The sequence below is a fragment of the Triticum dicoccoides genome, chromosome 2B (genome assembly GCF_002162155.2).
Source record: "Triticum dicoccoides isolate Atlit2015 ecotype Zavitan chromosome 2B, WEW_v2.0, whole genome shotgun sequence".
Classification (NCBI taxonomy): domain Eukaryota; kingdom Viridiplantae; phylum Streptophyta; class Magnoliopsida; order Poales; family Poaceae; genus Triticum; species Triticum dicoccoides.
In genome coordinates this window covers 427,048,346-427,120,434 of record NC_041383.1, presented here as the reverse complement: position 1 = coordinate 427,120,434, position 72,089 = coordinate 427,048,346, and the positions used below count along the sequence as shown (strand labels likewise).

Below are 72,089 nucleotides of genomic sequence, written 5' to 3'. Positions count from 1 at the left end.
CAAACAGAGGAATGAGTTGTCGGTAACGTAAAGAAAAATGAAACACTTATGCAGAAGCGACGAGAACGTCCATCTTGATCTTGGGCAAGGTCTTCCGAGGCTTTGAGGGGGCGACCTTGGGATGCTTGGCGATCTTTTCAGACGGTTCCGGAGACGAAGTCCGAGTGCGTTTTTGCGCTTGTGAAGTTGGAGGAGATGCCATGTTACACCGACCTGCAGGGTCGTGAGACTGTTTGGATCGATGTTCTGTGCGAGGTGGTGAGTCGACTTCTTCTCCATTGTCCGAATCATCACTCTCTTCCTCCTCATCATCGCCGGGGGACTGCCAGTCAGCACTCTCGTCCGTGCGCTCCGCTCCCTCCTGGACTTGCTCCCCGTTTGGCATCGAATACATCTTGGTATAAATCTGCAAGGCAAGAAGTTAAACAAGCATCAATCAGAATTCAAGGATAGTTGCAAATCAGAATAAAAAGACACTCGATAACAAGAATCAGACCTTATCTGGCTCATTTTCAGCATCGAATGGTGCAACCCTTCCGGACCCCATGGGGTTATCTTTGTTCCCAGTGATGCTTTGCAGCCACTGTCTCATCGGGGACCTCCTCTGGGTGGACCCGAGCGATGTCATTGGTGCCCGAATACATCCACATTGGATGATCACGAGCTTGGAGTGGCTAGATGCGTCGACTGAGAAACACCTCCAACAAATCCATGCTAGTCACACCCTCACGGACCAATTGGACTACCCGCTCGACTAGCATGGACACCTCTACTTTCTCTGTTGTATTCACGATCAATGAAGAAGGTTGCTGGACTTGATCCATGGTGAAGGGAGGAAGACCGGTCGACTGACCGGGGGTCAGAATATCTTGGCGGTAGAACCAGGTCGACTGACATCCCCTAACCAACTCGGGAAGTGTCATGGGGGTAAAAGTACTCCTAACCCTCATCTGAATCCCTAAACCCCCACACATCTGGATCACGTGCGTCCTCTCATCAGTTGGATTCACCTTCTTCACAGATTGGGAACAGTAGGTAAAGATGTGTTTGAATAGACCCCAATGCGGTCGACAACTGATAAACTGAAAGTGATAAAGAAAAACTTTTACAAACTTTGTTTGCTCTTGTTGTTGTAGATATGTAAAGCCAGCATTCAAGTTTTCAGCAAAGATTATGAACTAACCATATTCATGATAACACTCAGGTCTCACATTTACTCATATCAATGGCATAATCAGCTAGCGAGCAATAATAATAAAACCCGAATGACAACACTTTCTCAAAACAATCATGATATGATATAACAAGATGGTATCTCGCTAGCCCTTTCCGAGACCGCAAAACATAAATGGAGAGCACCTTTAAAGATCAAGGACTAACTAAACATTGTAATTCATGGTAAAAGAGATCCAGACAAGTCATACCCAATATAAACTAATAGTAATGAATGCAAATGACAGTGTGCTCTCAAGTAGGTGCTTTTTAATAAGAAGGTGATGACTCAACATAAAAGTAAATAGATAGGCCCTTCGCAGAGGGAAGCAGGGATTTGTAGAGGTGCCAGAGCTCGATTTTAAAATAGAGATGAATAACATTTTGAGTGGCATACTTTCACTGTCAACGCAACAACTATGAGATGGCGATATCTTCCAGACTACATGCATTATAGGCGGTTCCCAAACAGAATGGTAAAAGTTTATACTCCCCCACCACCAACAACAATCAATCCATGGCTTGCTCGAAACAACGAGTGCCTCCAACTAATAACAGACCTGGGGGAGTTTTGTTTAATTATTTTGATTTGCCTTGATCTTTTTTGATCATGGGACTGGGCATCCCGGTTACCAGCCATTTTCTCGTGAATGGGGAGCGGAGTTCACTCCTCTTGAGAATAACCCACCTAGCATCGAAGATATAGACAACCCTAGTTGAAACATCAGCTACTCGACCATACAAAACAGAATTTCATTTGAAGATTTGGAGTTTGGCACATACAAATTTACTTGGAACGGCAGGTAGATACCGCATATAGGAAGGTATGGTGGACTCATATGGAACAACTTTGGGGTTCATGGAGTTTGGATGCACAAGCAGTATTCCCGCTTAGTACAGGTGAATGCTAGCAAAAGACTGGGAAGCGACCAACTGAGAGAGTGACAAAAGTCATGAACATGCATTAAAATTAATTTACACCGAGTACAAGCATGAGTAGGATATAATCCACCATGAACATAAATATCGTGAAGGCTATGTTGATCTGTTTCAACTACATGCGTGAACATGTGCCAAGTCGAGTCACTCAATTCATTCAAAGGAGGATACCATCCCATCATACCACATCACAATCATTTTAATAGCATGTTGGCACGCAAGGTAAACCATTCTAACTCATAGCTAATTAAGCATGGCACAAGCAACTATAATCTCTAAATGTCATTGCAAATATGTTTACTTCATAATAAGCTGAATCAGGAACGATGGACTCATCATATTTACAAAAACAAGAGAGGTCAAGTTCATACCAGCTTTTCTCATCTCAATCAGTCCATATATATCATCATTATTGCCTTTCACTTGCACACCGAACCAAGGTTGTCAGAATCGTGATTTTGAATCGGATCGGAGCTCTGATGGTAGGATCGCAAATCGTAGAATCTTCACTATCAGGATCGTAGAAACGTAGATTCTATGAACTAAAATCGTAGAATCATAGGGGTTAGTTTGGATCGTAAAGTCGTAGAATCGTATAACAGAATCGCGATTCTGACAACCTTGCACCGAACGGTGTGTATAATAATAATAGTGCACGTGCATTGGACTAAGCTGGAACCTGCAAGCATTCAACTCAAGAGAGAAGACAAAGTAATATGGGCTCTAAGTTAAATAAACAATCATGCATATGAGAGCCACTAAACATTTTCAATATGGTCTTCTACTCTCGACCCCCAAAGGAAAGAAAAGAAATAAAACTATTTACACAGGAAAGCTCCCAACAAGCAAGAAGAAGAACGAGAAATATTTTTGGGTTTTCGTTTTAATTTCTACTACAAGCATGGAAATTAAACTAACTTTTTTTTTGGTTTTTCTTAAGATTTATCAAACACACAAAAAGAAGGCTAGAAAAAGAAAATTAAGCTAGCATGGATAATACAATGAAAGAGTATGAGCACCGACAACTTGAATATTGTGTGAACATGAATGTAAAGTCGGTGAGAAATACATACTCCCCCAAGCTTAGGCTTTTGGCCTAAGTTGGTCTATTGCCAAGGATAACGACTACTCTCCCCGGTGTACTAAGGAGTGTCATCAGGGTACCACTGGCTAGCCATCTCCTCCGGATCCCACTGGTAAGATGGACGATAAGGGTCCAGTGGAGGTTCCGGCTCAGGCTCAGGAGCGTGTGCCTGTCCTCGATGAGCGTACACCGCTTCCGGCGAGACAAGATAATTAACTTCAGTCAAATCAAACAACAGAGGCACAGGCAGAATGATAGTCGCATTATGTTTCTTATTAAATCTCAAGTTATACAGGAGCATATTATCATCATTGTGAACAATAAACTCATGTGCTACCATGCTCCTGTAATCTAAAAGGGAAAGAGGAAACTTTGTCTCCTCTTTCTCATAGTGCCTAATAGGTATCTCAAAATGTTCAGCAAGGCGTGCAGCATAGATACCTCCAAAGATGGGGCCTTTTGTACGGTTCAGGCTTAGCCGTTTAGCAATAACTGCACCCATACTAAAACTATTATCACCAAACAAGGCATGGAACAGAATAATAATATCAGGAACACTGAATTTTCCACTGTTTCCACGACCAATTAAGCATCGACTAGCAAATATGGCAAAGTAGCGTAAAACAGGAAAATGTATGCTAGTGATTCTCGCATCGGAACCCTTCTTCGGATCCCCTACAGTAATGGTGTTAACAAAACCATCCACATCTTTACGATGTGGTTCATCTAAACTGCCCTCAAACGGTATTCTACGTACCGTGCAAAAATTACGTAATGAATTTCCTTGAATTCATCATATAAATGAAATGATACTGAAGGAGGTGAATTCTTAGGATAGTAATAAAAGTTTTGCACGGAAGTATTGGTGAGTAAGAGATACTGATCGATCCAGTCGTGGAGGAAGTCGGTGAGGCCTGCATTTTCAATCAAAGAATAAAAGTCTTCATAGATCCCGGCTTCTCTCAAGAAATTATCACAGGGCCATTCACACGGCCATACTTCCACTACACGAGGAAGATTATACTTGGCCTTTTCCTTCTCTTTAGCTTGTTTATCCTTGGAGCCTTGGCTACAAGAGCCCCTCAAAAATCTCCTTATCATTTTCTGAAAATTTCTGAAATTTTTAGTAACTTCAAAATAAAAGTGAATAAAACTAAATAAGATTGGTAGCAACTACTCCTACAAGTGCCTAGAGCCTATATCATGCATTGGAATTACTTGGGACCTCATAAATTTAACATGCAAGCTCAAGAACAAGGTCACCTATGCAGCAAAATTTTGCAATGAAGAAAGCACTAGAACAAAAACTAATTGGACCAATGGAGGAGTCACATACCAAGCAACAATCTCCCAAAGCAGTTTTGTGAATGGAGCTTTGAGCAAGGAGGTCGAAAATCGCAGAAAAATGAGCTAGAACTCGTGCTTGAGCTGGATGGGGATTTTTTTGGGAAGAAGATGGAGTGTGTGGGTGCAGGAATAAGTGGAGGGGGGCCACCGTGGGCCCACAAGATAGGGGGCGCGCCTAAGGGGTGTGGGCGCGCCCTCCACCCTCGTGGCCAGGTGCTTGCCCCCTGCAGTGTTTTCAGTGCCTAAAATCCTCAAATGTTCCATAAGAATCATACTACATTTGCAGGGCATTTGGAGCACTTTTATTTTCAGGGTATTTTTTATTGCACGGATAATTCAGAAAACAGACAGATAATACTATTTTTGCTTTATTTATTCTAAATAACAGAAAGTAAAAGAGGGTACAGAAGGTTGTGCCTTCTAATTTCATCCATCTCATGATCATCAAAATGAACCCATTAACAAGGTTGATCAAGTCTTGTTAACAAACTCATTCCGAATAACACGGAACTGGAGAAATTTCGAATAACACTAAGTTACCTCAACGGGGATATGAACATCCCCAACAATAAGAATATCATACTTTTCTTGACAGCAGGAAGAGGAAATTCTAAACCTCCAATAATGATAGTTGGAATTTTTCCAATAGAATTGATGCTATGGACTTGAGGTTGTTTACTCGGAAAGTGTACCGTATGCTCATTACCATTAACATGAAAAGTGACATTGCCTTTGTTGCAATCAATAATAGCCCCTGCAGTATTCAAAAAAGGTCTACCAAGTATAATCGACATACTATTGTCCTCGGGAATATCAAGAATAACAAAGTCCATTAAGATAGTGACATTTGCAACCACAACAGGCACATCCTCACAAATACCGACAGGTATAGCGGTTCATTTATCGGCCATTTGCAAAGATATTTCAGTAGGTGTCAACTTACTCAATTCAAGTCTATGATATAAAGAGAGAGTCATAACACTAACACCGGCTCCAAGATCACATAAAGCAGTTTTAACATAATTTCTTTTAATGGAGCATGGTATAGTTGGTACCCCTGGATCTCCAAGTTTCTTTGGTATTCCACCTTTAAAAGTGTAATTAGCAAGCATGGTGGAAATTTCAGCTTCCGGTATCTTTCTTTTATTTGTAATGATATCCTTCATATATTTAGCATAAGGATTTAATTTAAGCATATCAGTCAAGTGCATACATAAGAAGATAGGTCTAATCATTTCAGCAAAGCGCTCGAAATCCTCATCATCCTTTGTCTTGGATGGTTTAGGAGGAAAGGGCATGGGTTTCTGAACCCATGGTTCTCTTTCTTTACCGTGCTTCCTAGCAACAAAGTCTCTTTTATCATAACGTTGATTCTTTGATTGTGGGTTATCAAGATCAACAGCAGGTTCAATCTCTACATCATTGTTATTGCTAGGTTGAGCATCAACATGAACATTATCATTAACATTACTACTAGGTTCATGTTCATCACCTGATTGTGTTTCAGCATCAAAAATAGAAATATCATTGGGGTTCTCAAGTGTGTCTACAATAGGTTCACTAGAAGCATGCAAAGTCTATCGTTTTTCTTTTTCTTCTTTTTGGAGGAACTAGGTGCCTCTAAATTATTTCTCTGAGAATCCTGCTCAATTCTCTTAGGGTGGCCTTCAGGATACAAAGGTTCCTGAGTCATTCTACCAGTTCTAGTAGCCACTCTAACAGCAAAGTCATGTTTATTATTTAATTCATCGAGCAATTCACTTTGAGCTTTAAGTACTTGCTCAGCCTGAGTGGTAACCATAGAAGCATATTTGCTAATGAGTTTAAGTTCACCTTTAACTCTAGCCATATAATCACTCAAGCCTCCTATCTCGAAAGCATTATTCTTTAATTCTCTACCAACATAAGCATTAAAACTTTCTTGTCTAGCCATCAAGTCATCAAATTCATCTAAGCATGGGCTATGAAATTTAGTAGACGGGATTTCAGCTTTATCATATCTATAGAGAGAATTTACCTTTACTACCTGTGTCAGGTTATCAAGACAATGTGTTTCTTCAACAGGCGTTAAATTAAGACCATGTATTTCTTCAAAAGGAGGTAAATTCTTAACATCTTCAACTTTTATACCTTTTTCTTTCATTGATTTCTTTGCCTCTTGCATATCTTTAGGACTGAGAAATAGAACACCTCTCTTCCTCGGAGTTGGTTTAGGAATAGGCTCAGGAGTTGGCTCAATTGGTTCAGGAATTGCCTCAGGAATTGGCTCAGGAAGAGTCCAATTATTTTCATTAGTCAACATATTATTCAATAGTAATTCAGCTTGGTCGACTGTTCTTTCCCTGAAAACACAACCAGCACAACTATCCAAGTAGTCCTTGGAAGCATCGGTTAGTCCATTATAAAAGCTATCAAGTATTTCATTTTTCTTAAGAGGATGATCAGGCAAAAGCATTAAGTAATCGGAGAAGCCTCCCCCAAGCTTGTGGGAGACTCTCTTCTTTGATTTGCACAAAATTATATATTTCCCACAAGGCAGCTTGTTTCTTATGAGCTGGGAAATATTTAGCAGAGAAGTAATAAATCATATCCTGGGGACTACGCACACAACCAGGATCAAGAGAATTAAACCAAGTCTTAGCATCACCCTTTAATGAGAACCGAAATATCTTAAGGATATAATAATAGCGAGACTTCTCATCATTAGTAAACAGGGTGGCTATATCATTTAACTTGGTAAGATGTGCCACAACAGTTTCAGATTCAAGGCCATAAAAAGGATCAGATTCAACCAAAGTAATTATTTCAGGATCAATAGAGAATTCATAATCCTTATCAGTAACACAGATAGGTGAAGTAGCAAAAGCAGGGTCGGGTTTCATTCTAGCATTAAGAGATTGCTGCTTCCATTTAGCTAATAACTTCTTAAGATCATATCTATCTTTGCAAGCAAAAATAGCTTTAGCAGCTTCTTCATTCATAACATAACCCTCAGGAACAACAGGTAATTCATAATCAGAGGGAGAACTTTCATCATCACTATCATCTATAATAGCATCTTCAATAATTTCATTCTCTCTAACCCTAGCAAGTTGTTCATCAAGAAATTCACCTAATGGCAACGTAGTATCCCGCACAGAAGTAGTTTCATCATAAGTATCATGCATAGCAGAAGTGGCATCATCAATAACATGCGACATATCAGAATTCATAGCAGTAGCAGGTTTAGGTGTCTCAAGCTTACTCAAAACAGAAGGAGAATCTAGTGCAGAGCTAGATGGCAGTTCCTTACCTCCCCTCGTAGTTGAGGGAAAAATCTTAGTTCTTTCGTCTTTCAAGTTCCTCATAGTGACCAGCAGATATAAATCCCAAGTGACTCAAAGAATAGAGCTATGCTCCCTGGCAACGGCGCCAGAAATTAGTCTTGATAACCCACAAGTGTAGGGGATCGCAACAGCTTTCGAGGGTAGAGTATTCAACCCAAATTTATTGATTCGACACAAGGGGAGACAAAGAATATTCTTAAGTATTAGCAGTTGAGTTGTCAATTCAACCACACCTGGATAACTTAGTATCTGCAGCAAGGTATTTAGTAGCAAAGTAGTATGATAGTAATGGTAACAGTGGCCAAAGTAAAGATAGCAGTTTTGTAGTAATTGTAACAGTAGCAACGGAAAAGTAAATAAGCAAAGCACAATATGTGAAAAGCTCGTAGGCATTGGATCAGTGATGGATAGTTATGTCGGATGTGATTCCTCATGTAATAGCTATAACATAGGGTGACACAGAACTAGCTCCAGTTCATCAATGTAATGTAGGCATGTATTCCGAATATAGTCATACGTGCTTATGGAAAAGAACTTGCATGACATCTTTTGTCCTACCCTCCCGTGGCAGCGGGGTCCTAGTGGAAACTAAGGGATATTAAGGCCTCCTTTTAATAGAGAACCAGAACAAAGCATTAACACATAGTGAATACATGAACTCCTCAAACTATGGTCATCACCGAGAAGTATCCCGATTATTGTCACTTCGGGGTTGTCGGATAATAACACATAATAGGTGATTATAGACTTGCAAGATAGGATCAAGAACTCACATATATTCATGAACACATAATAGGTTCAGACCTGAAATCATGGCACTCGGGCCCTAGTGACAAGCATTAAGCATAGCAAAGTCATAGCAACATCAATCTCAAAACATAGTGGATACTGGGGATCAAACCCTAACAAAACTAACTTGATTACATGGTAAATCTCATCCAACCCATCACCGTCCAGCAAGCCTACGATGGAATTACTCACACACAGCAGTGAGCATCATGAAATTGGTGATGGAGGATGGTTGATGAAGACGACGGCGACGAATCCCCCTCTCCGGAGCCCCGAACGGACTCCAGATCAGCCCTCCCAAGAGAGATTAGGGCTTGGCGGCGGCTCCGTATCGTAAAACGCGAGGAAACTTTCTCTCTAATTTTTTTCTCTGTGAAACGGAATATATAGAGTTGGAGTTGAGGTCGGTGGAGCATCAGGGGCCCACGAGACAGGGGGGCGTGCCGCCCACCCTCGTGGACAGGGTGTGGGCCCCCTGGCCTTGATTCTTTCGCCAGTATTTTTCATATTTTCCTAAAGTTATCTCCGTGGATTTTCGGGTCATTCCGAGAACTTTTGTTTTCTGCACAATAAACAACACCATGGCAGTTCTGCTGAAAACAGCGTCAGTCCGGGTTAGTTTCATTCAAATCATGCAAGTTAGAGTCCAAAACAAGGGCAAAAGTGTTTGAAAAAGTAGATACGTTGGAGACGTATCAACAACCCAAGTTTTCGCACAGAGAAACATATGCACCAAGGTATGTGATAGTGTTGGTAGAAAAATGGTGAAGCTGGGCACCGAAAAAGTTCAGGAAACCCCGGAAGAAGGGATGCGGAGGCAGAGAGAAACCATGGTCGACACGAGTTGCGAGGAGGACACAGTCACCCTCTTGCGGCTGAGGCTCGATCTTGTTCCCGGGCAGCCTCCAAGACCCGTCAGTGATCAAGCCCGCGGTGGCCAGATCCTCCAGATCTTCTTTTCAGATCATGGACTGAATCTAGTCCCACTGGATCCAACAGGAGGCAATCTGGACCTCGACGACGATCCCTGACTCGTCTTCTTGCCCTTCGCCGTCACCATCGCTTTCTTCACGTGCTCCAGGGCCGCCGTCTTGTCCTTAACCATGGCGAAGGATTGCGCACGGGCGGGGTAACAACATCGAGAGCGGAGGAGAACGCAGTGGTAAGGCAGAGGAAGAAGAAGGGGAATAAGGTGCACTATGCAAACACATCAGCCTCGACGCCTTTTTATGAGCCTGCTTCCGAGTGGCTGACGCATGGGCCCGAGCAATCCTGTCAAATCTCGCAACAGACGCGCGCCCGATACATGGTGAAAAAGGTGGAGCAAGAATCGAGGCACCCCTGTCTATCCACCCCATTCATTGTGGCGCGCTCCGTCCTGTGCGCTTCCCCAAACTTTCGAATCCCTTGAGATCCGGGAACCGCAGAGTAACCAATCACACCGAAGATTTCGTACCATATCAGCACTTGAAGACTCCCGGTGTAGTTCACTCGACAACCTCTGAATCGACCAAGGCGACTAAAATGAAGTTGAAGTTTCAGCATGATTCCCGAACTCAGTAAGAATGCCTACGAAGCATAAAAGTCAGGACGGGATCAACTTCAACTCTATTTTCACTTGGACCTCAATCCATTCGGGGGCTAATGACGATGCCATGGACCTAGGGTAGGGTCATAGGCCTGACCTATATGACCTACCAAAGGTCACTACCCTAGAATCAAGGACATTCAAGGTATAACAAGAGATACCGACTGAAGTACCCATGGAGTGCAATCCACTCGACCAATTACCTCACTCGGATACCCCCAATTCCATTTGACCAAGATGAAGGCACTCGACCATACAAGAAACCACTCGGAGTACACAAGACCTAGAGTCACTCAGGATGGCAACGGTCAGGCATTCACTCCGAAGTCTTAAAGGTCATTAATAGCTCTTTATAGCTGGCGTTACCAGTAATGCCCTATCTTAATGTACATTGAACCCTATAATGGGGGATGGCTGGGGTCCTGGCGCACTCTATATAAGCCGCCCCCTCCTCTGGCACAAGGGTTTGCACTCCCTGTAACACACACACACCATATTCCAGTCGACCGCCTCAGGGCACCGAGATGTAGGGCTTTTACCTCCTCCGAGAGGGGCCTGAACTCGTAAACTCGTGTGTACAACTTCGCCGTAGCCAGGGCCTTGCCTCCTCATACGTACCCCCTACTCTTACTGTCAGACTTAGTACCATGACAGTGACATTGGAGCATCTAGGTGACATTAGGGTTTGGTTGATGTGTGTCTTAAGGTGTTATTTTATTACGAACTCTAGGGCTGTTTGTGACACTTATAGGAATAGCCCAATGGATTGATCGGAAAGAATAACTTTGAGGTGGTTTCGTACCCTACAATAATCCCTTCGTTTGTTCTCCTCTATTGGTGACTTTGGAGTGACTCTTTGTTGCATGTTGAGGGATAATTATATGATCCATTTATGTTATTACTGTTGAGAAAACTTGCACTAGTGAAAGTATGAACCCTAGGCCTTGTTTCGAAGCATTGCAATACCGTTTACGCTCATTTTTATTAGTTTTTACCTTGCTGTTTTTATAATTTCAGATTACAAAAACCTATATCTACCATCCATATTGCACTTGTATCACCATCTCTTCGCCGAACTAGTGCACCTATACAATTTACCATTGTATTGGGTGTGTTGGGGACACAAGAGACTCTTTGTTATTTGGTTGCAGGGTTGTTTGAGAGAGACCATCTTCATCCTACGCGTCCCATGGATTGATAAATCTTAGGTCATCCACTTGAGGGAAATTTGCTACTGTCCTACAAACCTCTGCACTTGGAGGCTCAACAACGTCTACAAGAAGAAGGTTGCGTAGTAGACATCAAGCTCTTTTCTGGCGCCGTTGTCGGGGAGGTTAGTGCTTGAAGGTATATCTTTAGATCTTGCAATTGAATCTTTTAGTTTCTTGTTTTATCACTAGCTAGTTTAGTTTATAAAAGAAAACTACAAAAAATAGAATTGAGGTTGCCACATATGCTTCATCTTTTTAATATCTTTCATGAAAATGATGGAAAGGAAAATTGTGCCAAAGTGTTAGAAGAGAATGCATTAGAATGTTTGGCAAAAAACAGCAACTGGCACTGGGCACTATGTCAATAGGTTAGTCCCACAAAATGATATAAAGTTGCTATAAAATGATGGTAAAACATCCAAGAATGATAATATAACAGCATGGAACAATCAAAAATTATAGATACGTTGGAGACGTATCAGACACCCATCATTGGGACAATTCCCGAGGCTGAGGCCTTGGAAGCCGCACGCCAAGCCAACTTGGCTGAGCACACTCATCTGGAGGAGCTCCAAAAGTCACTCGATGATTGGGCATGATGGCAATAACAGCCCAGCTCTAGTCATCGGCAGTGGCAGTTGTTTTTGAGTAATCCGCGATAAAAGTACCAGGTATTCTGCACCCTGATTCAGAATTTGGCGGTGCCTCAGATAGCAGATTCCATCCAGCTGTCTCGGTCAGGGGCAGGAGAAGGTCTCTGGCAGATCCGGGCCTTGCTCAAGGCGGCTGAAGAGCATAATTCAGTTGTCTCCCAGTCATGCAACATGATTCATAGCAGATCTGTCAAGGCTGACACCGTCCAGTCGGCTCAGAGCCCAGTTGCCCCTAGAAGGAACAAACAATCGCCTCAGCGGTGAGATGATCGTGACCGTCACCGGGATCAGTACCCGGAACAGGGTCACGATCGGTTCACACCTCCGTGACATCATGATGATCATCGCCGCATGCTGACGCCCCCTTCGCGGGATGGCTCGTACGCGCCCTGGTTGTATGACGATAGGCATTCATATGGCGACGACCGAAGGGCTAGCCCTCCCCACTACGGTGGCGGTGGCCACTAGGGGGAACCAATCGACCTCCGCGATCCATGGTTCAACGCAAGACCAGTTCTCGCTCAGAACTGGGTAGACAGAGCCAAAGCTCACAGAGCCATGGACAGAGATCGTTTGAGTGGAAGTGAGCCTTCGTTTCCGGGCCCGAGTGTTTCTGCGGGGCCATCAGGGCCGCGAAGATTCCCCCAATTTTAGATTGGTAGCAGGGATAAGTAAGTTCACCAGTGATTCGAGTTCAAATCAGAGACATGGCTAGAAGACTACCGAGTGGCTATACAGATTGGTGGCAGCAACGATTATGTGGCCATGAAGCATTTGCCTTTGATGTTGAAAGGGTCAGTCCCGTCCTGGCTCAACTAGCTCACCCCACTAGCATCTACTGTTGGGAGGATCTAGCTCAAGTGTTCATCAAAACATTTGAAAGCACGTGCGAACGGCTTGCCGGATTGACTGAGTTGCAACATTGTATTCAGAAACCGAATGAAACCTTGAGAGAATACATTCAATGTTGGTCTACTCTGCATCATGTGGTTGAGAACGTCACCGAGCATCAAGTCGTCTGTGCCTTCAAGGCCGGTGTAAGGTATCGGGAGCTCATCCTGAAATTTGGTTGGTCAGAGCCTTTGACCATGAGTCGAATGATGTAAATCACCACTCAATATGCGAATGGCGAGGAAGAAGGCCATCTCCATAATAGCAAAGGGAAAGCCAATGAACCCAATCATGTAAACATACTCCCAGTCGAAAGCAGAAACACAAAGCTGAGGGTTTGGCCCAGGCTGAAGCTGTGGCTCTAGCCAGACAAGCCAAGAACAAGGGAAAAGCCAAAGAGAAGTGGATTGTGAACAAGAAGGAAGATCAGTCAGGCCAAGACATTCTTAATTTTCCATGCCATATTCACACCAAAAAGACGAGGAGGGTAATCTGATATCGCCCAAGCATACCACTTGGCAGTGTAGGTTGCTGATACAACAGTTCTGAGAGGGTCAGTCGAGTGATAAGAGCCCAGACGACGCTGATGATGAGGACAAGAATGAAGCTTACCCTAGCATTACTTCAACTTTGGTGATCTTTGGAGATGTTGAGAGCAAGAGTCGATTGAAAGTTGTCAATCGAGAAGTAAACATGGCCATGCCAGCGACAGCGAAGTTCCTGAATTGGTCAAAGACTCCAATCACCTTCGATCAGTCAGATCACCCTGCCTACATTGCCACCCCTAGGCGGCAGGCACTAGTGGTTGATCCCATAGTGGGAGGCACTCGACTGTGAAAGGTCCTCATGGACGATGGCAGCAGACTGAACATACTCTAAGTTGAGACCCTAAAGGGGATGGGCATCCAGATGTCCCGCCTCAGTGAAAGCAGTATGTAGTTGCACGGGGTAATCCCTGGCAAGAAAGCAAAGTCACTCAGGCAGATTGCTCTAGATGTGGTCTTTGGAGATGAAAAGAACTTTTGAAAGGAAAGGCTGACCTTTGAAGTAGTCGAATTCCGCAATGCCTATCATGCTATCCTTGGTTGAATAGCTTATGCACGCTTCATGGCCCGCCCATGTTATGTGTACCTCAAGCTTAAGATGCATGGTCCAAAAGGTGTAATCATAGGCAGCAGGCAGCATGCTGAGGAGTGTTTGCAGCAGGGGTCGTAGGTTGCAGATGAACATATGGCTGTTGTTGAGCTGGAAGAATACAAGAAAAATGTTGACCCGGGTGATTTGTTGTGTTCCAGGAAACCGACTACGGAGTCCGCTTTTCAGTCGGATGGGGAGACAAAGCCAGTACACATTCATCCAGAAGATCCCAATGCCACACCACCAACATATCAACTACACTCGACATCAAATAGGAAGCTACGCTCATCTAGTTCCTCGGTGAGAACTAGGACATCTTTGCATGGAAGCCATCCGACATGTTGGGTGTACCCAGGGGGCTGGCTGAGGTTTGCAAGTTGACCCGAAGGCCAAGCCTGTGAAGAAACACCTTTGTTGTTCGGCCACAGAAAAGAGGAAAACAATTGGCGAGGAAATAGCTCGGCTTCTGGCAGCCGAGTTCATCTATGAAGTATACCAATCCGAGTGGCTCACCAACGTCGCTATGGTTCCTAAGAAAGACAAGTCTCTCCAAATGTGCCTTGATTTCAAGCACATCAACTGGATCTGTCCCAAGGATCATTTTCCGCTCCCTGTATAGATCAGATAGTGGATTCCACTATGGGGTGTGAGCGACTATCTTTTCTAGATGCGTACTTCGGGTACCATCAGATTCGACTGTATGGGGCAGACTAAACAAAAACAGCCATTATCACCCCTTTCGGGTGCTTCTGTTATAGCACCATGCCATTCTGTCTCAGTAATGCCAGCGCCACCTTCATGCACATGGTCTACAAGTGTTTACACATGCAAATTAATCGGAACATCGAGGTGTACATGGATGACATAGTAGTCAAGTCCAAGAAAGGTTCTAACCTACTGGCTGACCTCGCTGAGACTTTCGCAAATTTGCGAAGGTATGACATCAAGCTAAATCTAGCGAGGTGCACTTTTGGAGTACCGGGGGGGCAAATTACTCGGATTCCTCATTTTTGAACGGGGAATAGGTCCCAACCCTGAAAAATTGGCGCGATAGTCCGAATGAAGTGTCTCGAACGCCTTCACGACGTACAAAAGCTCACAGGCTGCCTTGCAGCCTTGAGTCCATTCACCTCCCGCCTCGGTGAGAAGGCACTGCCCCTATATGGATTGATGAAGAAGTCTGATTCATTCGAGTGGACTCTTGAAGCCCAAGCAGCATTCGTTGAACTCAAAGCCCTGCTTTCTACCCAGCCGGTGCTTGCTGCTCCGAACAACAAAGAGCCATTGCTCTCGTACATTGCGGCCACTGGTCAAGTAGCCAGCACCGTCCTCACTATGGAGCGGGAAGAAGAGGGCAAGACTTACAAAGTTCAGCGTCCAATCTACTACATCTCCGAGGTTCTAACTCCGTCGAAGAAGAGATATCCTCATTACCAGAAGCTCGTCTATGGTATTTACTTGACTGCGAACAAAGTAGTTCGTTACTTCCAAGATCACAAAGTATCAGTCGTCAGTGATGCCCTGTTGTCTAAGATCATGAACAATCGGGATGCAACTAGTTGAGTGGCGAAGTGGGCTATTGAGTTCTTACCCCTGGATATCAAGTTCGAGGCAAAAAAAGCAATCAAGTCCCAGGTGTTGGCCGATTTCCTGGCCAAATGGACAGAGCAGCAGTAGCCGACTCAGAGTCACCCAGAACATTGGACCATGTTCTTTGATGGTTCCAGGATTCTGGATGGTTCAGGTGCTGGAGTAGTCTTGGTGTCTCCAAAAGGCGATCGGCTCAGCTATGTTCTACAGATCCACTTCGACTACTCCAATAATGAGGCTGAGTACGAAGCGCTCCTCTATGGATTACGTATGTCCATCTCACTCAGCGCTCGTCGCCTGATGGTTTACGGTGACTCGAATCTCGTGGTAAACCAAGTGATGAAGGAGTGGGAGATCAAAAGCCTGGCCATGACAAGATATTGCAATGCAGTGAGAAAGTTGGAAAAGAAATTCAAAAGTTTAGAGCTTCATCACATCCCTCGTGCCAAGAACCAACCAGTTGACAACCTAGCAAAGATCATTTCCACTCGGAAGCCTGTACCCAGCAATGTGTTCCTTGAGCACCTTCACTCCCCAATGGTGAAGGAAGATCCTTTCACTGAAGAGCCTCCACAAGTGGTCAGGCACTCCGATTTGACTGAAGTTGAAGTCCCAATAGTTATTGACCTGGTCATGGAGTTCTGGCAATCACGCCCAATTGGACGGTACCTTACATTGCATACCTTCTCAGGCAGTAACTCCCAGAAGACGAGGTCGAAGCATGTCAAATTGTTCATAGATCCAAGGCATTTACGGTGATGGCCAATCAATTGTACAGAAAAAGCGTCACCGGTGTGGCTCAACGTTGCATTTGTCTAGAAGAATGTTGATTGATCTAGAGGAGATCCACTCAGGGACTTGCGTACACCACGCGTCCTCTCGGACAATCATGGCTAAAGCTTAACAAGCCGGCTTCTGGCACGTGCCAACGAAGCCGCCCAAGAAATAGTCCGGCACTGCACTTGTTGTCAGTTCTATGCAAACTTGTCACTCAAGTCCGCGTCTGCCCTGAAGAACATACCACTCGTCTTGACGTTCGCAGTTTGGGGACTCGACATGGTTGGGCCCCTCAGGGCCAGGGAGAGTGGATTCACTCACTTGTTACTTGCGGTCTATAAGTTCACTAAGTGGATTGAGGCTAAACCCATCAAGAAGTTGGACTCTCGGACACCGATCAAGTTTATGAAAGAGTTGGTCTTTAGATACAACGTCCCCCATAGTATCATCACTAACAATAGATCAAACTTTGACTCAGACGAATTCAAAGCATTCTGCCGCACCCAAGGCACTCGGGTCGATTATTCCTTGATGGCACGCCCACAGTCGAATGGGCAAGCCGAAAGAGAGAGCGGTCTGAACCTTCAAGGATTGACGCCACGCCTCATGTGAGATTTGGAGCATGCTACTGAAGCCTGGGTTACCGAGTTGCCATCTATTCTGTGGGGCCTGAGGATGACCCCCAATCGGTCCATGAATCACACTCCCTTTTTCCTGGTCTATGGAGTAGAGGCTATATTGCCGAATGATTTGCTCCACAATTCGCCATGAGTGGAATCATACTCCGAAGTTGAGTCAGAGTTAGCGCGTCAGGATGGCGTTGACCTTTTGGAGGAGGAAAGAGAGATGACCCTCATTAGTTCGATCACATATCAATAGGACCTGTGACGTTTCCATGACAGACACATCAGAGGTCGGGAATTTCAAGTAGGCGATCTTGTGCTCCAAGTGGATTAGCAGAGACCGCCTAAGCTTGCTCCCGCGTGGGAAGCCCCCTTTATCGTTTCAAAGATCCTACATAACAGGGCGTACAAACTTTACAATCTCCAGAAGAAGATAGACGAACCTCGTGCCTGGAATGCCGACCTACTTCGCCAATTTTATACCTGATGATTGAGATGTCAAGATGTAATAAAAGTACTCGGGTGACATTCAACGAATAAAAGCATGACTTTTCCAGTACTTCATTGAGCCCACCTCTTCCATACACATTTTTGAGTCCAAACCCCATGTGGGTGAATGTCTCAGTTCAAAACTACTCCGAGTGACGAGCGTCCCTCTCACTCGGAGGCTTAGTTGCGAACCAACTATCGTCTAAGTTAAGAAACCACTCCGAGTGATGAGTGTTCCTCTCACTCAGGGGCTTAGCTGCGAACCATCTTTCCCCTAAGTTAAAAAACTACTCCAAGTGACGAGCGTCCCTCTCACTCGAGGGCTTAACTATGAACCAGCTTTTGCCTAAGTAAAAAAAAACAACTCCGAGTGATGAGCATTGCTCTCACTCGGGGGCTTAGCCATGAACCAGTTTTCGCCTAAGTTAAAAAAACTACTCCGAGTGACGAGCGTCCCTCTCACTTGGGGGCTTAGCTGCGAACCAGCTTTCGCCTAAGTGAAAAAGCTACTCCGACTGATGAGCGTCTCTCTCACTCGGGGGCTTAGCTGCGAACCAACTTTCGCCTAAGTTAAGAAACTACTCTAAGTGACGAGTGTCCCTCTCACTTGGGGGCTTAGCTGCAAACCAGCTTTCGCCTAAGTGAAAAAACTACTCTGAGTGACGAGCGTCCCTCTCACTCGGGGGGCTTAGCTGCGAACAAACTTTCACCTAAGTTAGAAAAATACTCCGAGTGACGAGCGTTCCTCTCACTCGGGGGCTTAGCTACGAACAAGCATTCGCCTAAGTGAAAAAACTAATCCGAGTGAGAAGCGTTCCTCTCACTCATGGGCTTAGCCATGAACCAGCTTTCGCCTAAGTTAAAAAACTACTCCGAGTGATGAGCGCCCCTCTCACTCGGGGGCTTAGCCACGAACCAGCTTTCACCTAAGTTAAAAAACTACTCTAAGTGACGAGTGTCCCTCTCGCTCGGGGACTTAGCTGCGAACGAGCCTTCGCCTAAGTTTAAAAACTACTCCAAGTGAAGAGTGTTCCTCTCACTCGGGGATTTAGCTGCGAACCAGCCTTCGCCTAAGTTAAAAAACCTGCTCCAAGTGGAGAGCGTTCCTCTTGTTGGGGAACGTAGCAGAAATTCAAAATTTTCCTACGAGTCACCAAGATCTATCTATGGAGAGACTAGCAATGAGGGGAAGGAGAGTGCATCTACATACCCTTGTAGATCGCTAAGCGGAAGCGTTCAAGAGAACGGGGTTGAAGGAGTCGTACTCGTCGTGATCCAAATCACCGGAGATCCTAGTGCCGAACGGACGGCACCTCCGCGTTCAACACACGTACAGCCCGGTGACGTCTCCCATGCCTTGATCCAGCAAGGAGAGAGGGAGAGGTTGAGGAAGACTCCATCCAGCAGCAGCACAATGGCGTGGTGGTGATGGAGGAGCGTGGCAATCCTGCAGGGCTTCGCCAAGCACCGCGGGAGAGGAGGAGTACTTGGGAGAGGGGGAGGGCTGCGCTAGAACTTGTGGTGCGGCTGCCCTCCCACCCCCCACATATATATAGGGGCAAGGGAGAGGGGGGCCGGCCCCCTCAGATCCAACCTGAGGAGGGGGCAGCGGCCAAGGGGGGGAGGAGTGCCTCCCAAGTCAAGTGGAGGCCCTCCCCCTTAGGGTTTTCCCCTTCCCATGCGCATGGGCCTTGGGGGGGCTGGTGCCCCTGGCCCATTAAGGCTAGGGCGCCCCCCTACAGCCCATGCTACTGTATTGGACATGGTGGAACAATTTCCGGACCTCCGGACCCCTCCAGAATCCTCCGGAACCTTCCCGGTACAATACCGAAAAAACCCGAACTTTTTCGGAACCCGAACAACAACTTTCCATATATAAATATTTACCTCCGGACCATTCCGGAACTCCTCGTGATGTCTGGGATCTCATCCGGGACTCCAAACAACATTCGGTAACCACATACAAACTTCCTTTATAACCCTAGCGTCATCGAACCTTAAGTGTGTAGACCCTACGGGTTCGGGAACCATGCAGACATGACCGAGACGTTCTCCGGTCAATAACCAACAGCAGGATCTGGATACCCATGTTGGCTCCCACATGTTCCACGATGATCTCATCGGATGAACCACGATGTCAAGGACTCAATCAATCCTGTATACAATTCCCTTTGTCTAGCGGTATAGTACTTGCCCGAGATTCAATCGTCGGTATACCGATACCTTGTTCAATCTCGTTACTGGCAAGTCTCTTTACTCGTTCCGTAACACATCATCCCATGATCAACCCCTTGGTCACATTGTGCACATTATGATGATGTCCTACCGAGTGGGCCCAGAGATACCTCTCCGTCACACGGAGTGACAAATCCCAGTCTCAATTCGTGCCAACCCAACAGACACTTTCAGAGATACCTGTAGTGCACCTTTATAGCCACCCAGTTACGTTGTGACGTTTGGTACACCCAAAGCATTCCTACGGTATCCGGGAGTTGCACAATCTCATGGTCTAAGGAAATGATACTTGACATTAGAAAAGCTTTAGCATACGAACTACACGATCTTTGTGCTAGGCTTAGGATTGGGTCTTGTCCATCACATCATTCTGCTAATGATGTGATCCCGTTATCAACGACATCCAATGTCCATGGTTAGGAAACCGTAACCATCTATTGATCAACGAGCTAGTCAACAGAGGCTTACTAGGGACATGGTGTTGTCTATGTATCCACACATGTATCTGAGTTTCCTTTCAATACAATTATAGCATGGATAATAAACGATTATCAGGAATAAGGAAATATAATAATAACTTATTTATTATTGCCTCTAGGGCATATTTCCAACAGTCTCCCACTTGCACTAGAGTCAATAATCTAGTTCACATCGCCATGTGATCAACACTGACAGGTCACATCGCCATGTGACCAACATCCAAAGAGTTTACTAGTGTCACTAAACTAGTTCACATCACCATGTGATTAAGACTCAATGAGTTCTGGGGTTTGATCATGTTTTGCTTGTGAGAGAGGTTTTAGTCAACGAGTCTGCAACATTCAGATCCGTATGTACTTTGCAAATCTCTATGTCATATTGTAAATGCTGCTTCCACGCTCCACTTGGAGCTATTCCAAATGGTTGCTCCACTATACGTATCCGGTTTGCTACTCAGAGTCACTCGGATAGGTGTTAAAGCTTGCATCGACGTAACCCTTTACGTCGAACTCTTTATCACCTCCATAATCGAGAAACATGTCCTTATTTACTCCAAGGACAATTTTTTGACCGCTGTCCAATGATCCCCATTACTGGATCATTCTTGTACCCCTTGACTGACTCATGGCCAGGCACACTTCCGGTGCAGTACACAGCATAACATACTATAGAGCCTATGTCTGAAGCATAGGGGACGACGTTCGTCGTTTCCATCTCTTTTGCCGTGGTCGAGCTTTAACTCTTAACTTCATACCTTACAACTCAGGCAATAACTCCTTCTTTGACTGATCCATCTTGAACACCTTCAAGATCATGTCAAGGCATGTGCTCATTTGAAAGTACCATTTAGCGTTTCTGATCTATCCTCATAGATCTTGATGCTCAATTTTCAAGTAGCCTAATCCAGGTCTTCCATTGAAAAACACTTTTCAAATAACCCTATATGCTTTCCAGAAATTCTACATCATTTCTGATCAACAACATATACTTATCAGAAATTCTATAGTGCTCCCACTCACTTCTTTGGAAATACAAGTTTCTCATAAACTTTGTATAAACCCAAAATCTTTGATCATCTCATCAAAGCGTACATTCCAACTCCAAGATGCTTACTCCAGTCCTTAGAAGGATCGCTGGAGCCAGCATACCTTTTAGCATCCTTAGGATCGACAAAACCTTTCTGATTGTATCACATACAACCTTTCCTTACAACGACTGGTAAGGAAACTCGTTTTGACATCCATCTGCCAGATTTCATAAATGCAGCTAATGCTAACATGATTCCGACGGACTTAAGCATCGCTATGGATGAGAAAATCTCATCGTAGTCAACTCCTTGAACTTGTGAAAAACTCTTCGCCACAAGTCGAGCTTCATAGACGGTGACATTACCGTCCACGTCCGTCTTCTTCTTAAAGATCCATTTATCTCAATGGCTTGCCGATCATTGGGCGAGTCCACCAAAGTCCATGCTTTGTTCTGATACATGGATCCTATCTCGGATTTCATGGCTTCTAACCATTTGTCGAAATATGGGCCCACCATTGCTTCTCCATAGTTCGTAGGTTCATTGTTGTCTAGCAACATGATCTTCAAGACAGGATTACTGTACCACTCTGAAGTAGTACGCATCCTTGTCACCCTACGAGGTACGGCAGTGACTTGATCTGAAACTTCATGATCACTATCATAAGCTTCTACTTCAATTGGTGTAGGCGCCACAGGAACAACTTCATGTGCCTTGCTACACACTAGTTGAAGTGACGGTTCAATAACCTCATCAAGTCTCCACCATCCTCCCATTCAACTTTTCGAGACAAACTTTTCCTCGAGAAAGGACCCGATTCAAGAAACAATCCCTATTGCTTTCGGATCTGAATTAGGAGGTATACCCAACTGTTTTGGGTGTCCTATGAAGATGCATCTTATCCGCTTTGGGTTCGAGCTTATCAACCTGAAACTTTTTCACGTAAGCGTCGCAGCCCAAAACTTTTAAGAAACGACAACTTAGGTTTCTCCAAACGGTGTCGTCTCAACGGAATTACGTGGTGCCCTATTAAAGTGAGTATGGTTGTCTCTAATTCCTAACCCATGAACGATAGTGGTAATTCGATAAGAGACACCATGGTACGCACCATATCCAATAGGGTGCAACTATGATGTTCAGACACACCATCACACTATGGTGTTCCAGGCGGTATTAATTGTGAAACAATTTCCACAATGTCTTAGTTGCGTGCCAAAGCTCGTAACTCAGATACTCATCTCTATGATCATATCATAGACATTTTATCCTCTTGTCACGATGATCTTCAACTTCACTCTGAAGTTATTTGAACCATTCAATAATTCAGACTTGTGTTTCATCAAGTAAATATACTTAGTATCTACTCAAATCATCCGTGAAGTAAGAACATAACGATATTCACTGCGTGCCTTAGCACTTATTGGACTGCACACATCAAAATGTATTACTTCCAATAAGTTGCTATCTTGTTCCATCTTACTGAAAACGAGGCTTTTCAGTCATCTTGCCCATGTGGTATGATTTGCATATCTCAAGTGATTCAAAATCAAGTGAGTCTAAATGATCCATCTGCATGGACTTTCTTCATGCGTATACACCAATAGACATGGTTCGCATGTCTCAAACTTTTCAAAAACGAGTGAGTCCAAAGATCCATCAACATGGAGCTTCTTCATGCATTTTATACCAATATGACTTACATGGCAGTGCCACAAGTAAGTGGTACTATCATTACTATCTTATATCTTTTGGCATGAAAATGTGTATCACTACGATCGAGATTTAATAAACCATTCCTTTAGGTGCAAGACCATTGAAGGTATTATTCAAATAAATAGAGTAACCATTATTCTCCTTAAATGAATAACCGTATTGCGATAGACATAATCCAATCATGTCTATGCTCAAAGCAAACACCAAATGACAATTATTCAGGTTTAATACTAATCTTGATGGTAGAGGGAGCGTGCGATGTTTGATCACATCAAACTTGGAAACACTTCCAACACATATCGTCAGCTCACCTTTAGCTAGTCTCCGTTTATTCCGTAGCTCTTTTATTTCGAGTTACTAACACTTAGCAACCGAACCGACATCTAATACCCTGGTGCTACTAGGAGTACTAGTAAAGTACACATTAACATAATGTATATCCAATATACTTCTATCGACCTTGCCAGCCTTCTTATCTACCAAGTATCTAGGGTAATCCTGCTCCAGTGGATGTTCCCCTTATTACAGAAGCACTTAGTCTCGGGTTTAGGTTCGACCTCGGGTTTCTTCACTAGAGCAGCAGCTGATTTGCCATTTCATGAAGTATCCCTTCTTGCCCTTTCCCTTCTTGAAACTAGTGGTTTCACTAACCATCAACAATTGATGCTCCTTCTTGATTTCTACTTTCGCGGTGTCAAACATCACGAATACCTCAAGGATCATCATATCTATCCCTGATATGTTATAGTTCATCACGAAGCTCTAGCAGCTTGGTGGCAATGACTTTGGAGAAAACATCACTATCTCATCTGGAAGATCAACTCCCACTTGATTCAAGTGATTGTTGCACTCAGACAATCTGAGCACAAGCTCAACAATTGAGCTTTTCTCCCTTAGTTTGCCGGCTAAGAAAATCGTCGGAGGTCTTATACCTCTTGACGTAGGCACGAGCCTGAAATCCCAATTTCAGCCCTCGAAACATCTCATATGTTCCGTGATGTTTCGAAAACGTCTTTGATGCCTCAACTCTAAACCGTTTAACTGAACTATCACGTAGTTATCAAAACGTGTATGTCCGATGTTCGCAACATCCACAGACGACGTTTGGGGTTCTGCACACCGAGCGGTGCATTAAGGACATAAGCTTTCTACTGATCGCATAATCGCTACTGTCAACTTTAAACTATATTTTCTCTAGGAACATATCTAAACAGTGGAACTAAAGCACGAGCTTATGACATAATTTGCAAAGATCTTTTGACTATGTTCAGGATAATTAAGTTCATCTCATGAACTCCCACTTAGATAGACATCCCTCTAGTCATCTAAGTGATTACATGATCCGAGTCAACTAGGCCGTGTCCGATCATCACGTGAGACGGACTAGTCATCATCGATGAACATCTTCATGTTAATCGTATCTACCATACGACTCATGCTCGACCTTTTGGTCTCTTGTGTTCCGAGGCCATGTCTGTACATGCTAGGCTCGTCAAGTCAACCTAAGTGTTTCGCGTGTGTAAATCTGGCTTACACCGTTGTATGTGAACGTAAGAATCTATCACACCCGATCATCACGTGGTGCTTCGAAACGACGAACTTTCACAACGGTGCACAGTTAGGGGGAACACTTTCTTGAAATTTTAATGAGGGATCATCTTATTTACTACCGTCGTTCTAAGCAAATAAGATGCATAAACATGATAAACATCACATGCAATCAAATAGTGACATGATATGGCTAATATCATTTTGCTCCTTTTGATCTCCATCTTCGGGGCTCCATGATCATCATCGTCACTGGCATGACACCATGATCTCCATCATCATGATCTCCATCATCGTGTCTTCATGAAGTTGTCTCGCCAACTATTACTTCTACTACTATGGCTACCGGTTAGCAATAAAGTAAAGTAATTACATGGCGTTGTTCAATGACATGCAGGTCATACAATAAATAAAGACAACTCCTATGGCTCCTGCCGGTTGTCATACTCATCGACATGCAAGTCGTGATTCCTATTACAAGAACATGATCAATCTCATACATCACATATCATTCATCACATTCTTCTTGGCCATATCACATCACATAGCATACCCTGCAAAAACAAGTTAGACGTCCTCTAATTGTTGTTTGCATGTTTTACGTGGCTGCTATGGGTTTCTAGCAAGAACGTTTCTTACCTACGCAAAAACCACAACGTGATATGTCAATTGCTATTTACCCTTCATAAGGACCCTTTTCATCGAATCCGTTCCGACTAAAGTGGGAGAGACTGGCACCCGCTAGCCACCTTATGCACCAAGTGCATGTCAGTCGGTGGAACCTGTCTCACGTAAGTGTACGTGTAAGGTCGGTCCGGGCCGCTTCATCCCACAATACCGTCGAAACAAGATTGGACTAGTAACGGTAAGCATATTGTACAAAATCAACGCCCACAACTACTTTGTGTTCTGCTCGTGCAAAGAATCTACGCAATAGACCTAGCTCTCATACCACTGTTGGGGAACGTAGCAGAAATTCAAAATTTTCATACGAGTCACCAAGATCTATCTTTGGAGAGACTAGCAACGAGGGGAAGGAGAGTGCATCTACATACCCTTGTAGATCACTAAGCGGAAGCGTTCAAGAGAACGGGGTTGAAGGAGTCGTACTCGTCGTGATCCAAATCACCGGAGATCCTAGTGCCGAACGGACGGCACCTCCGCGTTCAACACACGTACAGCCCGGTGACGTCTCCCATGACTTGATGCAGCAAGGAGAGAGGGAGAGGTTGAGGAAGACTCTATCCAGCAGCATCACAACAGCGTGGTGGTGATGGAGGAGCGTGGCAATCCTGCATGGCTTCGACAAGCACCGCGGGAGAGGAGGAGTACTTGGGAGAGGGGGAGGGCTGCGCTAGAACATGTGGTGCGGCTGCCCTCCCACCCCCCACATATATATAGGGGCAAGGGAGAGGGGGGCCGGCCCCCTCAGATCCAATCTGAGGAGGGGACAGCGGCCAAGTGGGGGAGGAGTGCCTCCCAAGTCAAGTGGAGGCCCTCCCCCTTAGGGTTTTCCCCTTCCCATGCGCATGGGCCTTGGGGGGGGGGGCTGGTGCCCCTGGCCCATTAAGTCTAGGGCGCCCCCCTACAGCCCATGCTACTGTATTGGACGTGGTGGAACAATTTTCGGACCTCCGGACCCCTCCGGAATCCTCCGGAACCTTCTGGAAGCTTCCCGGTAGAATACCGAAAAAACCCGAACTTTTCCGGAACCCGAATAACAACTTTCCATATATAAATCTTTACCTTCGGACCATTCCGGAACTCCTCGTGACGTCCGGGATCTCATCCGGGACTCCGAACAACATTCGGTAACCACATACAAACTTCCTTTATAACCCTAGCGTCATCGAACCTTAAGTGTGTAGACCCTACGGGTTCGGGAACCATGCAGACATGACCGAGACGTTCTCCGGTCAATAACCAACAGCGGGATCTGGATACCCATGTTGGCTCCCACATGTTCCACGATGATCTCATCGGATGAACCACGATGTCAAGGACTCAATCAATCTCGTATACAATTCCCTTTGTCTAGCGGTATAGTACTTGCCCGAGATTCGATCGTCGGTATAACGATACCTTGTTCAATCTCGTTACCGGCAAGTCTCTTTACTCGTTCCGTAACACATCATCCCGTGATCAACCCCTTGGTCAGATTGTGCACATTATGATGATGCCCTACCGAGTGGGCCCAGAGATACCCCTCCGTCACACGGAGTGACAAATCCCAGTCTCAATTCGTGCCAACCCAACAGACACTTTCAGAGATACCTGTAGTGCACCTTTATAGCCACCCAGTTACGTTGTGACGTTTGGTACACCCAAAGCATTCCTACGGTATCCGGGAGTTGCACAATCTCATGGTCTAAGGAAATGATACTTGACATTAGAAAAGCTTTAGCATACGAACTACACGATCTTTGTGCTAGGCTTAGGATTGGGTCTTGTCCATCACATCATTCTGCTAATGATGTGATCCCGTTATCAACGACATCCAATGTCCATGGTTAGGAAACCGTAACCATCTATTGATCAACGAGCTAGTCAACAGAGGCTTACTAGGGACATGGTGTTGTCTATGTATCCACACATGTATCTGAGTTTCCTTTCAATACAATTATAGCATGGATAATAAACGATTATCAGGAACAAGGAAATATAATAATAACTTATTTATTATTGCCTCTAGGGCATATTTCCAACACCTCTCACTCGGGGGCTTAGCTGCGAATCAACTTTCACATAAGTCTCAGACATTCAAAAACTCAAAGGAAAGCATTCGGATAACTCCAGAAGTTCAAAAGCAAATGCGAGTATTTGGGCCAAAAGCCCGAAAGAGTTTAACGGATACAAATTCACTCGGCATACCGAGGCAAATGGATAAAGCTTAAAGTTTTTCTCACTCGTCAGTGGGACTGGCCGACTCGATGAAAGTGTCCAGATCGATGCCATGTGCAATCCGAGTGGCCGCCTTGATGAATGTCTACATGAAGTCTTCAAACTTGAGCTTCTTCATGTTGCGGCCTGGAAGGACTTCAACTTTTCCCCCTTAGCATCCTTGCAGTGGACACGGACAAGGGAGATTGCCACATCAGCCCCGCAACAGGCGGCGGACTTCATTCATGCTTGCACTCGTCGGGGAATCTGATTAAGGCGAGCTATCATCGTCTCTAGATCATTCTGGAGCGTTTCTCCTGGCCACAACTCCTTGTCGATTCTTCCCATCGTGGCCCGCAAACGGATGATATACCCCAGAGAACCGTCAAGGCGGGCTTCGAGCCATATAATGCCCAGGGCTGCCTTGTCCCTGATGAGCGACCTGGTGGGATTCAAGTCCCTCTCGATCCTATCAGTCTCCAACTCGAAGTCGGGGCAATATTCTGCAAACAAAGATAAGAACCGAGTCAACATATGCAAAGTTCAATCGGAAATAAGAAAGAGTTCACCTGGATAGCAAAGGTACCTGCGAGTTTGGTGTATATCTCCTTCGTGGAGTCTTCTATGTATTTCTCTAGAGAGTCCCTCTTCTGAGTGAGATCAATGACCCTCTCACTCAAAGTTTTCTTCTCTTGCTAGAAAGCACTCGCCTGGGTCTTGAGCCTATTGACCTATTCGGCTTGTTTTTTGAGCTTGGAAATCTCTACCTTCGCTTCCTCAGCAGCGGCCCTCAGTGATTTGTTCTCCTCTTCAAGTTTTGCGGCTGAAGCCAACTTCTCTTTAGCGGCCTTGATCTTCTCCCTCGCCACCTTCTATGCTCCAGCCAGTTCATTGTCCTTGTCAACAAGTGCCTGCTTCATAGTTTCTAAAGAAATAGAGGTCCTAAGCCGCACTTGGAGTTGATAATTTTCACTATGCATATCTGTTCAAGTGAAGTCACTCGGTTCAAAGAAGGGAAGAAAGTGAAAGCAGAATGCTCGGTTGTTGAGACTTACCTCCCATGGTCTTCACTTCCACTGGCGTGCGAGTTGTGTTCCTCTTCTCCATGTCTAGATCCAGTCAGAGCTAGTTCGTCTCCTTCTCCAGCGACACGTACTGAGCCCCGAGCTCACAAGTTTTCTAGTGCACGGGAAAAGAAAATGAGTCAGTCGTGGATAAAAAGTGCATTGAGTGTATGAAGACTAGCACTCCCGGGAGGAACAAGATCGATCAGTGCCAGGTCCTGAAGTACCCTCTGACCTCCGACTCAGCAAGGAACCCCAAGTACCCTAGGATCAGCACCCCCGGAAGGAACAAGCTCGATCAGTACCGGATCCTGAAATACCCTCTGTCACGAGTTGCTAGTGCAACCCACTCAGCAAGCTGAGGAAATCACAGTTCTATCAGACTCCCGCCGACTTCCTGCAATCGGTGGCAGTCTCGGGGACTACACCCAGTGGGTGCACTCAACGTGCGCCCATTGGAAAGTGACTCATGTTGAGGAACAAAAAAACATGCATGTGTGTTCTACAAGACTCTCACTGGTTGCCTACAATCGATGACAGTCTCGGGGACTACACCCAGTGGGTGCACTCAGCGTACCCCCACTGGAAAGGTATCCACTCAGCACAGTCCGCCTAATTCGAGTGACGACCAAAGATGGAAATGCAAGAAGCTCTAAGATTCCCGCCGATTACGAGCAATCGACGACAGTCTCGGGGCCTACACCCTATGGGTGCACTCCACGTGCCCCCACAGGACACACACCCCTAGTGGGTGTACCGAAAATCTACCGATCGGAACACTTACAACAGATGAATCACACTTATGATGGAACTTACTCGAATATTTGCTTGGAGAGCTACACTAGCATCATATGCCATCTTGCTGGCATCGCACACCTCCTTCAGACATTGGGTCATCAACTCTGCTTGGATCATTGCCTCTTTGCCGACTCTAGTTTGTTCCTCTAGCACTCTATGCAGATTGAATATATTGACGGGAGGAGTCGGTGTCGGGGTCGGGGCCGTCGGCGCAGGCACGACGGGGTAGCACCGGCCTGGGAAGAGCCTTGCCCCGGAGGCGCGGTCACGTCGGACGCAGGTGGAGCTCGAGGCATCTTTCTTGGTGGCGTCTTCTGAGCAGTGGCCCGTGAGGCAGTTGGAGCTTTGCTCCCCTTCTTGGCATCCCTCCGCGGCGGTTCTTCATCATCATACGCTATGTGGATCATCTCTGCAGGCACTACGTTCACCCGACATTGTCAGCCATAGTTCACAATTCAATCGAATCATAGAACAAAGCCAAAAGAAACCATCAATACCTTTCTGGGAGGTGGCCGCATCCGCCGACTCGGCCTCGGCACGGTCTCCGCCAACCTGCATGGGTGACATCGTCGAAGTAGCGGCCCTAGTTCATAGATTCACTCGGTCGAAAGAGCCAAAAAGTTCATAGAGACAAAAGGAAAAGGTGCAACACTCATGTCAATGTGATGGGCATGGTGACCTTGATCTTGGGCAGAGCTTTCCGAGGCTTGGGTGAGGCAACCTTGAGCTGCTTGGTGGTCTTCTCCATCGGCTCCAGCATCGATGCCTGAGTGCGCTTTAGGTTCCTAGCACTCGAGACCGCAATCTTGCTCTGGCATGCACTCGAGTCTTGGGTCTGCTTGAAACAGCGTTCCGCACGCACCTCTGCAGACGGAGAAGACTCAGTCTCATCACTCCCCTCTGAGTCGTCACTTTCTTCCTTGCTGTCTTTCACATAGCTGTCCTCAACACTACCTTGGTCGCTCTCCACATTCCTGGCGAGGTGGCCTCCGTTTGGAACAGGCGAGAACAACCTCTACAATTCCTGTAAAGCACAAAGAACAAAGATATTCGGATCAGTCAGTTCAGTCGGATAATTTGCAGAAATGATTCAATGCATATCACACCTCCGTTGGCGGGTGCGCGTTGTCGAAGGGCGGGATCTGCCTCAATCCCCAAGGATTGTCGTGAGCACCAGTGATACCTCTGAGCCAGTGCTCTACAGTCTCCTTGTCGACGTCCTCCAGGTGTACTCGAGTCGGGTCGTTAGCCTCGGCGTACCGCCGCATGGGATGAGCCCGCTCCTACAGCGGTTGGATCTGCCGACTGAGGAAGACCTCCAGCAGATCCAGGCCTGTCACTCCACCCTGAATCAGACCGACTACAGAAGCTACAAGAATCCCCACTTCTGTCTTTTCCTCCTTGTCCATCTCAGCGATGGAGGTGCATTGACCCTCTCGGGCATGCAAGGAGGGAGGCCAGTCGACGAACCAGCACAAGGAATGTCATCGCAGTAGAACCAAATTGATTGCCAACCTCTAACCGACTTGGGAAAGGTCATTATAGGGAGAGTGCTCCTACCCCTCATCTGGATGCCTAAGCTGCCGCACAATTGGATAACATGGATTTTCTCCCCCTCAGGGTCAGCCTTTTTGATCGACTAGGAACGACATGTGAAGATGTGTTTGAATAGCCCCCAGTGCGGCTGGCAGCCTCAGAAGTTTTCGAACATGGAAATGAATGCACCAAGGTATGCTATGGCATTCGGAGGGAGATGGTGAAGCCGGGCACCAAAAAAGTTCAAGAAATCATGGAGGAAAGGATGGGGCGGCATAGAAAAACCTCTCTCGACGTGAGCGACGAGGAGCACGCGCTCCGCTAGACGCAATGCAGGCTCAGTCTCCCCCTCCTCTGGCAGCCTCCAGCTCTCTTCCCGCACCAGTCCGTTGATGATGAGCCCGCCGATGTCCTCCACCGTGGTGGTCGATGGGAGCGCGACCCTGGAACTCGACGCCTTCTTCACCCTCTACAGCTTCGCTGTCTTGTCCTTTGCCATCACGACGGAGCGCTCTAGCGCCGAGCAGACTCGCGCGGAGTGGAGGAGAAGAGAAAGATTGGAAGACTAAATGCAAGGGAGAAAAGGGGATCTGGCTCTCTCCCTCCCTCACCGATGCGACAACCTTCTTATACTACTGGCCTCTCCTCCTGCCGATCCTCACTGCTGGATTACGGGCCTGCAAATCTCCGAATTTCGCTGGCGGAGATCCAGAGATGCGTGGCGGGAAGTGGGCGAAAATCAAGGCGTCACGCGCCACTTCCCCCACTCACCGCGTCGCAACCGTTCGCGCGCGCATCTCTGATTTCAAATCCCGCAAAATCCAAGATCTATAAATCCGATTGCTTGCCCTTTAAAATCCTTCCAAAAACTCTCGAGTCTTGTCTGCCACCCGATGCACGAAGACACATTCCACTCGGTAAGAGACATCCCTCGCCTAGCTCAGGACTGTAAGCAACTCTCACTTGGGAGTCACATGATCCGGAATCTGTCAAGGCGTCGTGCGAAGACAAGGTCGTCGAATGACCAACAGGAGCTCTTGAGTGCCTCTATAGTACTCAGCTCACTTGGAGGTTCGTTCCGATTCGGCCTGACTAACCTTGACCAATTCGGGGGCTAACGATGGGGACATGCACTAAGGGTACGGAAACATGCCTGACCTACAAACCCTACCCTAGGACACCATGCACCTTACACTGGGCCCTAGGGCCAGACCAACATTCAAATACTCTGCAACCTGACGGTCACTAGAAGTCACTAATCACTCGGAAGATAGCACTCAACTCGACCGGACCACTTCACTCGGAGAACCTGTCATCACTCAGATAGAGAAGACCAGGAGGCTCCCCGGGATCACAACAGTTAGGACGTTCGTCTGCCCTCGTCAAATGTATTTAGTGCGCATGTTACCAGTAACTGGCGCCCTTAAACTCCTCCTTAAACCCTTGGTAACGACAACATTCATGGGCGAGGGTGAACTCTATATAAGCCTCCTCCCGTTCCGTGACAAGGGTTCGCATCTTCTGTAAACCATACACTCCATCAAAACAGCTCAGAGCACTGATACATAGGGCTATTACCTCCACATGAGGGGCCTGAACTCGTAAATCCGAGTGTAACAACTGCGCCCCTCTAATTCGTACCCCTATACACTATTGTCAGACTTACACCCATGACAGTCGCGCCGACGCTCAGGTTAATGGCGGTTTAACGCCACAACCCACCCCTTCCCATGCCATAATGGTGGGCCTTTGCTCAATTCCGAGAACTTTTATTTATGCACAAAAAACAACACCATGGTAATTCTGCTGAAAACAGCAAGTGTCCTATAGCAAGTGTCCTATACCCCGCGCTACTACTATTAATTTCAAAAAAAAAAACTCTTGATCCCGTGCGTGCTGTCAATGGCGACAATGGTTCGATCTAGCGACGACAGGGGTCGCCGAAGGCGCAGACGGGTAGTTGCAGACTAGATCCGGCGGTGGCTGCTAGAGAGGGCCCGGATCCAGGGCAGAGCAAGGTGGCGGTGTGGGGCTCCTCTTCGCGGCCAAGGCAGAGAGCTCCTGGTCGTCCATGGCAACGACTTGCACGAGCATGGACATGGGAGGGTGAGTCAAACCAGAGGGAGAGAGAGAGAAAAAGAGAAACGAGGGGGAGAGGAAGGAGATGAAGGGAGCAGCGGGGCTGGTCGCCGGTGGTGAGGTGCTCCGGCGCGATGGCATGGAGACGCAGGGGAAGACCGACGAGCTCCTAGTCGCCGGCGGTGCGAGGCAGAGGCCTCCTTCGGCGCCATGGAGGAGGAGGCGCGCATGGCCAGGAGCCCCATGGGAGAGCCTACGGAGAGAGAGGGGGAGAATGGCACGAGAGAGGAGGGATTTGGGGGAGGAGATGGGGATTTCAGGACTGTTAAGAAACCTTGTACTTAGTAGTAGCGCGGGGTTTATACCCCCCCGCTGCTACTATGGCCTGTCCCAGGGGCACGGTGGAGACCACTTAGTAGCAGCGTGGGTTTATAGCCCCCGCTACTGCTATCAACTTAGTAGTAGCGCGGGTTTATTCCCCTCGCTACTACTATGCACCAAAAACCTTGGGTTCCACGGGGTAAATCAATTAAAAAGGGACAACATGTCCCGAGGGGCATGGTGGAGACCACTTAGTAGCAGCGTGGGTTTATACCCCGCGCTGCTACTATCAACTTAGTAGTAGAGGGGTGTTAGACCCCACACTACTACTAATTAGCAGTAGCGCGGCCCATATACCCCTCGCTACTGCTAAGCATCTATCTACAATGTACTTCCTAGTAGTGGAGCTTGGAGCACTCCAAATGCTTTCTCCACATCCTTCCTAGCTGCCTCTTGCATTGTTGTAAAGCGGCTTTGTTCGTTGCCTTCCGAATCGGATATGGTCTTCACAAATGCCGCCCGCCGAGAATATATACCATTAGCAAGGTAGCTCCTCATGGTGTAGTTTCCGTTGATGGTGCAGTTGCATGGTGGAGCTTCCCTATCATAATGTTTCTTGAACAAAGGAGATCGTTGGAACATAATGATGTCATTGTATGAACCTGGCGTGCCAAACAGAGCATGTCAAGTCCATGAGTTCTTCGATGCCACTGCTTCAAGCTTGACAATGACTTCTTTAAAAGTGGGCCCTAGCGGCGAGTCGAACAACGAGCGTTGTGCATATCATATCTGCCCTAGATATGAGCCGATTATAAGAAGTGCCGGTCAGTTCGGACGTTTGGATCAAATATACTCCCTCCGCCTGATGAAAAGTGTACATATAGAAATTTTAGGACAAATTATGAAGTGGAGTAAAAAATGCAATGGAAAGATGCAAGCCACCATTCCTCTCCTCTTTAATTATCCAACCCCCAATGAACTAAGTTCATGTAGAAATTAAGAAAACCAAGTGTAGAATGGTATTGGTCTTGATCACTGTGTTATGAGAGAAAATTATTTTTTCTACTTTAAAACTGTATTGGGATTTTTTCTACTTGAAAAGTGTATTGGGATTTGGGAAGATAGAAGTACATTTTTTTTGGACAAATTTAAAAGCCAAACATACACTCTTCACCGGACGAAGGGAATAGAGCGTTCAATTGGACAGCATTTTTTTGTCCGGACGCAGCCCGCCGGGGCTTTTGGGGTCCGGTTGTAGACGTAGGGGCGGAACCGCGGAAGGGCATATGCTGATACCCCGTTATTTTTCTTCCCTTCCGTTTTTCTTCCTTGAGGCGCCGCCTTTCTCTAGAGACTCCCGGAGTCTCGAGACTCGAGGGCACCAACGGCGTCTTCTCCGAGCCAAAGCTCCCGATTCCTTACCCACCGACACCCCCTGCCACCCGCACCCGCACCCGCAACCCTCGTCTCGGCCACCCCTGACTCCTCTTCCCTAAGATTCCGCGATCCGCTAGGACGCAGGTTTGAAGAGGGAACCCCCAGCCGCCGCCGCGGCCGCCGAGCACCGGACGACGACGTTAGCGGGCACGCGAAGTGGAATGCGATGTGTGGTGAGCATATCCCGTCAATTTGATACCCATTATTCAGGATTGGGATAGTAGGATTCCATTCTTAAGAGCATCTGGGGCATGGCGTACTAATCTGTATCTGTAGCAATTTGTTTTCACTCTTTCTGCTCCTTATGAGGCTGCGCAGTTCTATAGCAAATCTCAAACCAATGTGTGTGTGTATGCATAGTTTGTTTCCATAGTAGCATCCATATATGGCTGTACGTTTTAGATTTCTTAGCAGTCGCGTGCTGCCTTCTTTAGGTAGAAGAGTCGAGAAGCAGCACGTAGATACATGATTAGCCACTGCCGCGAGGATTCACAAGATTCATCTTCTCTTGAATTAAGCTGGATTTAAAATTTCATGAAACACATAAAAATGCATTCTCAAACGCAAGCATATCTTACAATTTTGTATTTGTACTGTCGTTATCATATCCTTTTTATGTTCATATTTGACTGTCTCTTTCTTTCAGAGTGATCAATGTGCAGTGCATTAAATGGCACGGAAGTGACATCTAGCTCAAAAATGCAACGTTTTGTATATATCAATGATGAGTCCTGCCGGGATTCCTACCGTGACAATCGGGTTTCCAATACCAAATACACCTTGTGGAATTTTCTCCCTAAGAATTTATTGGAACAATTCAGGTCAGGTTCTCAGTTATTTTATACTGTTTTGGTATTTTTGCACACTCTACCATTCAAGTATAGTACTCTGACCTGCAACGTACATGAGATCCATCATCTTTTTAGCACTTTGTCAAAAACCCGACAAAACCGTCCTGTTTCCTTTTCTATTGAATTTATTCCGTCACTATTTCTGCATTAAATTACATTTCTTCCATGTTCACTTCTCTAAATATTTCAGGCGTTTCATGAATCAGTATTTTCTGCTAATCGCCTGCCTTCAGTTGTGGCCCACTATTACTCCTGTAAGTCCTGCAACTACATGGGGCCCGCTTGCCATAATCTTCATTGTTTCTGCTTCAAAAGAGGCTTGGGATGATTACAATAGGTATCTTTCCGACAAGAAAGTAAATGAAAGGAGAATCTGGGTGGTAAAGGATGGCATCCGTAGACAGGTTTTCCCCCCTTTCTCTACCAACATTTATTTCTCTCTCAGTGGAGAGAGAACAACATCCTCCTTAGCCTGTAACAAGTTGTGTCAATATTTGCGTTCATCATTACTTCTGTTTGTCAGCCATAATCTGATATCAATTGTTCAGTTTGGCAGTCGGCACCACAAATTGTTTCAAAGTATAAAGCCTAAAGCTTGAAGTTTCTTGCACTCACTTGTAATTTGCTTAGCTATTGCTTGTGCTGGAACTTGTATGTCCATCTGTGTACTGTAAAGACCTAACAGTGCATTGTTACGTGTGCCTTATGGATCATTGATATCAGCGAGAGTGAACGGATTATAGGAGTTGTCATTTGTCAGTGTATCTTTCATGTTCGGCTAAATGGATGAAGTTGTATTTCTTAGGAAAATTAACTCTGGGACACTGCAAAAGTATGATGTTTGCTGAGGACACTGAACAATTGATTATTTTGTAATCGACATTTCAGAATCAATAATCATGGTCATTTGACAGAACATGCCATGTCCCTTGAAAAACAGATACTATTCTGAGATTTAGGAGAGAGCAGGGACGAGGAAAAATCTTATTTGTCAAATACTTTAATCAAAGGCTTAATAGTTGATTATAGATGGTCGAACCATCAGATTTGATGGCTAATTGTTAGGAGTTCTTTCAATATTTGGACGTATCGAACTGACTAAGATCTAAGATTGACATCTTACACATCTTCTCTTCACTAGATTTGGAACCAACAATATTTTACTGGGCCTTCTATAGTAAATGACCATATTTTTTGTAGAGTCTTCAATGAATTGTTGATTTTAGATTGACGTTCAGCAACCACCACACATTTGTTTTGTCGTAGAGCAATTCTGCCTATTTCAAATGGTTCTACTTATGGCTACTTGGGTTTAGATTGATGAATATTTGATTGTACAATACTAATTTGTGTTTTCAGATCAAAGCAAGGGGGATACATGTCGGAAATATAGTGTGGCTCCATGAGAATGATGAGATCCCATGTGATCTTGTTCTCATTGGAACTTCTGATCCTCAAGGCATCTGTTATGTTGAGGTAAATGATTCTACTAACAAACATTAGATAATATGTTTATTTGGTATTCCTGCTACATGATATGTGTGATAGGACTCACTTGGGTGGCCATGGCCTTGCTTAGGTGCATATTAAATTCATCTGAAATGCCTTGACATGTCAATTCAACAGGATATACTGGAGGTCATATTTGTCTAATGAATGTTGATTCTGATGCTACCCTTCTGATGGCCCGATTATTACATTTTAATGTTTGCAGAATCTGAAATCTGAACATCGAAATTCTCTTTTCCCAGTTTATAAAACTAAGTTTACTAATATGTGATGAGAAATTTTAGTGACTATACAGTAATAATATTTGGAAACAGGAAACAGCCGCTGATGGTGAAAAATGCAAGCTGGTAGTAGTGAGCATTTTTATTTTTCTAGACACTCTGCTAGTACGAGTTAATTAACAAATTTATGGAGTTATATGTCATGGTTGTTTAACCTAGAAGAAATTAACCTTCAGAATCCTTTTAGTAGTTGGTTTGGCTAGAAGGTAAACCAATTACTAGGATATTGGAATTAAGCTGAGTATTGGGGACCAGGAATTGTGCCTCTCAGCAATACCTGTTGTTTGAATCATAATGAAATCGGAATAGCATTTGGGACCCACCTCCATGGATTTTGGTTGACAACTAGGAATCCTGCCTAGTACCAAACTCAGATCCTTCGAATTGCATGGAAATGTTTGCCCTCACATTTCTCGACTCTGATGATACCAAATCGCCCCCATCAATACATCGCTTTTTGCAAGATTCTGTTGACCTGCTGTGTCACCTTTGCTGGTGAAATCCACTTGTGTCGTCCTGTTCTGCCATATGGCCGGATCACCTCCTGTTCTTTACCAGTGCCGGTGCCGCATCCTGTTGTTTGGCCCCATGGCAGCGCTGCCTGCTGTGGTCTGTCGCGTTGCAGGCTTCGCCTCTTATGTTCTACCCCATCTCAGGCACCACCTTCTGCCCTCCTGCGTTATACCCTGTCGCAGGCACCGCTTCCACTTCCTTATCTGTGCGGGCGCAGTTGTTTGTGCAGAGCCATGAACTGTGACCACTACAAATCTGGGCCTTGCTGAATATGTTAACTAATGACAACCACTTCTCCAGAGCCATGTAAAAAGTGTTTACCGAAAAAGGCTTTCGCCCCGCTTTATAAATAAAGCAAACCGCCACAAGACATACAACCACAACAGGTCCACACACACACACCACCCAAGTACCACAACAAAGTATTAAGGTTCTGCTGAGGGCACAGCTCAACAAGCCCAGAAGAAAGAGAAAAAACAAAGCCTGCCCAGTGCAGGCGATCTAGTCAGGCTCCGGCGGAGGCGGCGGCGGCGGGGGCGACAGGCGGACGGCCATCGAGCAGAGATCGGCGATGAAGGCAGAGATGGCGTCCCGATCCAGGGGGCGGCTAAGCAGCCGCCAAAGCTGCAAGAAACCCGAGAATTTGTAGAGAGCATCAGTAGTGCGACGAAGAGGAGTACGCTGGATCACTAGCTTATTGCGAACGGTCCAAAGCGTCCAGGCAAGGACCCCAACCTCGAGCCACCTAATGTGGCGAGAGGACGAAGGGGACAATTGGAGTTCAGCAAATAAGTCCGGGAAATTGGTGTGGCACCAACTCCCACCGACAATCTCGCGAAAGCAGCTCCAGAGGAACCGGGCGGAGACGCAGGCGAAGAAGATGTGGTTGGAGTCCTCGGGAACAGCACGGAGGGGGCAGATACCAGTGCCCGGGCCATTACGCTTGCGGACCTCCACACCGGACGGGATCCGTCCACGGATCCACTGCCACATGAAGATGCGAATCTTCAGGGGGACGCGGACGGACCACACCATCGATAGGGGGAGGGGAGCGGAGGAGGGGGCAATGGCCAAGTATAGCGATTTGGTAGAGAACTGGATGTAAAAAGTGTTTCGTAATCATAAATATATATCTAAGTAGATTCCACACCTTGAACTCAAGCATATATCTATAGCTAAACCAGTATAAAGGCACGAGTTGGTCTTGACACTTCTAATCTGAGCCATCCGAAATCTTTGATCCTATCTCATAATCATCCATCCAGTGGTTGTGGACAATGCCATATCTCCCTTAGCCACTCGTATGCTTATAGGCTCTTCATTTTACTTATCATCTCCTAGTTAATTACTATCTAATTTCATTTGTCGTGCTTACAATTTTGTTTCTATTTTATATTTTTGTATATGAAATTCATTTATTTGCTCTCAAGATGTGCATGTTATCAGATTCTTTTTCTTGAATGTTATCTGAAACTTCTTGAATCAATGTTTTCAAGTTAACATGGAACTGTACAATCATTTCTATAGGTGGGCTTAAAATTTTCCTGTGCTTGCAATACACTATCTTGCACATGCAGTGTAGATCCCTCGGAGCATATAATGTAACAACTGAACTAACCACTGACAGATGGTTGAAGAATGATATAAGGCTGAGAAAACAACTCTTCCAAAATTCTTGCGGATGATTATTAATTTTGTCCAAATTAAACATGCTGTTGATGAAACATAGGAAAGGGTACGAGGCGGTGAAACTGGAGGGAGATAGCGAAACAGAGGCAGTGTTTGAGAGATTTTAATTTTCACAGTTAAAACAAAACAAAAATACTGAACATGAGGTTATCTGGTCGTTTTCTAGTGATGATTAATGGACTAATTTACACTAGTTGCAATATAAACAACTGAAACTTATCGGCATTGCAAGAAAAGTTTCACTCATTCTGTTGATCATGTTTGATGGATTGTTAAAAGGTGATTAGTATCTCAATACAACTCATACTTATAGATAGTATAGATAATTTTTTTAAGTTTGATTTAAGATTTCAGCCTTTCGTCAAAAGCATGCAAAATTTCATGTTTTTATATCTTTCCTTTCACATTAACAATATTGAGAGTAAGAAAACAAGTCAACAGAACTGTATCTATTTCATTTATTTTTGTGTTCGAATTTGGTTACTTGAACCGGCTTTGCACGTGAAGGGCTGCTAATCGTGTGCAGCAGTCTTGTTTTATTACTCTCGAGTATATGAGAACTTGGCATAGATGAACCTGTGCGTATTTATTGGCATGCAGAAGGAAATTGTGCTAGAATGCTCTCTTTTATTGTGCACACCATAGTCTTCTCAATTTCAGTAGGCTCCTTTTGTACTCTCCTTCTATATCTGGGGATAGATCTGTTTCGCTTTTGTGATTGGTTTATGATAATTTACAGAAATATTGTGCAGCTTGAAAGCCACCATGTTACCTACTGTTACAATAATCTAAATAGAAAATTTACTTTGGCTGTTTTCAGTACTGATAGTGCCAGTTTTTCTCACTTTTACTTCAGACCGCAGCTTTGGATGGTGAAACTGATTTGAAAACCAGAATTATCCCGTCAATTTGTGCTGACCTGTCATCGGAGCAATTGGGGAAAATCAAGGTGAGCCTTTCTGTACTTGTACATTCTTGGCCTTTTCTCATGCCTTCTCTGATTGCCTGTCTCTGGATTGAGCAGGGTGTAGTCGAGTGCCCCAACCCAGATAATGACATAAGAAGATTTGATGCTAACATGCGCTTGTTCCCTCCTATCATTGATAATGAGAAATGTCCTTTAACTATCAACAATACACTTCTTCAGTCATGTTACTTACGGTACACGGAATGGGCATGTGGAGTTGCAATTTACACAGGTAAAGATAGCTATATCAAACTTCGTTTAGCCTATTCTTGATTTACTACCCCAAAGATGCATGTTTGAGGCATTTGGTGTGCACTTAACTGACCAAACAAAATGTCTTTTGTGTCAGGCAATGAAACCAAATCAGGAATGAGCAGGGGAACTGCGGAGCCCAAGCTTACCGCTGCTGATTCAATGATAGACAAACTCACCGTTGCAATATTTATTTTCCAAATTGCTGTTGTTCTTTTGCTGGGTCTTGCTGGCAATATCTGGATGGACAGCCATGGTCGTAAGGTGATATTTATCTCCGACGAAAGCAGTTTCCTTAAGTAGCAAATTCAGTAGTACTTTCATTCGATGCATCGATGCATGTTTTTATACTTTCTGTAGGTAAAACTACTTGGCCCCTCAACTATTGACATGGTTATTGCGACAGTTCAATTTGCAGCACCAGTTTCAGTACCCTTTAGTTTGCACCTTACTCTGAATAATGGTGCAGATACCCCCCTAGCCAAATACTTGCAAACCACCTGTCCCATCCCCACCTAAAACAGAAATAAACCATCTCCCAAACATGCATCAAATGCGTATCTTTTGTATTAGGTGAAGGCACCAAGATGGCTCAAAAGTTACAGCGAACGGAAAAAACTAAGGCAAAGGCAAAAGCAAAAGCAAAATAAAACCAGATGGCTGTACATCCATCCTAGGTTTACGAGTCGACAAGTCGACGAGTCGTTCTGAGGTTGAGACTCATAGACTAATCATGACTAATCGTGACAAGTCGACACGGAAGTTGCGACTCATAGACTAGTCGACACTGAAGTGTAGTCGGCCCTGGAGTTGCGACTCATAGACTAGTCGATAGACTAGTCTTGACTAGTCCTTGGACTCATAATCTACATGCTAGGGGCCCAACATTGGGAAGACGCGTGTAGAAATAAACCATCATAAATCTGTTTAACCCCACCTGTCAACCCCTTGTACCTCTTCTTTGTCTTCTCTTGTCTTCCTTCCCTTCCTACTTCTATCTCCCCCCTCGCCTTCAGGTTCATGGCCAAGTTTATGTTGAGGATGCCTGAAGCGGGAACCTCACGACCTGGTTAGCTGTCGTGCTCAGCAGTTGGCACCACTGGGAATCTGCCTCATCATGAATGGGTCTCAACATTGGAGCTGTCTAGGAAGCCAGGGCATGGTAATGTCGCTGCGATCATTTCGCTCCTTTGTTTCTACTGTTATGGACACAAGCTTGTCCAGATGTGATGAAGTGGAGAAGGATGCCATGGACCATGGTCATGCTTGCCTATGACTGAAGTGCCCTAGTGTGTGATGCTTCTCTATTGGTGGCGGCCAGCCAGCCACAGCCAGTTCCAGCTCCAATACCATATCCTCCATCCATACCGAAATCCTTAGGAGCCTTCAGTTATCTGGCGCTAGATTGTGCAGCTGCAGAGACCATGTGGGATCCAGATGCTACTCTCCTGCTATCAGAGCCAAAGAGGCCAGGGTCCCAAAACCCTATGTGAGACCATTTTGGGCACTAATCCAGGCAGGCAACCTCTCCTCGAGTGCTCGCCAGAGGCTGGGATTGGGTGGCTGGAGGGAGGAAAAATATAGAGAAATGGGGGAGGATAGAGAAAGGAGAAAAAGAGTCGTTTTTACAGTTTTCTTATCTCTGACGTGTAGGGCCTACTGTCCAGGTAGGATTGATGATCTGACAGCCATGCCATCCAAAATGCGTATGAAATCGGTCTTGGGACCTAATATAAACGGTTTTGGTAGGTGCAAATTATATGGTTTTAAAGTTCCGGGTGTAAATTAAACTGAACCAGTAGTTGAGGGGCTAACTATAGACTTTCTCCTACTCTTAAATCTAGATCTGCAAGGGATTGAATGAACTTTATTCTATTTTTTCTTTGATCTGATTATTAGTTTACTTTGTGTCCTTTTGTGTAGCTATGGTATCTCATGTATCCTGCTGAAAGACCATGGTACGATTTCTTGGTTATCCCATTGCGCTTTGAACTACTCTGTTCAATAATGATTCCGATTTCCATAAAGGTATGGTTATAAGTTGATTTTTTCCCTTCTCGTGCTGTTTGTTTGAGGTACTCCAGCTTGCAAATTTGCAATGCACAAAGCTCTGATTTTGAAGCTTTATTTGTAAAAGAATTTGCAAGAGGATTTTTTTGTATTGATCCTTCACATTCATGATAGTGTACGGAAAATAGTACTAAGATGTTTTTGTGTAAATTCCAGTTCACCATTCTTGATTGAACATAAAGAGTTGATGGCCTTAGCCCAGCACCTCCCCTTGGATTTTCTTTCCTAGTTCCATCCTGGGCTTTGCTCATTGCCTGGAAGCCCAGTTTGCAAAACCTTAAGCCTGAAAAAATTAGCCATCAACTCTAATTTTGAATGATTGAGATTGCATGACATTGGTACACGCTGCCGAGATCAGGCTCGCGCTATTGCTCATATTATTGCCTTTTGAAGTTCACATCTTCAACACTACCCCCCTTGACGTGATAAGCAAGTGACACTTAATTTTCCAAGTGCATTCCCAGTATAGTAGTATTTCTTTCTTCACGTGCATTATTGCAAAAAATATATTTCAAATCTATGTTCCAGTGTATTATTTCTTTGGTTTCCGAATGAATGTTTTAATTCAAATAATTAGTTTCAAGGTGCCGCCATCACATGTCATCAGGATCAATCGTAACCTGCAAATAATTAGTTGTAATTTTTCTTACCAATTGAACTATTCCTTTTCTTTTTGTAAGAGAAACTGTCGATTGAACTATTCTCTCTCAGCGAACAAACCTACACCGCCACCATCATGGTAACCATTGGCTTGTTCATGCTTACACAAAAATTCTCTGTAGATGTTTGATTGCAAACTTTATTGATTCTTTCTGTGAGGAAAACCTCATTTATGAGGTACCATCTTTTTTAATTCTACTTACTAGTGCATTTCATATTTTGTTCATTGATGACGTAAGTTGTTTTAATTGCCCGATCTTTCAACTGTAGAGTGTTCCACTATTAGAGTTGTTACTAACTATATTATGGTTTCTTCTGCTTAGTGTTAAATAAAGTTCCATTGCCTAACTTTGTTAGTGTTTCTAGGTTACTCTTGATTTGGCTAAAGGTGTATACGCAAAATTTATTGATTGTGATGATCAAATGTTTGATCCGGAAACAAATACACCTGCCCACTCAGCTAAGTATGTGATATAGTTTATTCATCTGTATAAATTAGGTGTTCATCAGACCTGTGTTCTTTATATCTTAGATCTTATATAAGTGCCTCTTTCAGCACAGCTATTAGCGAAGACCTTGGGCAGGTTGAATATATATTAAGCGACAAAACTGGGACATTGACAGAGAATAGAATGATTTTCAGAAGATGTTGCATAAGTGGTGTTCTATGGAGATAAAACCGGAGATGCTTTAAAAGGTATCAACTTGTTCTCGATGTTCGTCCCATTCTGGCAGGCGTATTTTTAGCTTGTCTAGTAGGGCTTGATATGAAACATGGTGTTCTTTTGCATGAAGTACGAGCTGTACCTGAAGCTCTTCATTGACTGCCAAATATTTCATGCAATTGGAGGCAAAGCACATGCATTTTCATTTGTTGACTAAGTACTCCCTCCATCAACGTATTTAGGTGGCCTTTGTTTGAGCTGCAGCTTCAGATTCTCGGATTCTAGGCCTCACAGAATCACAATCTAAAACAAACATGCAGATTCTTGTCTCAGCTTCATAGAATCGCTTGTGAAAATTGAACTACCAGGTACGTCGAAGCGGAAGCTGCGAATTCGGTGATTCTGGAGATTTCCGAGCTGCCACTTATGCAAGTTAAAGCCTAGCCCAAGTTCTGCCCGTTATTACAACAGAAATACCACTCCACCCAACGCAACCTCAGGACGGGTCCTCCTCCCCTTCGTTGACCGAACAAAAAACAGAGAGACCGGGAGGAGATGCGGGGCTCTCTCTAGGGTTCCGGCGCCGCCACCCTCGACGCCACGTTGGCTCCAGAACTGGTGAATCCGGCGCCGCCACTTCCGCCATCCCCGTATTCCGGCCAGCGAGCCCCACCTCTGCCGCTGCCAAGCAGCTCCGCACCTCCGCCTACACCGCCCCGCCCCCAACCATTGCGTATGCCGCCCCGAGGTCTCCCTGCGTCGCGCGTGCCGGCCACCATCGTCCTAATCCCCGTCCAACATCCAGCAACAGTCATCCCTGAGCTTGGTTGCGCCCCTCCCTGATCAGTTCAGACTTTTGGGTGAATATTTTTAGGCTCCATCAGTATTTAGACGCGGGATAGATGTAGACCTCATATATTTTTATCAAATATTGTATTAGTTGCATGTAGAACTTGAGGCCTCTTGGCTCTGGTGCAATATTGAATCGGATGCACCAACCAGTTCACCTAAAAGTTCGAACTGACCTTAGAACAGCGGGCAATATGTTTCAACACTAAATACCACATTTTTTCTTCGAGAAAACGCAAAAGACCTTTGTGTTTCATTTCATTAAAAAGATGGGGTGTACAAGTACAATCCTCCTAGGAGGCTGGAACTACATAGTGGGGGCTAGGATCAGTGGACATCCCATGACTGTGGCAAGACGACCCTGAGTCCTTGGGCCCCTGCTGTGGCTCAACAGCTGATCTCTACCTTGATCTTGTCCAGGATCTGTTCGGGAGATGGTCTCGCGTGCTCGAAGACAATCATTTCTGTGCTTCCAGAGCATCCACGGCACTAGTAGGGCGACGGACTGCAGGGCTTTGCGCAATCCTTGTGGTGTGGCCTCCTTCGTGCGCAACCACCAGTCCATGAGGTTGGCCTCGCGCTCCGGGACAGGGGCAGGGATGCCATGTTAGGGTTGCATGCCATGTCTGACGGGCAAAGGGGCACGCGAGCAGCAGGTGCTGGATCGTCTCGGGTGCTTGGTCGCAAAGGAGGCATCGGGGGTGGTGTTGTAGCCCTCGACGAGCAAGCCTGTCTGCGGTCCAACACCGGTCTTGGTTAGCCAACCAGTGAAAAAATTTCACCCGCGGTGGCGCCCAGCTCTTCCAAATGAGCTTCCAGGAGTGGCAGGAAGTCGATCCCTGGAAAGTGGCCAAGTAGCATGATTGCGTGGAGTAAATCCCGTTTGCAGACCATTTCCAGCGCAGCTTGTCCGGCTTGTTGGAGAGTGTAGTGCTCATCACGTCCTGCCACAGTAGCAGGTATTGCCCGATCTCGTGGACCCCGAGTGTGCCATGAATGTCGCGCGCTCACGCGTTCCCGGCAAGGCCAGCAGCCACAGTTGTCGACTTGCGGCGTCGCTTGGGGATACACTCGTAGAGCAGGGGCGCGATCTCTCAGACGGACTGCCCGTGCAGCCATCGGTCCTCCCAGAATAGGGCAGTCGAGCCGTCTCCAACCACCATGGATGTGGATGCGAAGAAAAGGGCTCGCTCATCGGTGGTGAACTGCAGGTCTAGACCCTGCCACGCGCGCTCGCTGTCCGTGCGGGCAAACCAGAGCCAATGCAAGCGCAGTGCCAACCCGGCGCGCTCCAGGTCGCGAACTCCGAGTCTGCCATATTCGATCGGACAGCAAACATGTCGCTAGTTGACGTGGCAGTGTCCCCCGTGTGCAGCCGCGCGTCCTGCCCAGAGAAACCCTCGCTGGATCCTTTCGATTTGTCGTAGGGTTTTCTTTGGGGGCGCTAGTGCTAGCATTTGATGGACGGGATGTCGCGCCGAGGGTGCAGCTGTTGCAGGATGTCTTCCTGGAGGGCACGCGGCATGAGGCGACCGAGGGTGTCGACGGCAAGCACGAAGAGCTGCGGTGATATAGGGTCTCCTTGGCGCAGCCCGCAACGGTGCCAGATCGGCGGGCCGGGTTCCTCGTTGAGCATCACACGAGTGCTGGCCATGGACAGGAGGATTGCGATCCACTCCCTGAAGCGATCGCCAAATCCGTACTGGCGCAAAACCTCGAAGAGGAAAGGCCATGACAGGGAGTCAAAGGCACGCGTTAGGCATCGCTTGGGCAGTAGTGTCAGGAGCGCTTGGTTCAGTTTGCTGAAGCCGTGCCCACGCATCTCGAACAACAGCTAGAAGACGTCGAGCAGGTCTTGTTTGATGATGCTCCAGCACGCCCGGAGAAATTCAGTGGTGAATCCGTCGGGCCCCGGCGCCTTGCGCGGCGGCATGCGCTTTATTACGTCCCAGATCTCTTCTAGGCTGAATGGCACGTCGAGGCACGCCAGATCAGTTGGCTCGATGAGCTGTGACAAGTCCAGCGTGTGGTCCCTATCGACGGCGGTGCCGAGCAAGCCGTCGAAATGTGTGAAGGCTGCTTGAGCCATCTCCTCGTGGCTGGTGAGTACTTGCCCGTCGACGTTGATGTTGTGCATGCGGTTCTTTTGCCGGCAGTAGGAGCACCGCCGGTGGAAGTTGGTGTTGGCGTCTCCGTCCTTGAGATTGGCGATGCGTGATCGTTGCCTGGCGATGGTTCGCTCCATGGAGGCAAGCCCGAGGTAAGCGATCTTGATCTGCTTGTGCAACCAATCTTCCGGTGGCGAGAGCACGCGGTCCTCCATGGCCTTGTCGAAGCGCATGATGAGTTCCCGGGAGATGGCCATCTTGTCTCAGATGTTGCCGGTGGTCTTGGCGCTCCAACTTGTGAGCCGTCGGGCTGTGGCCTGTAGGTGCAACACAAGACGTCGGAAGGGTTCAGGTCGTGGACTGAGCCCCAAGCCGCAGCGACCGTGTCGTGGAACCCGTCCAGGAGCAGCCAGTCCTCGAAGTGGAAGCGCCGATGGGCCGTCGGTGTGGGCGAGCAGTCCAATAGGAGGGGGCAGTGGTCCGATACGACTGACGCGAGGCAACGCTGATGGCATTCGGCATGCGCATCCTCCCAATCGGACGTGCATAGCACACGGTCCAGGTGCAACAGAGTCGGAGGTGATTGCTCGTTAGACCACGTGAAACGGCGTCTGTTGAGGTATACCTCCTTCAGGGTGAGGTCGTTAATGACACGACGGAACGTGCCCATCATGCGCCGGTTCAACCCGCCGCTGCTCTTGTCCTCTGCGTGATAGATGATGTTAAAGTCTCCACATAGGATCCAAGGGCTAGTGCAATCCGCACGGATCTCACCCAACTCCTGCAGGAACGAGATCTTATCCGCGTCCTCCTGGGGTTCATATACGACGGTCAGCCACCAAGGCGCGTCGGTGGCCGTGATCACATTTGTGGTGAACACCGGATCCGTGATAGTCACGGCCCTGCTCTTCCACGCCAGGAGGATGCCGCCTCGTGTGCCCAGCGTCAGGAGGTAGGTGTAATCGTCAAACTCCGGTCCAAGTGTGTCAGGGACAACAGACGAACAGATCAACGCCATTTAAGTCTCCTGTAAGCAGACAATCGATGCCCCAGTGGTGTCCAGTAATGATCTAATGGCGGTGCGCTGGGCGCGCGCATTGAGACTGCGCACATTCCAAACTACAACCTTCAGGCCGTGATCCATGGAAACGGGATCGACGGTTAGGCAGCCGGTCGGGTCTAGTTCTTGTCTGTGCCATCGACACGCGCCGAGATGGTTGGCGACGAAGCGAGACACGCTGGGATCTCACAATCAACCAGAGTTGTGATGGCCTTGATCACCGTCAACGGGATGGGTGCCGCAAACATTCCCTCATAAGTCTTCATCTCGGCCGCTGTTATCTTCTGGTTGATGCCCACGATCCCCAGCGTGTGGAGAAGTTGCACCTGCGCCCTTCGCTCGGAGGTAGGCGGTGGCCCCGCAGGGGTGGCAGATGCCAAGCGCCCGTGTCGAGGGGAGAAGTTAAGCGGGCGACGTGGCCGTTTCCCAGGTGTCGGCAGCGCCGCGCATACCTGCTTAGTGGCGGCGGCTAGGAATTCGCCCAACGTCCACAATCGCTGTGGCGCGGCGCGGCCACGAGTGTGGCGGAGAGTGATAGGCGGGGAAGCGAAGCGATCAGGCACAACTGGACGCGGACCAGGGGTGGTGCATGCGGCCGTGGAAGTTGCTGCTGTGGTGGGGTCGTCGTTGGGCCTCCCTGGCGTTGCGTGCTGGGCTTGACCCCGCTGCAAAATTGTAATGGGGCCTCTTGATGGGGAGGGTGAGAGCGGCGGCCCATTAGTTGCAATGGGGCCTCTTGATGGGGAGGGCGGCAACGGCGGCCCATCAGCTGCAGGGCCTGGCGAGCAGGCAGGGGTAGTGGCCTCGCGCATCTCCTCGCCTGGCGCGTCGCGAGGGTGGGGCCGCGTGGATTTGTCAGCGCGTGCGCCGGGTCCCTCTGGCAGGGAGGACGTGTGCAAAGCATCGCTTTGTCCCGACAAGGGGGTCTGCTCGGCTGGCTCCTCAGACCGCGAGTCTGGCACCTCGCTCAGAGTGGCCAGGTCCCGACAAGCCATCGGATCATGTGAGCCAACGGTTGGCCCAACAGGATCTTCCTTGGGCTCGTGGGACGGGGCGGGGTTTGAATCTCTGGAGGCTTCTGATGGCCCTGCAGCCAATGACGTCTCGCTAGCAGGCGTGGTGGCCCCAACCCTGGCATCTCCTGTGGCGGTCGCAGCCTTGCGCGCCTGGTCCATGCCAAAAGTGTGCCTTTGCCTCCTCTTGCTTTTACTGCGACGACGAGATTGGGTGGGCCCCTGCTGACCTGGCCATGGCAGCATGCCGTTCCTCGTGGTGGGCGCGGGCCGCCGCGCCGGCCGGAGCGGGCCAGGAGGAGGTCGTGACATAACTTCTACCAACCTTCTGTTTCTTGATCACTACATACGTGCGGATGCCAAGAGTTGGTCACGGTTGCTTTGCAGAGATTGTTTTATATTGTTATATGCGAACAATGGTAATTTATACCCTTCTTTTGTAAAGAGTAGGCGAATACCTATATTTCAGAAACTAAGAGGTGAAATACCCACCTTATATCTATATAAGGCATGTGCACAGTTCGAGGGTGATGATGGAGCTGAATTATGTCATCTTTAGGATCAATAATCTTAAATTTCAGACTTCTCTTTGCGATTTTAATTAGGCAAGTTGATGTGTGGGTATTAAGAACTATACTGGGCATTCTTCTCACGGATTTGTTGAACATTCCATTTATTGTGTTATCATTCATATGCCAAAAATATTTTTCTGGAAACAAACTATAGCTGTCTTTTGTCATGTAAGATGTATTATTTCTTCTAATTAGATGCCAGACTTCTAAATGCTGTCTCAAGTAACGATCCGGATGTAGTCAAATTTCTGATGGTGATGGCTCTTTGCAACACAGTTGTTCCTATCAAAAGGCAAGTAAATCACTATTTTTATGGACAAACAATTCTGAATTGTCATGCCTATTTGAGATTTGCATTGTTCCTTATACCTTTCGTAATTTTAGCAACGATGGTACTATTTCATACAAAGCACAGTCACAAGATGAGGAAGCTTTGGTCAATGCTGCATCAAACCTGAATATGTTGCTTACAAGTAAAGACAGCAGTGGCATTGCTGGTTAGTAAATGCTTGATAGAGTCTGTTAAGATGGTCAACTTCTTACTCTATTTAGGTTTTCTGTTACTTGTCTGCTTGATCAATTTTCGTCTGATATTCTGCAGAGATTTGTTTCAATGGTTCTAAATTTTATTATGAGGTGTTGGATGTTTTGGAGTTCACTTCTGATCGCAAAAGAATGTCTATTGTGATAAAGGAGGCCAAGAGTGGGAGGTTTCTTCTTCTCACTAAAGGTGCTGATGAAGCTATTTCCCCACGTTCTTGTCCAGGTACATGGTTTATCAGCACGAAGCTCCCAAATATTGTATTTCCTCTATTATACTTCAAATTTTCATACACTCTTGCATGCCTTCATTTGATAGTTTAATTGTACGAAGGTGAGCACTGAAGTTTGGGCTACTTCCAAACCTGTTTTCTGCTAGATTAAAGTGCCTCTCAGAACTTTGTTTCTTCAGAAAAAGCAAAACTTTGTGTTCTCGATGCATTGCTAGATAGAAAATGTAATACTTACAAGCGTACGAGTAGTCCACTCCTGGAAAATATGCCTATCATGTGATTGACTGGAGCACAACCTGAAGCTTCGTGTTGGTTTAGCATCTGAACATTAGGCATCTCAGCGTTGAAGACGTAAGCATTGCGGTGTTCCTGATCAACCATGCGGTGAGCATGATGATCGATGACAGCACTGTTGGGCATTTCTTCTTCTTTTGGCACCAAGTTGTCTTCCTTGACTGATTTGTTATTAAGTTGTGTCCAGTTTTTCCTTGAAGCAGGAGGCAGAGGTTTTTGGGCTTTTCTACTCTCTGTGTTTTTTCTTTGATGAAACCGTGTGTGTCTACTCTATTTTAAACATGTCAATATATGCCATGCAATCACCCATTTGGGTTCACTCCTTCAATGAACATATGGCTTGGGCACCAATTGATACCAAAATGGTTTGCATAGCAATAAAGCATGGTATTTGAAGGAATGCATCAAATGATTAAACACCTGGCTTTTGTTATACAAGATAATCAATTTTCTAGCACATAAATGCCAGGACAACAAACAAAGACCTATCTTGAGGCAGTAGAAATGTATTCTCATTTTGGTCTGCGGACATTATGTTTGGGATGCCGTGACTTAGAAGAAGATGAATATAAAGAATGGTCCAAAAAATTTCAAGATGCTAGCTGCTCACTGGACAACAGGGAGGTAAATCACTCCTGACCTTACCAGTTCATAATGGTTCACTTAGTTTGTATCTTTTTATATTTTTGAGGCATATTACGAGCTTCATAATATACAGCATAAAATTGCCGAAGTCTGTAACAGCTTAGAGCAAGGTATTCACATTCTTGGCATCACTGCCATAGAGGACCGTCTCCAGGTATTATTTGTTAGTTGTTTTTTCTAATAATCAGTGGAATTACTTGTGCAATCGCATGCTTGCCGTTCTCCTTCTCATAGATTGTTGTGACCTGGTAGGATGGTGTGCCTGAAACTATTAAATTGCTAAGGAAGGCTGGAATCAATGTGTGGATGCTAACTGGTGATAAGCAAACTACAGCAATCCAGATTGGACTTCTCTGTAACCTCATAACACCTGGTACTGTATTATCACTAGAAATAGATTATCTGGCAAATGTTCTGTGACACTTGTCCTGTTGTGATGAATTGTCTTAGAGCAGGAGGAATAATCCACCAAGCCTCTTTCATCTTTTATTATTTCATCGGTGCTTTTATCGGTTGGTTACTATTACTAGTTACTAGTATTTCACTCATCAAGCATTGAAAGTTCTTACGTGGTTCGTCTACCATCTTAATCTATTTCCAGTATAAGATCTTAGTTCGTTCTTGCCAATAAGCGTGGTGTGGTTGGTTCTAAGTTACGACTAGAAGATGGTTACTAGGAGTTCATGGACAGCTAACTGTCAGAAAATGGTCATCCTATTTGTACCGCCAGACTGAGAAGTTGTATTTGTCAAAACAGAATTATGTATTAAAATGGCAACTTACTGCAGGCATCTCAGAAATAAAAACCACACATTAAAACAGATTTAGAGTAGGTGTAGGACATTTATTGCATGACTGTTCCAGAGGGCCCAAATCCTCACTAGCCTTTGCACAACCATATTGCCAGTATCACACTCATTTGTGGTATAGACAGGAATGCGTTTGTGGTATAAACAGGAAAAGCATCTCAAGAACACAATTTTTCCATTAAGCTAAATTTATGCTTTACCATGTGGTCAGTACTGCAGATCATTGATCATAAGACAACACTATTTTGTATCCATCAATCTGTTGCCAAAATTATCACTGCAACTCTTGTATCTCCTGCAGAGTCCAAAGGTCAATTGTTGTCCATCAATGGAAAAACTGAAGATGACATATTACAGAGCTTAGAGAGGGCACTGACAATTATGAAGACTGCGTTGGAAAGAAAGGTATTTTTTCTGGATTCCATATTGTACCTTACACGGGTAGTATCAAATCTTATGTGTGGCAAATATCTTCTGTACCCCATTTTTATAGCAGAAATGGTATACATGAGAAAATGACATTAGTCTTACGTCAATACATTAGATGCTCAGACAATACGTTACATTAGCTGCAATGCCTTTAGGTCATACTCCCTCCGTTCCTTTATCTGAGCTGTATTATTTTGGCACAATGACCAAGGAACGGAATTATGGAGCATTTCGGACAAAATTACCCTCGATTAGTTTGGTGGTTAGCAGCAGGTATATCAATTATGGACCTCATCCAGTGATTTGAGGGTGCGTGCAGATCGCCCGCTCGCCTTGCATGGCCCATGCAATGGCATATCCCAAGGAATCAGCAGCGCATGCAAACCAATCAATTGGGAGTTTATTTTTCAACCAAATCATTGGGAGGTTGGCTCGTGTTAGGGAGGTTGCTTGATTTTAACATGAGGACGTGAGGTCTCCATGTATGTGGTGTGTTAGGAATAAGCAACTTGTATTCCCATGAGGCCATAGGCCGATATATATACATGTATAGGTGTGGAACATATGCAGGAAACCCCTTATACAACGGGATAAATACAAAGGGGTACATGACTTATATTATAACTCTAACACCCCCCCTCAAACTCATGGTGGATGAACAACACTGAGTTTGGAGAGATAAAAGCCATGTTGTGCTCTAGTCTGGGCCTTCGTCAGGAAATCCGCCAATTGTAACTCGGAAGGCACATACTGAAGAGCAATAACCTGATCCTGCACACCAGCGCACACATAGAAAGCATCAACACCAATATGCTTGGTGAGCTCATGCTTCACAGGATCGCGCGCAATGCTAATAGCACCTGTACTGTCAGATAAGAGCAGAGTCGGTGTAGTGACAGAAGCACCAAAATCCTGAAGTAACCACCGTAACCAAGTCACCTCTGCCGTCAAAAGAGCCATTGCTCGCAACTCAGCCTCGGCACTCGAACGGGAAACTGCAATCTGTTTCTTCGTCTTCCAGGCAATGAGAGAACCACCAAGAAAAACACAGTAAGCAGAAAGTGAACGGCGATCTGAAGGATCACTAGCCCACGTAGCATCCGAATAGGTCTGAAGCTGTAAAGAACTGGAGCGAGGAAAGAATAGACGGTGGGAGATCGTGCCCCGAAGATATCGGAGAACACGAAGGAGATGACTATAGTGAACCGATGTGGGAGCAAAGACAAACTGACTCAGAATATGAACCGGATAAGAGATGTCCGGACGAGTGACAGCTAGATAGGCAAGACTGCCAACAAGATGACGATAACGCGTCGGGTCAGGGAGAGGATCACCATTAGTAGCACGGAGGTGAACATTGAGCTCCATAGGAGTCTCAACAATGCGCTCGTCAGTAAGAGCAGCACGAGCAAGAAGATCCTGGATATACTTTTCCTGGGATATAAAAAAGCCATCAGAGGTAGAAGAGACTTCAATCCCAAGAAAGTAGCGAAGAGGTCCAAGATCAGACATAAGAAACTGCTCACTAAGACGGGCCTTTACAAAGGCAATATACTCGGGGTCATCCCCAGTGATGATCATGTCATCAACATAGAGAAGAAGAAGAGTCCGACCACGAGGAGAAAGGTGAATAAACAATGCTGGATCATGAGCACTTGCTGAAAAACCAGCGGCAGTGACCACAGAGGCAAAACGCTCAAACCAGGCGCGGGGGGCTTGCTTAAGGCCATAGAGAGAGCGACGAAGACGACATACCATGCCATCAGGAACAGAATACCCAGGTGGTGGCTGCATGTACACCTCACGCACCTCACCATTAAGAAAGGCATTCTTAACATCAAGCTGAGATATAGACCAGTGGCGTGCAGAAGCAACGGCAAGAAGTGTACGAACAGTGGTCATATGGGCCACAGGAGCAAAAGTCTCGTCATAATCACGACCATGCTCCTGCTGAAAACCACAAGCACAAGACGAGCTTTGTGACGCAAGAGAACCATCAGAGCGAGTCTTAACCTTGTAGACCCACTTACAAGTGATGGGACGGACTCCGGGAGGAAGAGAAACAAGATCCCAGGTACCAGTGCGTTCAGGAGCAGCAATCTCCTCTGCCATCGCAAACTGCCATTCAGGATGAACAACAGCCTGACGATAAGAAGTCGGCTCAAGAACAGCAGCACCAGCGGTGGGAAATCCAAAGCGATCAACAGGCGGACGAGGACGAGAACGCAAGCCATAAGTAGGCTGAGAGGAAGATGACGACTCATCCATGGAGGCATCCACAGGTCATGAAAAAGATGGAACAATAGAAGGAGGAATCGCCAAGGTAGAATCGGGGGGTGGCGACGAAGAAGTCACCGGAGATGAAGGTGTAGAATCCGGTGACATGCTAGGCGAGGAGACCGGGGAAGATGGTGGCTGCAAATCGACTAGAGGTGGAGAAGCAGAGGGAGTGGAACGAATAGGCACAGGCTCGACGGGGGTGATAGGTGAGTCAGGAAAAGGGAGGAAAGAGATATCCTCCACTGAAAAAGTCGAGGAAGATGAGCGTGGGTAGAAGGGACGAGACTCATCAAAAGTCACGTCTCGAGAGATACGCATCCGACGACCGATAGGATCCCAACAACGATAGCCCTTATGCTCATCACTGTAGCCTAAGAAGACACACTCAACAGACTGAGCAGTCAGTTTGGTGCGTTCGCGAGGGGCAAGAAGAACATAGCAAACACAACCAAACAAGCGAAGCATCGAATAATCGAAAGAACGACCAAAAAGACGCTCGAAAGGAACACCACCCTGTAGAACAACGAAAGGCTGTATATTGATAAGATGGGTGGAGGTGGAGATGGCCTCAGCCCAAAAATGAGGCGGGAGAGAGGCAGCAATCATCAATGCACGAGCCGTCACAAGAAGATGTCGATGCTTTCGCTCAGCCACACCATTCTGAGCATGAGCACCAGGACAAGAGAATTGAGAGAGAGTTCCTTGCTCAGCAAGAAGCCAAGAACACCACACAACATCTTAGAGATATACTCGCCAGCGGAGTCAGCGGAGTCAGCACGAAAAACACGAATGAGTGAAGAGAACTGAGTATGAACCATGGCAGCAAAACGGTTATAAATAGATAACACCTCACTACGAGAAGTCATGAAATAAAGCCATGTGTAACGAGAGAAATCATCTATGAAAATAATATAGTATTTATGACCACCTTTCGAAGCGAAAGGAGCCGGACCCCATACACCAGAATGGACTAAATCGAAAGGACGCTTAGACACTGACTCACTATGTGAATATGCTAACTGAATCTGCTTGCCAAGACGACAACCCTGACACTCTAAAGAGACATCTCCTGAGACAGACCCTAGAAGACCTCGACGAACTAAAGACGACAACCGAGAACCACACAGATGACCAAGTCGATGATGCCACTGCTTGAAGGAACCAGTAATGGAGGCGACTGAAGCGGAGGAACTGGCGATGGTGGTGGCAGCGGAAGGAGCATGAAGCCAGTCCAACTCCCAAAGACCCTGAGAATCACGGCGGCGAGGGCCAGCCCCAACCAGAGTGTGCGTGCGACGGTCCTGGACAGAACAAGAGTCAACGTTAAGGATGACGCGACAACCAGAATCAGTAAGTTGACCAGCAGAAAACAGATTCATGGTAAGTCGAGGAACATGAGCAACATCAGGAATAGAATAAGGAGGAGTGGAAAGATTGCCTCTACTAGCAACAGTAAGTGGAGTACCATCAGCAGTGAAGACATGAACAGGAGAATCCAGCGATCAAAGAGAGGACAAAGTGGAAGAATGAGAAGACATGAAAAGAAGCTCTAGAGTCCAGAACCCATGTGGATGTACCTGACTGTGTAGAGGGCGGTTGCTCAGTGCGGGAAGCATCAGTCACAGAACCAGCAGTAGCCGTCGAGGAAGAACCTGAAGCCACGAGCAGACGCTTAAGTCTCAGAATATCCTGCTCAGTCAAAGCAATGGCTGAAGCTGTCGAGGTAGATGACGAAGTCCCTGAAGATGATGATCGCGCCTTGCGCAGGTGTTTCCGCTTCGTGTAGCACTGGGACTCAATATGCCCATCATTGTTGCAGTAGTCGCAATGTGGACGAGGGTGACCTGAGCCTCCAGAAGGAGTGGGCAAGAGCGGCGAAGCACTCGAGCGAGAAGGGGCCGGTGCAGCAGGTGGAGTGGAAGAAGCCCGAGTAGTGAGCACAGAGGGAACCTCCAGCAAACCAGCACCACGTAAGCGAGTCTCCTCGGCGCGAATCTCTGAAAGCGCCTCCATGAGAGAAATACGACCACGAGCAAACAACTGAGCACGCCGGGGCTCAAAATCCTTACGGAGCCGAGACAGGAACTCGTAGACGCGATGAAACTCCAAATTGGCCTGGACAGCCTGGCAACAGGGGCAAGTACGACAACCAGCACTGGGAGAGAATCAAGCTGGCGCCAGATAGCAGAACTCTGTGCATAGAAGTCATCAACAGTAGAGTCACCCTGCTGAAGAGCATGCTCCTGACGGACCACAGAAAGGTATAAGGCATCACCAGAGGGCTCATAGCGCTGACGAAGACGGGTCCACATCTCAAAGACAGTAGGAAGACCCAGAAACTCAGAAGCAAACTGAGGCAGAACACTAGCAGTGAGAACAGCTGCAGCACGAGCATCATCATCAAGCCACTGGGTGTAAATAGACAGAGCACCATGATACGTCTGAAGAGCCTCCTCATAAGCCAAAACCGTCTCATCATAAGCACGATCAGTAGCCTCATCAGCAAGCTTAGCCGCATCCTTGGCGGCCTGATTAGCATCCGTAGGAAGAACCAGTGGAGTCGGGGAGTAGGGGCAACCGGAGGAACTGGACGTGGCGGACAGCAGACCTCGCCAGAAAGAACACCCCAGAGACGGATGCCACGCATGTGAATGCGCATAAAGCCAGTGAACTCGGTGTAGTTAGTACCATCAAAGATCACCGGACAGCGAAGGACAGCAACATAGCCCGATGCAGCAGACATTTTTTTTTATCAACAGGGATCGGGGAGCGGAAGGCAGTCGATCGGCTGAAGACCCGCAGCAGCCGGGGGCGAAATCAGCAGCAGGCGGGGCCGGCTGGAGCAGGGCCTGTGGGAGTCCAGGACCTGCGGCAAGGGAGCGATCGGGGCCTGCGGGACGAGATCGATCGGGCTGGCTGGAGCAGGGGTTCGATCGGGAGGTATCGATCAGGGACCTGCAGGACTAGATCGAAGCCGGCGGGACCTACGGGACAAGATCGAAGCTGGCGGGACCTGCGGGACGAGATCAAAGCCGGCGGGAGCAGGAGATAGATCGGGGGCCTGCGAGACGAGATCGAGCGGGGACGCTTCGAGCGGCCCGGTTGGAGAGCGATCGGGATGTAGAGACGGATCAAACGCACGAGTTGCAGCGTGCAAAAAATTGACCTAGCTCTAATACCATGTTAGGAATAAGCAACTTGTATTCCCATGAGGCCATAGGCTGATATATATATACATGTACAGGTGTGGAACATATGTAGGAAACCCCTTATACAACGGGATAAATACAAAGGGGTACATGACTTGTATTATAACTCTAACATGGTGGAGGGGTAAAAACGGGATTATGTGCGATTACAACAAATGCACCTTACATTGTGGAATTTTAGTACTCCCTCCGATCCAAAAAAGTGTCGTGGTTTAGTTCAAGAACTAAAACCACGACACTTTTTTTAGATCGGAGGGAGTACGAAACTAGTAAGATGCAGATGCTACGGAAGTGAAACGACATCCGTGGATGCCGACGTCGTCAGCCGGCAAGAGCCCGACAAGCTTTAGCCCGAAGCACCGCCCAACAACACACCCTCACGCTCCGCACCTCCATTGACTCGCACGCCCCTGGCGTCGTGGCAGCGCCACCACCACAGTGGAGCCATCTACCTCACCGCCGGTACGCCAACAAGTCAGATCCTGCTAGCACCAGCCAGATCCAGCGCCCAGACACCTATGCCGCACGAAGGAGACAACGCCCACTTCGCCGTTGATCTGCAACCAGCCCGCGATCAACCAGCCCACGCAGGGAGGGGCCGCCACCCCACTCCATCTCGCCAGATCGGGACTCCACGTCCATGTCTCGCTGCAGCCCCAACACTAGCCGTTGGCTTCGCGTGGCTGGATTGGAGGAGCACCACACAACTGCCAGATCAAAGCCTTCGGGACGCCACCACCAGACTCGCCGGTGCACATAGGCAGAAGGGCCGAGCCTCCCATAGCTGAGGACGCACGCTGCAGCCGCCCCAGCTCCCAAACCTCCGAGCCGGATGTGCCAGATCCGTGCCGCTCAGAGGCCATCGCGCCGGCCTAGCAATGGCGCGCCACCACTGCAGCCATTCGCTGTCGGCGAGAGAGCTCGGGGACCGCCTCCTGGCGCCCAACCTCGCGTCGCACACCAAGCCGTGGAGGGCTAGCCACTACGCGCCACCAAGCGAGGGAATCTTGCCGCCGCCGGCTGCCGCACGGGTTTTGCCCGGCAGTGTCGCCTGACGGCTGCGTGGGGGCGGGTGGTCAGAGGGGGGTGGCAGCGGGTTAGGTTTCGCTCGAGCCGGCCCCCTGGAGAGTGATGCGAGGGATCTATATCCTATGTTTCTAATGCCAAAGTTCAGGACTGTAGTACGTTCAATAGGTTAGCAAAATTCAACATTTGAGATCTCTCCACATTTTAGTATCCCATTTAATATTGTATGCCCCGTTAACAACATTCTTAAAAAGTGTATGCTTATAGATTTGAGCAAACTTGAAATCAACATGAGCTAGCCTACCATGCATGCATGATATATATTCAACATGGCAGTAGGAAGTTTACCGAAAAAGGCTTTGGCCCCGCTTTATAGATAAAGCAAACCGCCACAAAGCAGTACACGAGAAGGTTCACACCACACACACACGTCTCACAACACAAAGTACAAGAGGTTCTGCTGAGGGCACAGCTCAACAAGCCCAAATAAAAAACAAGGGAGCCGGAGAGGGAGCCCGGCCCCTAATCCGGCTCGGGAGGTGGCGGAGGGAGCGGCGGCGACAAACGGACAACCATCGAGCGAAGGTCAGCGATGAAGGCAAAGATGGCGTCACGGTCCTGGGGGCGGCTAAGCGGCCGCCAAAGCTGCAAGTAACCAGACAGTTTGAAGAGGGCGTCAGTAGCATGTCGAAGCGGAATGTGCTGAATCACAAGTCTATTGCGGATCGTCCAGAGGGTCCAAGCGAGGGTCCCAATCTACAGCCACCTAATGTGGCGAGAATGCAAGGGGGGGGGGGAGGCCTGGAGTTCAGCGAACATGTCGGGGAAATTGGTGTGGCACCTTCTACCAACCAACCCCAAAGAAATTGGGCGGACACACAAGAGAAGATGTGATTCGAGTCTTCGGGGACACCATAGAGCGGACAAAGGCCACTACCCGGGCCATTGCGCTTACGGATCTCCGCACCGGACGGAATCCGTCCGCGAATCCATTGCCACATGAAGATCCGGATCTTCAGGGGAAGGCGGACTGGCCAAACCACTGCAAGGGGAGGGGGGCGGAGGAGGGGGCAATGGCCCGGTAAAGGGATTTGGTGGAGAACTGTCCCGACGGCTCCAGGCGCCACCTAACGAGATCCGGGCCAGCGTCAACTAGAGGCTCGTGGAGGGCAAGGCAGTCAAGCAGCTCCTGCCAGGCGGCAACATCCGGAGGCCCAAATGGTCTTCGGAAGGCGAGGCGCCCTAAGTCAATAAGGGCCCTCTCAACAGAGATCCTAGGATCAACGGCGATGGAGAAGAGGTCGGGGAAGCGCGCAGCGAAGGGGGAGTCTCCCGCCCAACGGTCAAACCAGAATAGAGTCGCAGCACCAGAACCAACCGAGATGGATGTCCCAATGCGAAGCACCGGGAGCAGTTGGATGACCGACTGCCAGAACTGGGAGCCGCCAGATCTCTGGCAGAAGGCGAGGGGCTGCCCACGTAGGTATTTGTTTCGGATAATGTCTAATCAGAGGCCACCTTGCCCTTGTGCAATCCGCCAAAGCCATCGGGATAATAGGGCGATGTTCATGCGCTTAGAGCACATGATCCCAAGGCCCCCTTGCTCCCGAGGCTTGCAGATGTCTGGCCAGCTGACCATATGGTATTTCTGTTTATTGTTGTCGCCCGCCTAGTAGAAACGGGACTGGACTTTGGCGATCTCGTGATGCAGAGATTCGTGCAAGCTATAGAAGCTCATGAGGAACAAGAGGAGACTGGACAGGGATGAGTTTATGAGAATCGTGCGGGCCGCCTTAGACAGCAACCTCCGCTGCCAAGGCTCAATACGCGTCTGCAGCTTTGCCACGGTTGGGCGCAAGTCAGCCACGGCATAGCGGAGGGCTTCGGGGCTGGAGTCCCTAAAGAGAGATATGAAGGATTGGAGTATCACCAATGGAGTATCACCAAAGAACTAGCCATGGACCGGGGTGCGTGGAAGCTTGCTATCCATGTGCAAGAACCATGAGTTGGTCGCAAGATCCTATGGGTTTCAACCCTAGCCTACCCCAACTTGTTTGAGATTAAAGGCTTTGTTATTGTTGTTGTTGTTGCAGAAACCGTGGCCCTGCCAAGGGAAAACCCCAAGCGCTGGGACACCCAATTCTCATACAGCCTACAACCCAATGATATAGTCTTCGACGTGGTCACTGTCTCGGCCGTAGAGCTGAAGCTGCAGTGGATCCTCACGACGCCCACGGCCGCCGGCAAGAAGATCGACAGGAAGGAAACCTTGGGCAGTGCCATCAGTGCGGATGCGCTGCCAACGACCGGTGGTGGCTCCACGTGGACCTAAGAAGGGGCGGTAGGGGAGGCTAGCGGATTTGCAACTCCTGGCAGTGACCAGACCCTAGAGGTGCCGCGCCGGGCTGCAGCGCTGGCTGTAGTAACCGCCTTTGCTGGTAGGTCATTGGTGGAGGACATGGGGAAGATGAGGTTGATGCAATCGGCGTCTGACGGTGTGGAAGGGGGTCAGCACCGTGTCTGTCGGTGCATAATACAGGCAAACCCCATGATAGGGTTGCTTATGGGGCACAGTACGCATAGAGGATCAGAATAGGGTGCACATGAGATGAACGATTTTACGTAGGTTCAGGCCCTCGCGGTGGAGGTAATACCCTACATCCTGCATGTCTGATTGTAATGATTGGTGTCTCATATGAGAGATCTTGACATAGATTGGATGCTGACTTTGGAGCCCCCTACCCCCCCCCCCCTTATATATGTGAACAAGGGGTAGGGTTACATGAGCCCAAGTCGGTTTACATAGTAGAGTCCTATCAGATCTATTGATACATGTATGTTGGAGTACAAGTTAAGGTCGCCCCTGGTGGGCCAACAGTCGGCTTGGTGGGCCGGTCTTGGGAGGCCTGCTGGCACGGCAAGGGGCTTGGCCTATAGCTGCGCCCTAAGGCCGATCTGGCAACCGACTTCCCCGGAGGTTGGATACCCCTGGTACTGTGTACCGTCAGTAGCCCTTGAGTCCGTCATGAGCTCGGCTGCATCTGGGTCGATGTCGAACTGAATGCGCCATCTTGGTATGCTTGGCGTGGTCTTGATGGAGTCCTAAGTATCCTTGGGAGGAAAAATGATCTTCGCCTTGAAGAGGTTGGAGATAACACGACCTGTCGGGCTCGTCAGGAGGAAATCGAGGAAAACCGTGCATGGTGTGCAAGGTGTCCGACCTCCCTATCTTTGTTGTTGGAGACATCCGGTTTCACAAAAACCATCTTAAAAAATGTCGAAATCAGCGAAGCATGAACAGGGCGGTTTTCTTGCCCTTTGTAGATATTGGGAGCCCGATAGTGCACCTGGTGGGTGTAGCCCCTGACCGACTTGCGGAGTAGGGCGAAGGGTCTTCGTTAACTTCTCAAAGGCAAGCCATGCGCCGGCTCGATCGTGGGGCGGGAACTGTCGTGATCTGTTGGGCTTAGATGCCCGAAGGGGAAACCGAAGCCATCGGGTAAGGGTGCTCAGAGTTGCAAGTTGCAACAACCAGATCGCACCTGATCTGGAAGCACCCGTCCTTGTTCCGGCATCCACATCAGAATCCCTGCGCCGCTTCCACCGCTTCCACCGCTCGGCTGCTGCCCCTACGCCCAAGCGCTTCCTGGGCCGCGGCTTGTTGTGGATGAGTGCGTCAGCCAAGGTCGAGCCGCACCGCACAGTGTCCATCGAGGAACTTGCGCGGCCCTAGGTGTGCAGGATCATAACAGACCTCTGGCCGCCTCCACGCCATCTCGTGCGACTACTTGTTGAGCAACGCATGGAGAAGAGGATCGAGAGTAATTGCTGACAAATTCGGGAGGAGGGGATGGATCAGGGGAGTCGGATGGAGCGGGTGTCGTGCCACATGTGGTGGTATGTCGGCCGTCGGCATGGTCAGCCACGGCAACGACGACCCCATCGCCATGTATGTGTTCCTGCGTGCGGCTGGGATCAGACGATATGCAGCCGCACGTCTTGTGGTGGTTACCGTACTTCGACGATGACAACAGATGTGCTAGGTATATCTTGGGCGACATCGCTTATCCTGTCGTTCGTGTGGTTGTATGTAGGCACAGGTGGGGTGATCGTGGCCGGGTCGGTCCTGTGCAGTGATGGATTCGATACTACAGGGAGGGAATGACATACGTAAAAACCACCGTATGGGAGGGGATGATGTACGAAACAAATTGGGAAGAAACAATCCTCCTTTCGTCCTTTTAATATTAGGTATGGATTCAGTGGGTCCCATGGGTAGGAGAAAGAGTGAATGGGTGAGTGAACTCACCACCAACTCAAATCTTTAGAAGCAGGAGAAAGCAAGTACACTTAAGATAAAGGAACGGAGGGAGTATATGTTAAATCTTCAGGATTTTTTTTTCGTTTTGTATATTCAGTTTGAACTATCATATCATATTTGCTATCATATTCTTTAGTGTGTTTGTCAAACTTAAACTATGTTACTTCTGAATGGGTTCATAGTTTGTTTTGGTTGACTGGAGTACTTCATGTCAAATCTGTTTATGCAGGATCTTGCATTCGTTTTGGATGGTTGGGCACTCGAAATAATTCTGAAGCGTTCGCTGGAATCTTTCACTAAGCTGGCCATGATGTCAAGAACAGCAATATGCTGTCGGATGACACCTTTGCAGAAAGCACAGGTTTCCCTTTGGCTGTTTCTACCAACAGTTTTCTTACCTTTTGACATGTAAATTGGTTTTAAAAAAACTGAATGGGATGAGTATATGTCGTCTTTGGTACCGAAGATCCTCATGTTGGGCAAGATCATTTACAATTTTGATTTATTTTTCGTGATTCTACTAATGACATCCCATACTATTATAATCCACCTCGATGCAAATGGAGCCGTAGCATTCAACTGGACTTACTGGACTTTATCTCTATCTCTACTCTTATAAAAAACCGAGTTGATGATGATGGTGTGCCTGCCATCCTGCAATATAGACCGTCCGATCTATTATCTATATCCGAGGGATAGAAAGCAAACTATGGCAATTTTGCAAAAAGTACCCGCCCTCTCTCCACATTTGCATATAAGGCCTTCCCTCGTTCATCCTTATCTCACATAACCTCATTATTGAGCAATTAAAAAAGGAAGCCTCTGGAACAATCTGGCATGGTGGCCGCTGACGGCGTTGTCCATCCCCATGCCTCCGCTCAGTCCGACCACCTACCACCACCACGCCCCACTCCTCACCTTATCTCTCCTCTTTCTCGTCTCCCCCACTCCGCTCAGTCTGAGCTGTTGGGACACGGACGGCGCCATCTACGTGCTTGCGCAGGTCAGTGTCGGGGAGGATCTGCATCAGCAGTGTACGTGCTGAGTTAAGTAAACCTGCAGCTGCAGATGCCGTTAGTTTTTACACATAAGATTACTCCCTCATGGGTCAATCACAACAGATTTTTTGTAAAATAAATGCATCTTGCTGTTCCGTGCAATGCACGGGCATCTTGCTAGTGTTAATAATTACTTAATGAGGGACACAATGTAGATCCTGATAGAGAGCAAGAGTCTGAAATATTGATGTAGATCGTGATGCTACTCAATAACATATCATGCGCTGCTGCTATTTAGCTGGTCACTTGAAAACTAACTTTATTTTGCATTTGTGCAGCTTGTTGGGATCCTGAAATCATCTGGTTCTTTAACTCTAGCAATTGGTGATGGTGGTAATGATGTAAGAATGATTCAAGAGGCTAACATTGGAGTAGGGATTAGTGGTAGGGAGGGACTGCAAGCTGCAAGAGCTGCTGATTATAGCATTGGAAGTATGCATCTTTTATTAATTTTACAGAGTTTCCTGATTTTACATTTACCTTGTAATGTGTATGTCAGTGCTGCCTTTGTATTGTTGAGCTCGGAGGTGTTCTTATGCTTGCATTATTTTAAGTTGGACACAATGTTAAACATTATGTGGTCGTCTAGAACTTTTGAAGGCTGCTTTAATCGTCTTTCTAGCTGAAGCCAGGTCCTAGAAACCCACTCCATGTCTGGCTCTGGTTTTGACCATCCAGTCTTCTGAACCCTGTATAGAGATTCCAAACTAGTGTAGGCAGAGATTGTGAATTTTCGACCTTTGTTTATCCATATGAACTGGTATCATTTTTTCATCTGAAAAAGAAAATGTCCAATGGATCATGTCTTTGTACTGAGAATCCCTACCATCTTATCCTTTTGTTGAACTCTACCTCCAAATTCCATGTACTTTTACGAAGTCTAAGTATGTATGTTTTTCCAATTGTTTTGCAGAGTTCAAGTTTCTCAGAAGGTTGATACTTGTCCATGGTCGATATTCATACAATCGCACAGCATTCATTTCGCAGTACTCCTTCTACAAGTCGCTGTTGATTTGCTTTATACAGATTCTGTGAGTCTAGCCTCCTAATGCTCTTTCCATTAGCAGTACCTCTGATTATACTGGGAAGCCACTACGTATGGACTGCTGACCTGGGTCCTATGTTAGTTTTTCCTTTTCGTCAGGGCTTTCTGGAACTAGTATCTTCAACTCGATTAGCCTGATGGCCTACAATGTTTTCTACACAAGTCTTCCGGTTATGACAATAATTTTTGACAAGGATATCTCTGAAACAACAGTTCTGCGATATCCCCAGATTTTACTTTATTCTCAAGCTGGGAGGTACAAACAGAATTTTTTTGTTCCTTCATTTTTATTTGTTGAGGCTTCTTGTAAGTGTGCTATGTAGCTGTTTTGTGGCATGACTAATATGAGTAGTTTCATTGTGTTTCCAGGCTCTTGAATCGCAGTACATTTGCTGAATGGTTTGGGCGATCGCTGTACCATGTAAAATAAACATTACTCTTTCATTCTTTTTATGTTGTACTCATTTGGGTTTCCGTATCTTGAAGAATATATTGAAGTGTAGTGGATGCAGTGGTTGGGACGTGGGTAGTAGTGAAGGTTCTGTTCAAGTATCTCTTGCTCTGTTAATGCAATCTATTGTGGACAACAAACCACTTGTTGACGAGCAGCTTGTGAGATTTTTCAGTAGGCCTGAATATGCAGTGAATAACACATACACCTATCAGTCAGTGTGCTAACCAAATGCAGTGTGCACTATTAGTACATGAAGTCGATGATTTTTTTCTGTCTTGATTTATTTCCTGTATGTAAATGAGTACCTAATCATGGCTCACACATGATCCTTTACATCCACTATGCTTTAGCTGCACATGGAAATCTAATCTCATAACGAGATTTTAATCTTTTGTGGTTTCAGGCATTTGTTGTTTTCCTAATTACCATCAACGCGTATGCTGATGAGAAAAGTGATATGGAGGAACTCTCCATGGTTGCCCTGTCTGGATGCATTTGGTTGCAGGCTTTTGTGGTGACCCTGGATACTAAGTAAGTTCTCACGGTTTGTTGCTACAAGCACATCATAGCGTACTTCACTTACACTGTCTTCTGTCTTCTGTCTTCAGCTCATTCACTTGTCCACAAATCACCCTCATATGGGGGAACTTTGTAGCCTTCTACATGATCAACCTAATACTCAGTGCGGTACCAACCCTTCAGATGCACACTGTCATGTGGCATCTGTGTAATCAACCTTCATACTGGATCACCATGGCCGTGAGTCTACTGTTGTTGGTTATATATACTCTTTATAGCTATGACTGTGGCCTGACCGTTATCTATGGTGAAAATATATTTTTCCCAGCTGATTGTTGCCGCAGGAATGGGCCCGGTGCTGGCTCTCAGATACTTGAGGAACGTGTACCGACCTAGTGCCATCGATGTTCTCCAGCAAATTGAGCAAACCGACGGACATGCCCAAGCCCCGGGGAATTTGGAGTCGTCGACTGGGACCTATCTTGATTATTTACTAACCGACTTGCGTAGGAACAAGAGTTCCATCCATCAACCATTGCTTTCGGATTCTGCATCTAGCAGATGATGATGTGTTGGGTCATCAGCGGTTCAGTTCAACCTTGGTCCTTGGCAGCTAGCGCCTAGCAGTGACCGGTGTACAAGTCATGTAGCAGAGAGGCAATGACGGCCTTAGGAAATTGCACCAGCTAACAGTAATTTTTTTTTGTGAGTAAGCTAGACATGTGATATCAGAACAATAGTTTTCCTAAGTCGTAACAGGAGGTTCCAGTTTTCTTACTGAGAGCTGTACAGTTCTGTAGCCTTTTTGTTGTCCAAATTTAAGGGTTATTTCTGCTCCGAAAGATAAGTTGCATGATGAGCCGGGTGCATGTGACAAGAATTGCACCTTTTGAGCTGGATGTGGTGATACGGCTATCCTCAGAAAACCGCACTTTCTTTTCGCATTGATCTGGCAAGCTGGTCTCATCGCGCAGACGCTGAAAGACAGAAACGGAAAAGAAAATAGACAATAATAATTGTTGGAGATAATGTTCAGATACAATGCGTTGTATAACCTGTTCTTTTGGCTTTTCTACATGACATGGAATACATAAGAGGAGATCGTTTTATCGACCACTTTACATGCCCTTGATCTATCAACTTAATTTCATTGCACATTTTAGAAGAGTGACTATGTAACCTCCGTGGGCACCTGTTGACGATCCAACGGTTAGGGAGTAAGCTCCTGCAAATTTGCATAAAGCCCATCAGGAGTCCTCTAATTGTGTGTAGACCCTGGGATTACGACTGTGCCAGGGTGCCCCGGGAGCACTTGAGTCACACTTTGTAGCATCGAGGAACGCACGTTGGTCGAGACGTGAGCTAGCGGGGAGAGTTGCGTAGCTAGGGAATCAAGCACGGGCACGCGGGATGGCCGAAACTTCACTGCAACAACTTTCCAGCGAATGGCGGCGCTATGCGAGCATCAAACTAGACACAGGGAGGCCCTTGCTTCGGTTATGATGTTGGTTTCATGGGAAATTTGAAAGGAACGAAATGCAAGAATTTTTCGCAACATGGCCACTCCAACAACGATTGTCGTCAGCAGAATCAAGGAGGAAGCCCGCCTCTGGGCACTTGCTGGAGCCAAGCATTTGAGCCTACTTATGCCGCGAGAGTAGACCTTTTTTCTTTTTCCGCTTTGCGGCTTATGTCTAAACCTCTTTTTAATTAATGAAAATGGCAATTTTTTGCCTTGTTTAAAAAAAAAACTAGACGCATTGAGAGACTTGGGAGGAGGGGATACAAAACAAGGGCCTTAGAGCATCTCCAGCCGTTGATCCCCCAGGAGGCATTTTTTTCGCCGCCTGGGCCGCTGGCGATAATTTTAACCTGGGGTCAAAAAAGTCCACTTGTTGTCCCCCCTACCCTCTCGTCTGTCTCTCCTCTGGTCGGCCATGGAGGTGGAGGCGGCATGGCCCTGCTCCTCCTTCTCTCCACCCAACCTCGTCGCCGTCCATTCACCCCATCTCCTTCTCCCTCGCCACCTGCTTCTGCTCCTCCCTCTCGCCATTCACCTCCGGACCTGCGCTTCCCGCTGCGCCTCCCCGTCCAGGACGGCGGCAGCAGCGGCAGCCGGCTCTGCACCTTCTCCAGCGTCGCTGGAGGCCGTGTTGTGGGAGGTACTTGCCGCGAAGGCATCGGCGGAGACCACCGCAGCCTCGGCGGACGCGCTGCTACAGCAGCAGGACGCCACCAAAGAGCACGCGTGCCCAAGTCCCTCCGCGAGGGCGACGAGCGCGCCTACATGCCGCAGGTGGTGTCCATCGGCTCTCTCCACGCTGGCAAGCGGCGGCTGCATGAGAGAGCGCCACAAGTGGCGCGCTGCACCACGGGCGCGTCACATGGATGCCGGCCAACGAGTTCGCCCAGTGCCTAGTGCTGGACGGGACCTTCGTGCTGGAGCCGTTCCGCGGCGCGCTGGACGGCGCCAAGGGGTTCGTGGACGACCTGGGTTATTCGCGGCGGACCTGCTGCTCGGGATCCAGCTGGGCCACCCGGAGCAGACGGGGGCCGTGCCAGCCTCGCCGTGCGGTTCTTCGAACCGCCGATGCCGATGGGCACGCCGCTGCACCAGAATGACCGAAGGGCGCGAAGGACGGAGGAGGCCGCCGGCGAGCGGAGCCAGGGGACGTGGAGACGCGGAGGCGCGGAGCCGGCCCGGAGCTCCTTCATCCTGCCGTCCCTGTGCGCGGCGAGGCGAGGGCGGCGGCATGCCGAGCGCAGCGAGGTGAGAGAAGGAGAAGGATAAGAGAGGAGTTGCAGCCGAGAGAGAGGGGGATGGGTGTGTGGAGGGGAGCACGTGGGTGGGCCAGGGAGGGAAAGGGACGAGAGAGAGACGCTGGCAGGTGGGCCTGCGCATGCAAAAGGCAAACGCCTGTGTCCCTAGCTGCCCCCCAGGGAGCTGGGTGTGGGGTGGGCGCGCCGACCGTAACATTCGTCAAATCCGGCTAAAAACAAGGTCTTGGATTCATGACTGGGACGTTTTTTTACAACCGACGCTAAAAAAGTGCTCCTGGGGGGTTGTTGGGGAGCCTAGTGGAGATGCTCTTACCTAGAGCATGTAAGCCTCCTTGGATGCGGCGGGGAATCATCGGAGCAATGATTGTGGGCAACGGAGAATGGTATCACGATAGGTGAGCTCGAGGGTGAGGGGCTGCTCGGGTAGGACACACGAGGCTTCGGTAGGACCACATCGAGCTTAGGAAAGCCGACAAGGGGAGGAGACTGTGACGTGGTGGTGGTCACAAGAGTCGGGGAAGACGATTTGGGTGTCGGCAATTTAGGGCCTCCTGCATCGGCAGAAATCACATATTTGACCTGAGGCCGAAATCAAATCACAAACTGACCTGCTTTCAAAAAAATTTCTCTCTGCTGACCCTTTAGTGTGGCGCCCGACAGCTGGGCGCCGCACACTACTATGCAGCGCCTCTGCCTTAGGCGTTGCACCTCCTGCCAGCGTGGCAGCCCTGGTCCAGTTGCGGCCCCACAAACAGTAGTGCAGCGCCTAAGGCTTAGGCGCCGCACTGTGTATAGTGCAGCGCCCGTGTCTTAGGCGCTGCACGTTGACTTAGGCCGCATCGGGCCAGCCCCTCCCAGGCAGTTCTTCCACCTCTGAGAAGTTGCTCTCTTCTGTACAGAGAGCGGCGGCGGCGCCCCCTTCGGACCCCCCCCCACACCCCCTCTCAGATCTGAAGTTTTGAGGCCTGGATTCTATCTCCAATCCTTCCTAGTACGTAAACTCTTCTGTTCCCTTTCTTTTCCTCCGTAAAATCGTTGCAATTTTAGGGATTTGCCCAAGATTAGGTGGAAACTTAGATTTGCTTGGTTTGGATCTTTGTTTGTTCAAGATTGTGTGTTGTGATGGAGGATGTGTAGTCATATCCGGTAGTATATGATTCTTGTTAGTGAAACCTAGATTGTTTATTTTTTTAGATATATATGAGATGCCTAGTTTTGGAGATAATTATGAGATGTTGAGTTTTGTAGCTATATGTGAGATGTTGAGTTTTTTTAGATATATATTAGATGTTGAGTTTATTTGAAATATGAGATGTTGATTTATTTGAACACATATGTCATACGAGATATATATGATAATTTACAATCATTTATTCATTGTGTGAGAAGGAGATGTTGAGATTCTTGTAGATGAATACATATGAGATGTTTAGATGAACACATATGAAATGTTGAGTGTTTACCGATATTTGAGATGAACTCATATATGTTTATTGTTTGAAATTTGTAAGGATGTTTTGGCTTTTGGACGATGTCTACGACGTGCAACACCGGGCCTACATGATGCGCGAGAAGGAGAAGGTAATAATGAGTAATCTAAATCTTTTGCAAATTTGCCTTTAGTTGAAATTTACATGCCCTAAGATTTGTCATTACTTGTTTTTTGCAGAAGCTTGAACCTCTAAAGATTCGGTATCACGGGGTCTCTGGTCCTGCCATGCCTTACGATGAGCGGTACACACCGTACATCAAGCAGGCAGGACTACTCCCGTGGGTTCTGTTGGTCAGCCGGTCCACGCCGAATCTGAACGCTCCACTGGTGTCCGCTCTTGTTGATCGATGGAGGCCGGAGACGCACAGTTTCCATCTTCGGACTGGGGCACTCGAGGATGTCTCGTTGATCACCGGTCTTGCTATCGACGGGAGGCCTCTCTGTATGAGCACCGATTCTGATGGGTGGCGCGAGCAGATGATTGCTCTTATCGGTATGGCTCCTACCGAGGCTGAGGCTGATGTAGAGGAGGGAGAAGAGAAGAAGAAGAGGCAAAGTAAAGCAGCCGGAGCTGCTTTCATGTGGATTCAAAATAACTTTGCGACGTGCCCTCCGGTTGCCACTGATGATGTGATCCAGACACATGCTCGTGTGTATATGTGGTATGTTGTGTCGAGGACTTTGTTTCCTGACTCCACTGGCAAGAACGCTCCATGGATGTGGCTGAAGGCGTTGACTGTCTTTGATAGCAAATGGAGCTGGGGTTCAGCAACTCTTGCCTACTTGTACCGACAGGTAGTTGGTCTGTTTTGTGATCAACTCATTTCTTCATTAGCAATGCAAGCTTGCTGTCAAGTTAACATTGTTTTTCTTTCATATGTAGCTGGACGATGCGTGTTGCAGGATCACAGATAGTGCAGGCATTGGTGGTAATCTGCTTCTACTTTCTGTATGGAGCTGGGAGCGTCTGCCTGTTGGACGCCCGAAGAGCGTCAGGTTTGATCCTTGGTATGCAGATTAACATGACGAATTACGGCGCCCCACGTGGGCTTACAAGTGGGATATCGTTTCCGAGATGATGAACAATGTCAATCTCATGTACCAAATGTACATTGCCGAGT

General features: G+C 47.2%; 1 pseudogene; it reads left to right on the top strand.

Moving 5' to 3' along the window:
* Window positions 1-34,637: 34,637 nt before the first annotated feature.
* On the top strand, window positions 34,638-67,537 carry LOC119364044 (annotated as a pseudogene).
* Window positions 67,538-72,089: the final 4,552 nt, after the last annotated feature.